The sequence below is a fragment of the Gorilla gorilla genome, chromosome 5 (assembly GCF_029281585.2).
Source record: "Gorilla gorilla gorilla isolate KB3781 chromosome 5, NHGRI_mGorGor1-v2.1_pri, whole genome shotgun sequence".
Classification (NCBI taxonomy): domain Eukaryota; kingdom Metazoa; phylum Chordata; class Mammalia; order Primates; family Hominidae; genus Gorilla; species Gorilla gorilla.
The window spans coordinates 193491431-193563519 of NC_073229.2; the positions used below are offsets into that span (position 1 = coordinate 193491431).

At 48.5% G+C, this 72089-nt stretch overlaps 1 protein-coding gene across 1 annotated transcript; it reads right to left on the reverse strand.

The window, feature by feature from the left end:
* Positions 1–2751: 2751 nt before the first annotated feature.
* THBS2 (thrombospondin 2) lies at positions 2752–42110 on the reverse strand. The gene is made up of 23 exons (XM_019030006.4): positions 41910–42110; positions 41644–41816; positions 38700–38773; positions 36386–36942; positions 34156–34240; positions 29618–29814; positions 28379–28519; positions 27526–27622; positions 25557–25727; positions 25103–25279; positions 22369–22542; positions 20013–20140; positions 19787–19939; positions 19099–19317; positions 16535–16642; positions 15002–15161; positions 13067–13185; positions 12057–12291; positions 10141–10368; positions 9095–9366; positions 8326–8423; positions 7094–7233; positions 2752–4503 (listed from the first exon to the last, which is right to left on the reverse strand). Exons 3-23 carry the CDS (start codon positions 38749–38751, stop codon positions 4496–4498), a joined length of 3519 nt encoding a protein of 1172 aa, XP_018885551.1. The 5' UTR covers positions 38752–38773; positions 41644–41816; positions 41910–42110; the 3' UTR covers positions 2752–4495.
* Between the last annotated feature and the right edge of the window lie 29979 nt (positions 42111–72089).

Below are 72089 nucleotides of genomic sequence, written 5' to 3' on the forward strand. Positions count from 1 at the left end.
GGTGGCTCCAGAAGGACTTTACTAAGAGGGTGGGAAGCATCAGTGCAGGTACCTGCCCTGGGCTAAGGGCCTCGTGTGGGTGATCTCAGCCCTCAGCAGGTCCCTCCCATTTGGGCATTGGCAGCCCACAGGGCTGTGGCCATGGAGCTGTTGAGTGGCAGCTCCTGGATCACCCCACACCTGCGTTCCTCAAGGCCTAGGCACTACTTGCTCCATGGTCAAAAGCATCACTTTGTGAAACGCAGACTGAGCAAAGCTGGCCTAAGATTTTGGTCCTCCAGGAATGACGGAAGGAGCCCTCTGCCCCCATGTAGCCTATAGCTGGGACACGCAGCAGCCAGTGAGTTGGTCATGGTATGAAGGCTTCTCTCCTCCCGGCAATCACAGATCCCAAGCTTGGATACTTGGGAATGAAGATGTGTTATTTCACCCACCGACTCGTTCCACACGACCAAGGCCTGTGCCTGCCCTGAGGGCGAGTTGGTTGAGCCTTGTACAGACAACTCTCAGAGCGTGGGCCTGGGCCGAACCTTTCCCTGTGAGCAGCAGCATCAGCGTCTAGAACGACGGCCCTCCCGGTCCACGGTGGAAGGTGCGGAGCTCCCGTGGTGTGCTGGCAGCCATTCGCAGAAGGGAGATGGAGGGGCACAGGGCAGGTGCTCGCACGGAGTCATCGAGGTCCAGGGACACCTTCCTCCCAGGTGAGCTCACAAAGGCACCACACATTAATCCTTGGAGACAACCATTCTGATGTGGCTAAGGCCATCGACAGGGAACATAGTTGTCAGGAAACCTCAACTTTTCGATAAATGACAGCAAAACCTGAATGCACGAGAAATGTATCTCATTTTAATGCCTGACTTCTAAGCATCTTTATTCAACATATTATATGCATTTTTTGTTTCATGAGTAAAATGTACATTGAGCTTCCTCCAGTAGCTGTCCATAGACCAGCCACTATCACTGCCATCATTATTTTGTTTCTAAACTTTTCTTTTTACACATGTAGGTCTAGCTTTTTCCTCCATATTGATGAAATAAAACTCACTCATTTCACAACTCAAAGCCAGGGCCTTCAGTTCACAGCCCGTTGCCTCAGACGGCCTTTCCTATATCTTATTGCTTCACTGTCTGACTCACTCCAGCGTGTTTCAGCCAAGTACACTTGTTTTTATTCATCTTGCTCTCTTTTCCTCCCTCCCCCAACTCCCCCTCTTTCCCTCTGTCTCTTTGTCTCTTTCTCTCTCCCCCATCCCTCCCTCTCTTCCCCTTTCTCTCTGGATGCCCTCTCTCCCTCTCTCCCTCTCTGCCTCTCTCCCTCCCTCTCTGCCTCTCTCCCTCCCTCTCTGCCTCTCTCCCTCCCTCTCTCCCTCTCTCCCTCCCTCTCTTCCCCTTTCTCTCTGGATGCCCTCTCTCCCCCATCCCTCCCTCTCTTCCCCTTTCTCTCTGGATGCCCTCTCGCCCTCTCTCCCTCTCTCCCTCTCTCCCTGTCTCCCTCTCTCCCTCCCTCTCGCCCTCTCTCCCTCCCTCTCTTCCCCTTTCTCTCTGGATGCCCTCTCGCCCTCTCTCCCTCTCTCCCTGTCTCCCTCTCTCCCTCCCTCTCGCCCTCTCTCCCTCCCTCTCTTCCCCTTTCTCTCTGGATGCCCTCTCTCCCTCTCTCCCTCTCTCCCTCTCTCCCTGTCTCCCTCTCTCCCTCCCTCTCGCCCTCTCTCCCTCCCTCTCTTCCCCTTTCTCTCTGGATGCCCTGTCTCCCTCTCTCCCTCCCTGTCTTCCCCTTTCTCTCTGGATGCCCTCTCTCCCCCATCCCTCCCTCTCTTCCCCTTTCTCTCTGGATGCCCTCTCTCCCTCCCTCTCTCCCTCTCTCCCTGTTTTTCTTCTCTGTGTCTGGCTGCATAATATTCAGAAATCCCAACAAGAGCAGCTGGAGCTGCTAAAGAAACCCCAACGTCCTGTGCTGCTGCCATTGCCTCCTCCAACTGGTGAGCCCGATCGGCCCATTTTTAGGCAGTGCTGTGGTTGGAAATGGGCCCTTCCTCTGGGGTCCGCTACTTCCCTCCACCTGACTCAGAAGAATGAGTCAAGAGGGAAGAACAGCTCGTATTAGGGAGAGGGTCCCGTGTGCTGTTGCCTTTTTCGGAATCATTTCCATCATGTTTGCCAAATTCCCTACGAAGTTCTGTTCCCTTGTTTGACAATGAGCAGAGGCAGGAGAGATGAATTGCTAAATGGTTGTATCCCACACCGTGCTGGGAGGCTCAGCAGAACAGAGACCTGTGTCAAGCAGGGCTTCCTTCTCCACCAGGCCCTTCAGCCTGCATTTTAACCTGTGACTTGCGAGGAGATAGCCCGTGATCACACCACAGGCCTACTTACATGACAGGAAGCAAAATGCCAATTCCTTCTACCCCTTTCCCCCCGGTAGAAACCCTGCTAGTTCTTTTTAAAAAAGGGAGAGAGATCATGTATAGAAAACCTTTTTTACAATTTATTTCCTGTTGTTAATCTTTAAAAATGAGGTTCTAGCTAAGTGCGGGGTTTCAGTGGTGAAATTTTGACCACGTGAACACATAAATAAATATTTACAGTCTTTGGCAAAACACATGACGTTTCTCAACCTATATGATAAATTTGTTTAGAAAAACATAAATAATTTACAAAAAATATGGTACATTCTAAATATTCACATCATCGTCATTCCCACACCATTGTACGGTTGACCCCACAACACGGAAACAGAAAACCTGCACGCTGTTGACAGTCGCTACATTTAATGAAGTCTCCCAACGCTTCGTTGGTCTCGGGAATACAGCTCCACACAAAAAAGTAAAAAGTGCAGCAAAACAACAACACAACAATCAACCTCAAAGGAAACAACAAAAATAATTTTATCAAAATGCAATGTGTACATTAAGACTAAAGTTATGGTTCGTTCCTGTTTGGCATAGAAATGTGATGACTCTTAACAGAAAGGGGAAAAAGATTTGCCCCCTATCAATCAGACAGACAGACTTCTCTTACTAAACCCCTTATGTGGAGTGGGATGAGTGACTATTTCCTGCAGAAAGATCATTCAACTTAAAGCAAAAAAATAAACCAACCAACAAAAAAACAAAAACAAAAACAAACGTGTGCATATTACACATGACTGATTATTGGGTGTGCCTGGCAAGACTAAATACTGATTCGTTTTCAGCGTTTGAATTAAAAGAATTCCATATACAGCAGATAGATAACAGTAACAAATATTGAACTAAAATCGCTGGCAACATTATATATTAAGGTTCCATCATAAACTCCTCATTATTCTCTATGTATTCTGTTACAGCTTCTAGCATGCTTCATCATGACAACCTAATATTATCAAGCCTCATATTTTCACAGGATTATATACTTATTAGATGTTTGTGTCTAGAATTATACTACATATGTGTTACTAGGCATATTTAAAATAAGTTACTGGTAAATGGAGCTGCATTCTATATTCACTTAATAAATATTAACAAAATATTTATAACTGGAACCTTAACGAAATGTATCATCAAATCAGGTAAAAGCAACTTGTCCGCAATTACCAAAGCCTAGATACGCCTTAGATGCGCCTTTTCCGGCCTGTGCGTCTGCTCTGGTTCCTCTCAGGCAGCAAAGCTGGGGAAGGAAGCTCAGGCAGGAGCCTCCCCGACGCCACAGCGGCACAAGCAGCAGCTGAAGCACAGCACTTTGCTCTGCTAACCTTTTACTTAAATGAGGTTTTGCCAAATCCACATCTGGAACCGCGTCACACCCATTTTGCAAGGATGTTTGTTCTTTGATGAAACTGCATCTCTACTGCACATGAGGGCTTTCATTGTAGGACAAGAGGAGAGTTCGTTTATTTTTGTAACTGTTTTACATGTTCCAATTATTAGTTACTCGGTAGCTTATGTCATTTGCTATGCCTGTTGTCTTCTACTCTCTCCTTACTAAAACATTACTTCAAATTTGAATTGACCCTTCTTTATAATTTATTTAATGGGATTTGTGTGTCATTGTAGAGCAACTCTAATTCAAGAATAGTGACAACTTTAAGCACCAAAAGTAGTTCAGCAATATTTTCATGCTTAATTTATCATAATGGCTTATGCACAGTATTCCCTTCAACTCCATATACACATAAATACAGTAAGTAATTACATTTTATATGTAAACGTCATTCTTTTTAAACAAACAAGAAAAAGCAATGTAATGGCATGCCCAATTTTCACTCCACATAAAGTCTCATATATCACCAAACTGGTTTCCTCTAGTGGGTTAGATGTTCATCTCTGAGTTCCATTGATATTTATCCTCTGAAGGCACTTGGGTTTGGGGTTGCTGGCAGGAGGTGAAGAACCATCAGAGTTAAGGTCAAGGGACAGGAGGTGCTGCTGGAGAGAGAAGCCGCAAGGACCACAATGAACTGAGGTGTCTAGGGACCATGGCATGCACAGGGCATTGCCGGAAATGCAGCAAATCTTGTTTAAATATCTACAAAAAGAAAAAAAAAGCAATAAACAATTAGCATAACTGGGCCATGGGTAGTGATTTATTTTGTTTTACCTAGAACCAGAAATATAGTTACTTTAATTAAAGATGAGATCTACCATATGGATGGATGGATGGATGGATGGATGGATGGATGGATGGAAGGAATGGAATGGATGGGTGGATGGATGGATGGATGGATGGGTGGATGGGTGGATGGATGAGATGGGTGGGTGGGTGGGTGGATGAGATGGATGGATGGATGGATGAGATGGGTGGGTGGATGGATGGATGGGTGGATGGGTGGGTGGATGAGATGGATGGATGATGAGATGGGTGGGTGGATGGATGGATGGGTGGATGGGTGGGTGGATGAGATGGATGGATGATGAGATGGGTGGGTGGATGGATGGATGGGTGGATGGGTGGGTGGATGAGATGGATGGATGGATGGATGGATGAAATGGATGGGTGGGTGGATGAAATGGGTGGGTGGGTGGATGAGATGGATGGATGGATGGATGGGTGGATGGATGATGAGATGGGTGGGTGGGTGGATGAGATGGATGGATGGGTGGATGGATGGGTGAGTGGGTTGGTGGATGAGATGAATGGGTGGATGAGATGAATTGATGGATGGATGAGATTGGGTTGGTGGTGGAGATGGATGGGTGGGTGGATGGGTGAGATGGGTGGGTGGGTGAGATGGATGGATGGGTGGATGGATGGGTGGGTGGATGGATGAGATGGGTGGGTGGATGAGATGGATGGATGGGTGGATGGATGGGTGGGTGGGTGGGTGAGATGGGTGGGTGGGTGGGTGGCTGAGATGGATGGATGGATGGGATAGATGAGTGGGTGGGGGTGGATGAAATGGATGGGTGGATGGATGGATGGATGAGATGGATGGGTGGGTGGGTGGATGGATGGATGGATGAGATGGATGGGTGGATGGATGGATGGATGAGATGGATGGGTGGGTGGGTGGATGGACTAGATGGATAGGTGGATAGGGTGGGTGGATGGATGGATGAGATGGGTGGGTGTGTGGGTGGGTGGATGGATGAATGAATGGATGGATGGATGAGATGGATGGTTGGGTGAATGGATGAGATGGATGGGCGGATGAGTAGATGGATGGATAGATGAGATGCATGGATGGATGAGACAGGTGGATGGATGGATGAGATAGGTGGGTGGATGAGATGGATGGATGGGTGGGTGGGTGGGTGGATGGAGGGATGAGTGGGTTGGTGGATGAGATGGATGAGTGCATGGGTGGGTGGCTGAGATGGATGGATGGATGGATAAGATGGATGGATAAGTGCTGGGTGGATGGATGATGAGTGGGTGGGTAAGTGGATGAGATGAGTGGATGGATGGATGGATGAGTAGGTGGGTGGATGAGATGGATGGATGGATGAGATGGATGTATTGATAGGTGGGTGGATGGATGGATGAGTAGGTGGGTGAGTGGATGAGATGAATGGATGGATGGGATAGATGAATGGGGTGAATGAAATGGTTGGGTGGATGTGTGGGTGGGTGGGTGGATGGATGGATGGATGAAATGGGTGAGTGGGTGGGTGGGTGAGTGGATGGATTAGATGGATAGGTGGATGGGTGGGTGGATGGATGGATGGATGAGATAGTTGGGTGGATGGATGGATGAGATGGGTGGGTGTGTGGGTGGGTGGATGGATGGATGGATGAGATGGGTGGGTGTGTGGGTGGGTGGGTGGATGGATGGATGGATGAGATGGGTGGCTGGGTGAATGGATGAGATGGGTGGATGAATGGATGGATGAGATATATGGGTGGATGGATGAATGATATGGATGGATGGGAGGAAATGAGATGCCTTGAAAGACATCCTAACATAAGGAGAAGAAAACCTCCACAGAAGCAAGCAGATAAATCAACCCCAACAGGGTTTTGCCCTGTTGGCCAGGCTGGTCTCGAACTCCTGACCTCAGGGGATCCACCCGCCTTGGCCTCCCAAAGGGCTAGGATTACAGGCATGAGCCACTGCCCCCAGCCAAACACATGATTTCCAATATGTGATTCTTGAGAAGCATCCCGAGCCTTATTTACTGCATCTGTGGAAGGGTAATGCACATTTGAAGGCATGGAATTAGAGCAGATGGGATTCAAGTTATCTTCCAGGTCTATAATATTTTGATTCAAATATACCTGTAGCGAGATAACTATAGAGAAACTCCTTCCTTCCTTCCTTCTTTCCTGCTTGCCTGCCATTGCTAATGCAAGGGTACCAATCTAAAATGGCGCCAGGAGCCTGGAAGTGGAGGAGATCTAGGAAACTCTAGGATATGGCACAATGAGGATGGGTGGGACCTGTAAATAATTGGAAAGTGTTCTACCAGAGGCATCCAAATGCAATTAAAAACAAAACAATCCAAGCTGACCAAATGAAATGGCTGCTTGGAATGTGCAGGGGGCTCATGTGTGGTATTGTGCATTAGGTTTATTGCCCTGATGTACAGCTTTTGTAAGTGGAAGAGCGCACTGTGTACCCCTTTCCCTTTCCGGGTGCCACATGCCTTCCCCACTAACCTGAAGTGCTCACACTCACCTCTGCATTCGTACTTGAGGTCTGAGAAATAGACCATTTCTTGAGAGAAGACAAATAGACCCAGCCGCCCGCCAGCGTAGGTTTGGTCATAGATAGGTCCTGAGTCTGCCATGACCTGTTTTCCTTCATGCACTAAGACCCTAAAAATTGTGTTTAAAAAGAAGAAGAGGAAAGAAAGACAACATGAACTCTGTGAAGCATTCACCAGTGGTGGAAGGTCGGCTCCAGACACAAGCTGTGGATACTCTGCCCAGGGCTTCAGTGCCCCAGGGGGCATTGCTGGCTTTCTCCTTTGGAGCTCCAGCCACCCCTGGTGCAGCACTGATCCAGGGCACGCCTTCCTTCTTGCAACCACACTATTGTCACAATCTGTGAGTTCACTTACAGTCACCCAGGCAAGGGCTTTAGAGGAGACTCTACCTTTGGTGGGGTGAGGAGGAAGCTTCCCACTTCCTGGGAAGACGCACCAGACTCTCCCTACTTCACCTTGTGCTAAAACCATGAGCTCATCGGCTCTCCTCCCCACTGTGGAAGCTGCGTGGGAGCAGGACTGGATACACCAAGCCCCCGACAGGAGGATGGGGCATCAATGTGAATAAACAGGAGGCCCCCTAGGGAAACGTTCCAGCGAGGCCACGAGCCTGCACTTCACCCACACAGATCTGCCCTCTATTGCCAGGGACTCACACACTCCTGGCATCTGTCTAGAGTCCAGCCTGATCTTGGTGCTTATTAACTTTGAAAAAACAAAAACACCTTGATTTTAAATTGACCACATTTTGTTTGAATAAAAATCAATTATAAATGCTGTTAAGCCAAGGGAAAAGATTCTGTTGGGCTAACCGTGTCAAAACTTCATACAACCGTGTTTTAAATTCAGCCATTTACATCAGGTACAAATCTAGTCTCCAATAAAGCACATGCTAATTCTGCAAAGATGCAGTTATTTTAATTGCAGGTGTTCTCCCCTGCCTGGGGTATTCATTAGGAGAAAATATGGTTATCATCCCAAAACAAAGCAGATTGTATATTCTCCTTTTCAACCATTTTTTAAAAATACTTAATATTTAGTAGAGATGCAGGATAGAAAAGAGAAAGCAGTTAATGACGAAGAATCCAGATTAAAACAAAAAGTTAGAATTCACTTGAGCCTATTTGTCTATTAATGTTCAAACGTGCCGTCCGATGGGAAGCCCCTTGGAAGAAATGCAGCTGTGCTGACCTGCCCTCACCTGATGTAGCCGGTCTTGGGCCTGTGAGTCAGGTGCCACCTATAGGCCGTGTAGTCCTTCCAGCCAATGTTCCTGGGGTCGTGCCATAAGGTTCGCACCTGAGAGAGAACATAGCACTCTTGAGTGCCATGGGCACCCGGAGCCTTAACCACAGCTCCGTAACACCAAGCAGGAAGCAAAAACATGACTTTGCAAGTTCATGCTTAAGGCTCATGGTGCTCCATATGTCTCTGATGTGTTTATCATCCAAATCTCTACTGTGGATTGAAGCCCATGGACAGAGAGTGTAGCTCAGGGCTGAGAGCCTAGGCACCTGACCCTCAGATTCCTGGATTGAAGAGCCCAGGCACCTGATCGTCAGATTCCTGGGTTCATGTCTGGATCTTCTCTTTCCTTGATATGGGATGTTGGGCAAAATTCTTGAAGTTTTGATATTCAATTCTCCCTAGCTTCAATTTTTAAAATATTTTTTTCATATTACATCTTTGATCATTATGTCCTATGCTCACTCCCTATCTCCAGAAGAGGGTAAAAGAGGTTTAATTTGTAAAAGGATTAGCAACTGTATTTAACTGGTAATTATCAACTGTGTTGAGTTGTAACCCCAGGCACAGTGTCTATAATAAAGTAAGATTATTAAAATAACTGTGCCTGGAGTTAAAATTAATAAAGACAAAAGTGGGGTCTCTAGATTGGGCTAGTCCTGCTGAAACACTCTGCAGCCACAGTGGCACAGAGGAGATGTGTGGGCCTGGCCAGCCAACCTCACCTGCCCCGGCGTGTTCCCCGTGTGCCACAGCGCGTTCCTCAGGTGCTCGCCCGTCCCTGTGGTGGAGTTCACCACCTTGAGGGACACGCCGGAGTAGCCATAGGCCCGCGTGGGCTGGTCCTCCCAGTAGGTCTGCGTCACCTGCTTCCACATCACCACATAGAAGCGGCTGCTTGACTGGTAACCAAAGACGAAGCCGGCATAGTCGTCGTCTCGGTCAGTGTTTACGTAGAATGTGCCACTGAAGTCCACGGACCCAAACTCGTCAAAACCTGGATGCAACGCCATAAGGTTTCGTTAGAAACACCTTTCAGGTGGCCGGGAGTAGTGACTCATATCCTGTAATCCCAGCACTTTGAGAGGCCGAGGTGGGCAGATCACCTGAGGTCGAGTTCGAGACTGGTCTGACCAACATGGTGAAACCTTGTCTCTACTAAAAATACAAAAATTAGCCGGGCATGGTGGTGGGCACCTGTAATCCCAGCTACTCAGGAGGCTGAGGCAGGAGAATCACTTGAACCCGGGAAAAAAGGTTGCAGTGAACTGAGATTGTACCACTTATACTCCAGCCTGGGGGACAAGAGCAAGACTCCATCTCAAAAAAAAAAAAGAAAAAAAAAAAAAAAGAAACAGGTTTCAGGCAATCCCCAGCTTGGCCCTGTGACCATCTGACAGTGGATGCCCAGCAGGCAGGGCGGGCTCCCCTCATCATCCCACTGGGCTCTTTTACCATGAGATTAGTGGAATTGAAGGTATTTCTTTTAGATCCAACTTACAAGAGTTCTGAGAGGATTATGAGGTCCCATTTCATAGACCAAGTCTATAAAATAAAATGGTTTACTGAAATTTCAGAGACTTCAGAGCAGCAGGTGCATGTACCTGTCAAGGTTATTTAGGCAGACAGTTTCACAGACCATGGAAGGATGGGGGCTTCCAGAAAGACCACATGGCATCCCACCTGCATGATCTTAAAGTGCAGTCTGCATCCTCTGTGGGCACCTCCCCCGGAAAAATGCTGGCACCACCGCCGTGTCTCAGAGACTCACCTACAGCGATGCCAGGGTCCGAGTTGGCTGTCTGAACCAGCTCCTTGCCTTGATGGCGAATGACCCAGTTGGGATCAATTTGGGTGGTCCCTTTGGGATCCAAGGGGACCATCTGGAAGTTCCTGAAGTCTGTCTCACTGATGGCATTGTTTTCAGGACACACATCATCAATATCTGGGATGTTGTCATTGTCAAAATCATCTTTACAAATATCACCCCGTCCATCACCTATGCACAAAGAACAAGCAAAAAAAAAAAAAAAAAAAAAAAACACAAACAAAAACAAAGAAGCAAAGTCGGTGGTCGGTGGTTTGCCATTTGCTTTTCCATGTCTGAGAAACATGAGTGCATCTTTCCCAGAACATCTAAGACTGAATGCTTTGCAGTGTTTTGTGGATTCTTCTCAACAATCTCCAAAACATTTGACTTCACAGGAACCTCAACTCTTTTCACAAAATTTTTGTGATAAATACACAGCAAAGGCCAGCACAGCAAATTCACATAAAGCCATTTCTCACCGTGTTCCAAACTCAGTGCTGCAGGTATAAGACCTGAATGGCTGTCAAGCAATATCAACCTGCATTTCCAGCTTTGTGTTTGGATAGTTTTCTGAATGTCTGTTATTACTTTTCTTAGTCATCCTTGCCTTTTATAGTCTATTTGGCATTAAAGCAGAACTCACACTAAAAGGGTTTTTCCTAGGGAGACATGGACTTCCGCTGTTTAGTGGGTCCTTGTCAAGTTTTCAGCGGGGTTGTGGCATGGTGGGGAGTGGGGATGAGGTGGGCCTGGTGCAAACGGGGATGATGAATTTGCCATATGTGTCCTGTCTATCAGTCTACGGCAATGACGATAACCTGACAGGCAGATTGCAATGTACTGAATTAGCTATCACATGGCCTGCTGTTTTAGAAGGAGGAAAGGCAAGTTGGATTGAATATCTCATCATATTCTTCAACTAGTTTCCGTTCTTTCAAGAACATACTCCACCTACCACGTGGCAGGCACGTAGTTGGTATCAGGGCATTCTGAAATGCTGAAATGCTGCTCTGCCTATCAGCTTCTCTCTGTCCCAGTCTCTCCCTGGGGAAAGGCTGCATGGGGAGCAAGCCCCTGCATGCCCGAACACGGAGTCCAGATGAGGCTTGCTGTGCTACTCCATCCCTTCATGCTGCTCGGGAAGAACACAGGAGCTGCCCTTCTGATCCCAGCATCTCCCACGTACTTCTGAGTCATGCTGTCTCAGATGCCCCTCAAGTCCTTATCTCCCTCTGTCAAGGACGTGGCTTCCAAAGAGAGCCTGTGTCAGCCAGGCCCCACTCCAAGTGAGGGCCACTTTCTCACAGCCTCCCCGGAAGCCCCAGAGCACAGCTGTGCCCTTGTTTATTACTCAGGGACGCTGACTTAGAGGACTGCAGCCCATCCAGCTCCTTCCTTGGGCCCCCGTGGCTATGGGCCACCTATTCATGCTCACTGCTGAGCAAAGCAGCTCTTCCTCTCGTGCTTCATACTCGTGCCACTTTTGTTGGCTTTGCTTTCAAAAAAAACCCTGCCTGTCCCCTGCCTGGCCCCATACACCAAATTCCCAATTCATCCTACGTTTGTAACCCGCATTCTTTCTAGGAGATCGTCAACAATCTGGAAGTTATATGGAGGCAGGGATTTCTCCTCCTCCCGACGTGCACACACACTTGAGGCAGCACACCTGTTGAAGGGCACACACACAGCCAAGAATGTGTTGAGTGTCAGGGGAGAAGAAACTCATATTGCATGGACCCACAGCTTTAAGAGGCCCAAAGTCATTGCCCTTTTTCCAGCAGCAGATTTAAGATGATCTCCGTGCATACATATCTCTGCCCTGGCGGGTTGCTCAGAAGCCGTTTTCCTCCACGCCCATGAGCTGAGAGAGCACCCACCGTCCAAGTCCTCCTGGTCTGGGTTGAACACAAGCCGGCAGTTGTCCCTGTCATCGGGGACGCCATCGTTGTCATCATCGGGGTCACAGGCGTCGCCCTGGCCGTCTCTGTCATGGTCAGCCTGGTTGGCGTTGGAGATGTAGGGGCAGTTGTCCTGGTTGTTCTGGTGGCCGTCGTCATCTATGTCCTCGTTGTTGTCACACTGGTCCCCAACAAGGTCATTGTCCACGTCGGTCTAGGGGATGGGGCGTGAGAGAAACAGCAGAGGACTGCCAGTTTGAGGAGGTGGAGAGGAACCAGCAGGACGCAAGCCTGAGAGCCGGCCTCCTCGTCCTGCAGCACAAGCCCCAGGGCCACGCAGGGGCGGCTGGCCCGAGGTCACACTGACCCTGATGTCAGGACAAGCACTGGGGCCAGGCCTCTCGGTCCAGGAATCTCTCCACCCTCTGCCACCTCTTCACAGTAATTCACTTCACTAAAGGAAGATGTGCTTCTTCACTGGAAAAGCATGAACTACCAGGTAATTATGTCTCTTTTTTACACCATTTGCTATAATATATCCGACGAGCTGCATCAAGATAACTGTCCTCCCTTGTCTCTTTCAAACGCAAACCTGGAAATGAAGCCAATTCCTATGTTGGCATCAGGAAAATGGGGAGAGAATTCTGTGAAGACACAACCTCGCTCCAGCTGATGAGGTGAAGGCGTCTATACATTTGGCCTGTGGCCACTGAGATACAAGAATAGTGCTGAGATTTGAGTTGAGTAAATGTTTTCAATTGAAATCACTGAAAACTCCATGTTATTCTGTCTTTGTGGAGCTCATGGAAAACTCCCAAGGCCCCATGGAGGGGACCGATGAGGACCTGAGACCCACCTGCCCACGGCTGCCCTCACCTGGTCAGGGTTGTGCACCAGGGGCAGTTGTCATAGTGATCCCCCACACTGCCACCATCCCTGCGTCCCTCTGATGAGGACCCCCAACCCCGCCTGCCTGCGGCTGCCCTCACCTGGTCAGGGTTGTGCACCAGGGGGCAGTTGTCACAGTGATCCCCCACACCATCACCATCCGTGTCCCTCTGGTCAGTGTTGTAGACGTAGGGACAATTGTCTCGTTCATTGAAGACATCTGTAGGTGTTTAAAGGGGGAAGAAAACAAAAACAAACCAGAAGGACAGGTGAGTTTAGAAAAAGCACATTGTTTTTCCTATCACACGAAATTGCTTACAGTCACATTCTATTTAATTATAATAAAAAGACACCTAAGAATGTAGTAAAATATAAAGACTATTAGATTTTAGAAGAACATATGACATATTTCATTACAATTCAAATACCTTTCATTTGAAATAGAACCAACTTTTGGAGATTTCTGGGTAATGTTGCAGGAGGGGTAGCTGAATGTGCTGTCGCTGTGTAAATCTGAGCTTGCTAAATTGCTTATTTCTCCCTAATACCCACTTGGAAAGTATGCGTTGAGTTCCCAGGAGCTTATCATCCATGCACGAGTAGGAAAAAAACAATGGCAGAGAGTGGCAGGGTTTTTAGATGTCATATCTTATTTTAAGAAATCTGAAAGTGATGAGTTGCATTGATACTGAAGTTACAAAAATATAAACTAGCACTGAACTAAACAATACCATCAGTGACAGTGTCACAAATGACAGAGCAAAATGTTACACGGCAGCGAGTCCACAGGAAGAGCCAGAACTGAGCTGAGACGCTCGCCTTGCTTTGGTCAGGTGAGGTCTGGAGAAAGGAAGTAAGTAGCCCCTAAAAAATAAAAATGGAAGGGACTGGAGCTTAAGATCTGCATCCAGCACATCACAGACGCCATCCTGGATGGGGAGCCGAGGAGCCCCCTGGCCACCACGAGCCCTCAGACAGCAACCCACCACATTCCCGGAGAACGAGACGAGGGTGGAGGCAGAAATCAGTGGAAAAGATCAGACTGAGAAACCCGCTGTGAGACAGAACAGCAGGTTGGGGCGGCTCAGAAGGGGGGTGGCTGGCGCTGGGCTGGGAAGAAGACCCCACGAGGCGCAGTGTGGAGGAGCTGGGGCCGAGCTCCAGCGTGGACGCGAGCCTGCCCCCAGCTCTTGCTGGTTCTACAGAAGCACTCGCCTGGTCTCCAGGCACCCCGAGAGAAGGCACGGCCATGCGGTGACGGTGGCACTGGGTTGCAGAGCTCGCTTACCAAGGCCAGCGAACTCTCCGGGTAAAGCAGCAACCGGGTTCAGTGGCAGAGGTAACCACAATACACCCATGTTATTCTAACTCCTAGAAGCTCAGTTTGATGAAAACATGTAATGGCTTCTTGGAATTTTTGAATGAAGGGTGAACATTAGAAAAGATGCCATGAAGAAGCACGAGGCCCAGGACTGCAAGGCTGGGGTCAGAGAGAGGAGGATACCAAATGCATAGCTTTCTCTAGGGCGATCCTGTGGCTGGTGCCCCCTGACCTTCAGGAAAAGGCAAGGCAGAATAAGCATGGGCCCCTACGGGAATAACTGAATGAATCATTTAATCTTATAGTAGTGTAAAAATGAAAGGAGCTTATCAAAATTCAGAATAAAACATGAAACTTGCAAATGCCTCCAATTGTGACCCTTAAAATGCATGCATTGGGCCAGGCGCGGTGGCTCACACCTGTAATCCCAGCACTTTGGGAGGCCAAGGCAGGCGGATCACTTGAGGTCAGGAGTTTGACACCAGCCTGGCCAACATGGCGAAACCTCGTCTCTACTTAAAATACAAAATTAGCTAGGCATGGTGGTGTGCACCTGTTATCCCAGCTACTCAGGAGGCTGAAGCAGGAGATTCACTTGAACCCAGAAGGTGGAGATTGCAGTGAGCCAAGATGGTGCTACTGCCCTGGGCAACAATAGTGAAACTCCATCTCAAAAAAAAAAAGTGCACACGTGGGAAGGAGCAGAAGCACCCACCGTCTCCATCAATGTCCACGGAGCAGGCATCACCCTCTCCATTGTTGTCTGTGTCGATCTGGGCAGGGTTGTGCACGTAAGGGCAGTTGTCACAGCGGTCCCCAACCTCATCCTTGTCATAGTCAGCCTGGCGGGGATTGAAGAGGAGCTGGCAGTTGTCCTGGAAAACCAAGAAAGGCAAGACTTTAACGAAGATCATAGGAATGTGTGTCGGGCTGTTTAGCACTTATAAGTTATGTACTCAAGGTTGATGAAAATCAGTATAGAAATCAAACAAACACAAAAGCCAGTTAGGGCTGGACGGTGACTCACACCTTTAATCACAGCTGGGCGCTGTGGCTCACACCTGTAATCCCAGCACTTCAAAAAGCCAGTTAGGGTGGGGCACGGAGGCTCACACCTTTAATCCCAGCACTATGGGAGGCTGAGGTGGGCGGATCACCTGAGGTCAGGAGTTCAAGACCAGGGCCGGGCGAAGTGGCTCACACCTTTAATCCCAGTGCTTTAAAAAGCCAATTAGGGCCGGGCACAGTGGCTCACACCTTTAATCCCAGCCATGCGTGGGGGCTCACACCTTTAATCCCAGTGCTTTAAAAAGCCAGTTAGGCCCGGGCACAGTGGCTCACACCATTAATCCCAGCACTTTGGGAGGCCAAGGCAGGCGGGTCACCTGAGGTCAGGAGTTCGAGACCAGCCTGGCCAACATGGTGAAACCCCATCTCTCCTAAAAATACAAAAAATGAGCCGGGCGTGGTGGTGTGCGCCTGTAATGCCAGTTACTCAGGAGACTGAGGCAGGAGAATCGCTTGAACCCAGGAGGTGGAGATTGCAGTGAGCCAAGATCATGCCATTGCACTCCAGCCTGGGTGACCAAAAAAAAAAAAAAAAAAGAGCCCTTGCCAAACACTTTTTCAATATCAAATCATTTTATCATTATTTATGCATCTGTCTTTTGTTGAAAATTTGTAGATTGCTAAGGCAAAAGTGGTATATCATACACTTCATGGTGAGGAGAGATATGTAAATATCAAATAAATGAATGGATTAGTGAGTCAATGTCTCCCATCAAAGTCAGATGTAAGAAAGCAGTGAGTAAAATCTTGATCTATTCTTGCTAGAGCTGTTTTATGTACAAATACATTAAACCATTTGTGTTTGCAGCAATTTTCTCAGAAAAATGGTAATATTTTAAATGTTGCCATAAAGGCAAGTCTATCACTCATGGTGGTGTCAGCCTTGCCCATCACTGGCTCCTCAGCAGAAGGAGAGGAGGTCTTCTATTTTTGTGCAGTTAAAATAGAAAAAATTATTCAAAACATTTCCGGCAGCACACCCTGGGCAGCCCCATGCACTGAGGTAAAATCCGCTTTTGCAAAGGACTGTCTTTACAGTGGCCTTTGGGAACTGCCTATGCACAAACGCTTGCAGGACAACAGCAGTTACGTTGACAAGGGCTGTTTGGTATAAAGCGGCCTCCTGTGGACCTCGCTGCTCCTGGAACCCAGGGCAGGTGGTGGCACAAGCTGCTCCTACCTTCTCATCGGTCACACCGTCATTGTCGTCGTCATCATCACAGGCATCGCCAATCCCGTCCTTGTCAAAGTCTTCCTGCCCAGAATTTGGCAGATGGGGGCAGTTATCCTGCAATTAGAGAAGGTAGAATACTTGGAAAAACATTTAGGAAAGCGCCTCTTTCAGGAATGCAGGTGAAATGAAACCAGCATGGCGCCAAGGAAGGAAGCATGCCCTGTCTGTCCTCGATCTCAAGCGGGAGCTCAGAGAGGAGCCAGGAGGTCAGAGGCGCATGAATTTCTTCTCAGCTCCTGCCCTGGAAATTATGTCACCACTACTCACGAGGGAGACAAAAGAAACTTGTGTTCGGAGCCCAGAATCCCAGTGAGGTTGCCAAACAACTGCAGAAACAAGAAGAGAATGACAAGGTATTGCTCTGAGAGAACACGGGAGAGAAAAGAGGCTTTAGTGGTGCTTTCCTTCCCACAGACTTCAGCTCATAAATCAAAATGCCAAAGCTTATAAACGTTTAACCCTCACCAGTCAAAAGATCTCAAAGAAAAGAGTCTTTCGAATATGTATGTGATATGTTCAGAAACCAGGGCTGAGAACTTGAAATTATCTGCTAACTCAGCTTTTCACGGTGAGTGGGTAATGCATGTAATTGGGCAAAAAACTCCTTTCATTTCAGTCCAATTATACCACAATTTAAAGCTGAGCTGTGCAGACACTAACAACCTGAGGGAACTGGAAATCCAGGAAAAGGTAGAGAGTAGAGCGTCCGTTTCAGTTTCAGCTGTGCAGACACTAACAACCTGAGGGAACTGGAAATCCAGGAAAAGGTAGAGAGTAGAGCGTCCGTTTCAGTTTCAGCTGTGCAGACACTAACAACCTGAGGGAACTGGAAATCCAGGAAAAGGTAGAGAGTAGAGCGTCCGTTTCAGTTTCATGAACACGTGTACAAGAGCCCCAAGGGTGTGTCATCCCCGTGGCTCAAAGCACATCACTCGTTGAATCAGAAGACAGAACCTGGGGTCTTGTGCTGGAGCCCAGAGTTTCAGCACTTACAGATTAAGAAAGGAGAGCATGTTGCTTGTCATGGAGGACACGGATCCCAGACGTGGGCTCCTGGCAATGGGGAGGATCCAGCACCTGTGTGTCGGGTTAATATGGGAACGGGCACAGGGGTCCCTTGTCAAGTCTCACTTTTAAATCCTTTTGTGTATGTCTATATATACATATAACTTTGCAAATTATATACCATTTTCGAAGTTATTAAATTTCCATCTAAAATTCCACAATGATGGAAAGAATAATCAGGATATCTTCTAGCAGCACGGACTCAGCTGCAGCTGACCTTCTGAAATCAGGGGCTTCAAGAAGGGTAGGCTGGGTAGCCAAGGGGTGTAACATAGGTTGGGATCAGTGCCTCATTGATTTTAAAACATACTCATATTTTGTTTCAGTCAGTATTTGCCATCTTTAATCAAGAGGGACCGAAAGAGAAAATTAACACAAAATTCGCAAGAATGATTAAATATTAAATAAATGAATATATTTATATTTTCAAATGATATTTTGTGTCAGTTTGTGGCATTTCCATGTCTGACCTTCTTAAGGCATAAAACTGCACTAAAACATTTTGGGGCACCCTGTGCGGTGGACTGAGTGGCAGTCCCCACGATGGATGTCCGCGTCCTAGTGTCTGGCACCCGGGGATGTCACCTGATATGGCTGAAGTGAATTTCATCTTATGTGGTAACAAGTGTAATTAGGTTAAGGACCTTGAACAGAGAGGCTTATCCTGGATTATCTGGGTGGGCCCTAATACAACCACAGGTGTTCTTATCAAAGAGCGGCAGAGGAAGTTTCGGGAGAGAAAGGCACTGGAGAAAGTGGTGTGAAGCAGACCAGAGGTCAGGACGATGCAGCCACCAGCACCAGAAGCCCAGCGACGCCTGAGCCAGAGAAGCTGGGAGAAGCAGAGGGAGCACGGCCCCGCTAGCACCTTGACGTTGTGTTTCTGGCCTCCAGAGCTGTGAGATAACAGATTCCTGTTGTTGTGAGCCTCCCGGGCCGTGGTGTTCGTTCCAGCGGCCACAGGAAAGCGGTCCAGCCTCGGATGGGCCCCGAAGGAGCTCCTTCTTCCAGCTGAGCAGCTCCTTATACTGCAGCACGCTTGGGCTTTGGGAAGAAAACCATGTCCTAACTCTTTCCAAGTGACATAGCCTGGCCAGACCTGCCTGAGACACAGTGGCCTCTGCACAGCCTGGAGCCGAGCGTGGAGCAGGCGTTAACGATGCGCGCAATTGCAAATATGGGCCGACCTGCCTGAGGTTCTCTGTGCCCAGCAGTGGGCGGCGCCAGAGTGTGGCTGTGTCTACTAAGGACCTCCGGAAAGGGGACCAGGGGGGATGCATTCAACCTGGTGATCAGGCAAGAGGCCTGAGAGACCCTCCTTCCAAATTTGCCGTTGCTTCCAAATTCCCTGTGCTCCCCCCGTCCCCCGTCCGCGTAGCGTCCCCGGCGCCAGGAGGAGGGCTGACCGCCGTGGCCCCGTGTGCCCTGCGAGCCCCGCGCCTCACCTTGATGCAGTGGTAGGTGGCGTTGGTGGCGCAGACCAGATTGAGGTTGGGCCAGCCGTCCAGGTCCGAGTCCTCCCCGCAGATGAGCCCGTCGCCCGCGTAGCCTGTCTGGCACTCGCACTTGTACATGGGGTCGCTGAAGTGGCCCAGGTAGATGCACTCCGCGTGCTTGTGGCAGTTGTGTGTCTTGTCCTTGCATGGGTTTTCGGGCTCACACACCTACGGGGAGAAGGGCTGCGTGGTTAGCGACAGGCAGGACGATGGCTCCGGAGGCGTCGAGGCGGGGCGTCGGGCACCGCAGGTGCCAGCAGGTCCGGTCCCAAGCGGACCGAAGTCCTGAAGTGGGAAGGGCTTTCTGGACACGCACTTGAGGTGCTGTTCGTTCCTGAGGCTCCGTGAGTGACTCAGCCATCGTTTCTGAGCCTCGGCTGCAGCTCACCAAGGGTTGCCGCTAACAGCTGAGAGGTGGCGGCCTGACCCTCACAGGCCCGGCTGAGCACTCAGCCCCGCACCCCGCGCTGAGAGCAGCGGCCGAGCCGTGCAGGTGCTCAGCTTCCCCGGGCCAGCCCCTCCCATGCCTCTCCTGGGCCACGCCACCCCTTCCTCTCCTTCCTCCTGCTGCTTTTCTGAGCTCATCTGATTTTTCCAAAGCCTCTCGCAACACACAAGGAAGGCCGGCCTTGCGTACTTGCTTTTCCGTCTTGGCTGCTTCCAGGCCGACCCCGACGGGCTCGCTCCCTCTGTATCGGGGCGGGCAGGGCAGGCAGTGGAAGCCGGGCTGAGTGTTGACACAGCGAGGCACCTTGCTGGTGGAGAAGCAGATGTCGGGGACCAGGGCACACTGCGGGGACAAGCAGACATGAGAGGCCGCTCCCGACCTCAGGGCGCCCACAGCCCGGGGCGGGGTCACCCACCTCGTCCAGGTCCTCACAGTGGGTGCCATTGCCCAAGAAGCCCACAGGGCAGGAGCCGCATGACCAGGACCCATCGGGGAAGCTGCTGCACTGGGCTCCCGGGAAGCAGGGGTTGGATAAACAGCCATCTGGGTGGGAGAAGGCGGAGCAGAGTTCACCACGCGCCCTGCGCAGCACAGAAGCAAGCCCGCCCTGTGGGCTGTCAAACACTCTGGGATGTCTTTGTCATCAAATTGTGTAGTCAGGAATACTCTGGTGTGATTCTGGATGATCATCAAGAGGCATCATCTCCAAGACCGCATTGCTCAGGTGGACACAGTGCAGCGGTTGCAGAAGCACGTGCACATTATGACTACACGCCACGGGCCACACCACACAACTACCCACACGCCACCTTCCACAACACACAACTGCCTACGCGCCATGTTCCACAACACACAACTACATGCCAGGTGCCACACCACAAACCTACCTACGCGCCACGTTCCGGATCACACAACTACCCACCTGCCACCTTCCACACTACACAACTACCTACACACAATGTTCCAGACCATACAACTACCACGTGCCACCTTCCAGACCACACAACTGCCCATGCACCACCTTCCACAACACACAACTACACCCCGGGTGCCACACTGCACAACTACCTATGCACCATGTTCCAGACCACACAACTACCCATGCGTCACTTTCCACACCATACAAATACCTACGTGCCATGTTCCAGACCACACAGCTGCCCACGCACCACCTTCCACAACACACAACTACACCCCAGGTGCCACACCACACAACTACCTATGTGTCACGTTCCAGACCACACAACTACCCACGCGCCACCTTCCACACTACACAACTACCTACACACCATGTTCCAGACCATACAACTACCACATGCCACCTTCCAGACCACACAACTGCCCATGCACCACCTTCCACAACCCACAGCTACACCCCAGGTGCCACACTGCACAACTACCTATGCACCACATTCCAGACCACACAACTGCCCATGCACCACCTTCCACAACACACAACTACACCCCAGGTGCCACACCACACAACTACCTATGTGTCACGTTCCAGACCACACAACTACCCACGCGCCACCTTCCACACTACACAACTACCTACACACCATGTTCCAGACCATACAACTACCACGTGCCACCTTCCAGACCACACAACTGCCCATGCACCACCTTCCACAACACACAACTACACCCCAGGTGCCACACCACACAACTATGTGCCACGTTCCAGACCACACAACTACCCACACGCCACCTTCCACACTACACAACTACCTACACACCATGTTCCAGACCACACAACTACCATGTGCCACATTCCAGACCACACAACTGCCCACGCACCACCTTCCACAACCCACAACTGCCCACACGTCAGGTGCTATACCACACAACTACCTACATGCCACATTCTAGACCACACAACTACCCATGTACCATGTTCCAGACCATACAACTGCCCACGCACCACCTTCTACAACACATAACTACATGCAAGGTGACACACCACACTACTACCTACACACCACATTCCAGACCACACAACTACCATGTGTCACATTTCACACCACACCGCTGCTCATGCACCATGTTCCACACCGCACAACTACCTACACACCATGTTTCACAACACACAGCTACTCACATGCCACGTTTCACACTACACAACTAACTACATATTCCAGACCACACAACCACCCAGATGCCACAGTCCACACCACACAACCACCCAGATGCCACAGTCCACACCATGCAACTACCCACACACCATGTTCCATACCACACAACTATCTACATGCTAAGTTCCCAGCCACACAACTACCCACATGCCACAGTCCACACCACACAACTATCCACACACCACATTCCACACCACACAACTACCCACATTCCACAGGCCACAGCACACAACTACCCATACACCATATTCCACACCACACAACTACCTACATTCCACAGGCCACACCACACAACTACCCACACTCCACATTCCACGCCACACAACTACCCACACACCACATACCACACCACACAACTGCCCACATTCCACAGGCCACGCCACACAACTGCCCACATTCCACAGGCCACGCCACACAACTACCCACATTCCACAGGCCACGCCACCTGGCATCTTTTTTGTTTTTACATTAGAAATACAGGAGGACTGAAACACAGATGTTAAAAGTAGTTATCTTTGCGTGTGCAACTAAAATTGATTTTTCTTTTCTGTGTTTTTCATCTAGTTTCCCAAAGCGTTTGTGCTTTTCATCAGAATGGAAGCCTGGGTTTCAGTGCCCCCGCTTCCACCCCTCACTCACCCATGGGGCAGCTCCTCTTGTTGCACATCTGACGCTCCTGCACATCCCCCACGCAGGCCTTCCCTCCGTACTGAGGCTCAGGGCTGTTGCAGACCCGGGTGCGCTCCCGGATCCCACCGGCACAGGTGACAGTGCAGGCCGACCATGGGGACCAGGGGCTCCAGCGGCCATCGACTGCGGGGAAAGCCAACCGGGGGGAGCTCAGAGCAAGGCCCGGGGTGGAGAACGTGAGTTGGCTGAGCGAGAGGGAAGAGCAGGTGGGACGTGGTGTTCCCTATGCAGCCCCACAAACTGGTTTCTCCCCAGGTTGGCTGACTACAGGTCAGAGCGTGATCACACCACTACGCCTGCTGCAACGGTGGATTATGGGAGTGATGCAGATGACAGTGTTTCCAATGGCTTTGCTGCGATCTCTTGACCTCCAGAAGACAAATCATACTACCTCTTCTTTTTAATAAAAGAATTTTTTTAATAGAGAGGGTCTCGCTATGTTGCCCAGGCTGCTCTCAAACTCCTGGCCTCAAGCAATCCTCCTGCCCCAGCCTCCCACAGTGCTGGGATTACAGGCGTGAGCCACCGTGCCCGGCCCCACACCACCATTTACACCGAGAAGCTCAGAGCTCCTCACCAAACTGTCCCTCTGCCATGGAGGGTGGCCTCAACTCAGAAGCCTGGCATGACACCGAATGTCCTCATAGGCAGTTCCCATGAGGCGTGAGCACAGCTGAAGGCAATCCCTGCACACCCTCTTTTTCTCAGCGCATCCATGCACTTCCTGAGCCAGGCCTCCCTGGGGAAGCCCTCGATGCTTTGGGCCAAGTGCTCTGTAACTCACACCCTAGTCTGCACAGACGCAGGGAAAGGCTATTTCAGAGAGACACAGTTCTGTGCATCTGCGGCATCCTCTGTCCACACTCACTACTCAGTCCAAACTCACTCCCCGTCCACACTCACTGCCCATCCACACTCACTCAGTCCACACTCACTCACTTCCATCCACACTCACTGCCCATCCACACTCACTGCACATACAACTCACTCCCCCATTCACACACCCTCCCCATCCACACTCACTCCATCCACACTCACTCACTTCCATCCACACTCCCCATCCACACTCACTCCCCCATCCACACTCACTCCCCCATCCACACTCACTCCCCCATCCACACTCTCCCTCCCCCATCCACACTCTCCCTCTGTCCACACTCACTACTCGGACCAAACTCACTCCCCATCCACACTCACTCCCCCATCCACACTCTCCCTCCCCCATCCACACTCTCCCTCCCCCATCCACACTCTCTCCCCATCCACACTCACCATCCACACTCCCATCCACACTCACTCCCCATCCACACTCATTCCCCCATAAACCCCATCCACACTCACTCCCCATCCACACTCACTCCCGATCCACACTCACTCCCCATCCACACTCATTCCCCATCCACACTCATTGCCCTATAAACACCATCCACACTCACTCCCCATCCACACTCACTCCCCATCCACATTCACTCTATCCACACTCACTCCCCATCCACACTCACTCCCCATCCACACTCACTCCCCATCCACACTCATTCCCCCATAAACACCATCCACACTCACTCCCCGTCCACACTCACTCCCATCCACACTCACCATCCACACTCACTCCCATCCACACTCACACCCCATCCACACTCATTCCCCCATAAACACCATCCACACTCACTCCCCATCCACACTCATTCCCCATCCACACTCACTCCATCCACACTCACTCCCGTCCACACTCACTCCCCATCCACACTCACTCCCCATCCACACTCACCATCCACACTCACTCCCATCCACACTCACCATCCACACTCACTCCCATCCACACTCACTCCCCATCCACACTCATTCCCCCATAGACACCATCCACACTCACTCCCCATCCACACTCACTCCCCATCCACACTCATTCCCCCATAGACACCATCCACACTCACTCCCCATCCACATTCACTCTATCCACACTCACTCCCCATCCACACTCACTCCCCATCCACACTCACTCCCCATCCACACTCATTCCCCCATAAACACCATCCACACTCACTCCCCGTCCACACTCACTCCCATCCACACTCACCATCCACACTCACTCCCATCCACACTCACACCCCATCCACACTCATTCCCCCATAAACACCATCCACACTCACTCCCCATCCACACTCATTCCCCATCCACACTCACTCCATCCACACTCACTCCCGTCCACACTCACTCCCCATCCACACTCACTCCCCATCCACACTCACCATCCACACTCACTCCCATCCACACTCACCATCCACACTCACTCCCATCCACACTCACTCCCCATCCACACTCATTCCCCCATAGACACCATCCACACTCACTCCCCATCCACACTCACTCCCCCATCCACACTCAATCCCATGACAGAGCTGCGGTGCTGGCTCATTCTTCCTTTAATTACGGTCTGTCCTGAACCGGAATGAAACGGGGCTATCTCAGAGGAGGTTTGCACTGAGCACAGGTGAGCAGAATTAATCACAAAGGATGGGTTCATTACCAAGCCAGGCCCGGGATGGCAGCCCCCTTTGCTGCTCAGCTGGGGCTGGGCTGGGCTGGAACAGGCCCTGACACCCCGGATCCCAGCTCCAGCTATGGCTGCTCACTGTGAGCCGCCTGCGAGCCCGCCCACCCAGGGCCCTGCCTTCACTGTACTTACTTGGGCATGGGGCGCCCTGGCAGGCTTTGGTCTCCCGGCCACTCCCTTTGCAATTCTTGCCCCCCATCTGGGGCACTGGGGAGTTGCAGAGACGGATGCGTGTGATATTGCCAACTCCACAGGTCACAGAGCATGAAGACCAAGGTGACCAGTGGCTCCAGCCGCCGTCCTGCCGGACTAACACAAGAAGCAGAGAAAGATCAGCCTGTGCCGCCTAGAGGGGTATTTGCCTGTAAGCGGTGTGCCTTATTAACTGAGGAGCATCTCACAGCTGCTGAGGAGAGGGAAGGAGAACCCCTCCCATCAGCTGGCAGAAAGAGCCTCACCTGGCTAGAATCCTTGCAAAGGCCCAGCACCTCGTGAGGGCAGCTCTGTCCCTTGCAAAGGTCCCGATGACTGAGAGAAACGCACCCCACCCCCACAGGCACGCGGGTGTCACCTGCCCGACACTCACTGCGGGTGTCACACTTGCTCAGACTGCAAGCCCGTGTCTGGATGGAGGGCCCCAAGCAGGTGTTGCTGGTGACGTCACAGGACCGGCCTCTCTGCTGGGTCCCAGAGCCACACGTCACGGAGCACTGGGTCCACTCTGCCCACGGAGACCAGCCCTCCTCACCGTCCACCGCTGCCAGAGGAAGCAAACACAGTGGCATCAGGCCCTGCCTCACAGACGTGCCACAGAACAGAACGGGCACGGGGCAGCTGGCGTGGGGCCACAGTTCATGCATCCAGGAATCTGAGGGGCCACTGCCTGGCTGAGGCAGGTGGACATCCCAGTGGCTGGGCCGTGGCTCCGTGGGACCCAAGTTTGTGACCTGCACAGGAGTTCAGGGACTGCCTTTCAAGAGAAGAGCAAAAACGCATTTCTGGGTCTACTGTTAGGGTGCTGAGGGGAGCTAAATCCATGTGTGTCCAGGAAAGTCTTTTAATCGATTTTATAAAATAGCTTGCCAAAGACAGTGTTGAATCTTTTCTACATGAGGTTTCATTAAAGTTACAAAAATGTAACGTATTTCCATTTAACCTCTGTTCGCTGATTTACATAATGTAGTGAAACATTTCAATTATTGGTGAAAATTACAGGTCACTTATTTCCAACTAAACTGAAACAAGCTAATAAAAAGGAGATTCCCTGTAAAGAAATTCTTCATAGGTAATCACAGCTGCTAAATGGGGGGAAAGAGCAACCTGACGCAAGAAATCATTCCCGTGAGGAGAGAAGCCCAGTGAATGCACCATGACTCAGTGTTCTAGAAAGCAGGGAAATGAAAGAAAAGAAAAATGGTCAAGGAGGTCTTTTCCTGGTCATGATGCTCCTGATAACATAAAATGTCTCCTTCTAGCCTAATGTGGGCCCTTTGATTATCAAGATTATATTTTTATGCTTTGCCAGGAGCAATCTGACTTTGTGAATACCTAACAGGCACTTTTACGCATATTGAATTGTTGGTTTTAATTATAAGACTAACTGTATAGGGGATACATTTTCTGCATGTTACAGGCAATAAATTTGAAACTCAGAAAAATCCCATTTTATTCAAAATCACAGAGTGGCAGAGCGTGAGCTCTGAGTCCTTTCATTCTCTGTCCACATCAGAGGTAAGGTGCCCTGAGGATGACACAGCTCTGGGGCCACAGGGACATTCTGGGAATGTTTGGGGGATGGTGACTAGTTTAATTTGGGAGAAGCGTTGCCTGATCTTAGTGCAGCAGCAACTTGGGGTGTGGACCTGAAGCACCTTGCCAATGGCATGGCACTGGGGAGCCACGGATGGCTCAGGAGCTCTGGGTGGGGTCAGCAGAGCTAACTTGGGAAGGGAACTCGGGGCAGGGGTGGGAGGCCGCACAGAGACCTGAGGGCAGCGTTGGGGCCAACTCAGTCTCTTAACGTGCACTGAGTTTCCAGGGTGGCCCAGGAACCCCCAGGGTGTCCACACGTGGTTCCTCTCCATCTCAGGTTCTGTTCCTTGGAATGTATTTCTATCCCTTAGAACATATTCTTCGGATAACAGTCTTTGGTTTTTGTTTGATTTTCTATTGTTTTTCCAGGAGTGTGCGTACAGTGATCACTTGCTGCCATAACACAGTCACAGATCTACGTGTGTTCTCTGACTCTCAGCTGGGGCTCCATCGGGGCCTGCTCTGGGCTCACCTGCGTGACCACTGGGCTTAGCTTCCTCGTCTGAGAAGCATCAGGACTGGCCTTCCCACCCCCGCGTTCCTAGGGCTTCCACACTCCTTTCTGGCCATGAGTCAGTCCTCAGTGGATGACCAGTGGCCTGGGGTGGCCCTCTGATTCTCTCACCTGTACTCAGGGGGCTGAACCTCACTCTTCTCTGCCAAAACCAACCAATGAATAAATAAACAAACAAGCACGGAATTCCTAAAAATGCAGGATGCGCTTGCCGGCTGGCGATACTCACAGTGGAGGCAGGAAGGGCAGCATTCGCCTTCCACGAAGGACGGACTGGCGCAGGTTGCAGGCGGGCAGGTGATTTGGTGGCAAATGGTTTTAAATTTCTACAAGTGAAGAAAGGCATGCATGGAACACTCATTTAAAAGGAGGGGACGTTGGTAAAAGCGCTGAGACTAGAAGGGGTCAACAGAATGGCTGAATGTTTTCCATCCTACGGACCATACATTACAGAGATGTGAAAATAAGGGCATCTTTTTCTCCCATTAGTGCTGACAGCCTAACAAGAACAGGGCCCCCAGATGTCTCTTTGCATCCATTCCATTCCTTTCTCCCTTCACTGAGCAGCAAGGATGCAACAGAGAGCTCCACGCTTCCTGGAAGGAGGGAAGAAAACACGGGCAGCAGGAACTCCTGTTATCTAAGGTAATGCTGAGGCCATTGTCAGCAGAAATAGAGAAACATTAAAAGCTAAATTGTCTGTCTGTAAGACTTCAGGCAGTGGCTTGTATTTCCCCCAAACGTTTCTGCTGAGCCTCAGGCTCTGTTGGAACCGGATGGAATTAAATGCAGAGTCTAGGGCCATGTCTGGCTTCTCTGTTCCTCCTGTTTCTAACCAACTGGTGACGCTGGCCAGGTTGCTCCCCCTCTCTGGGCTCTGGTTGTTTACGTGCAAACAAAGAGGTTGATTCAAGTCATAAATACGGTTCCTGGCCCTTCTGTGGTTGTTACACTGAGATTTCCTCCCATAGCTGAACCAGTTTCACACATCAGCCCCGAACGCTGGCATTTCCAGGCAGTCAAGCTCTGCCAAGTGTCCGATGGTGGCCTCTTCCCCCAAGAGCCGTGTTCTGGGGCCTCACCTTGCAGGTACATGTGGTGCAGCTGTCCACCACCCACGTTTCATTTTCCGCAAAGAACCGGCCATCCTGCCAGCAAGCTGACATGTTCCTTGTCTTAGGAGGGCCACCAATGAGCTCCCAGAGAAACTGGTTATCATTCGACTGGAAAATCAAGTGAAACATTTAAGTACAGACAATAATACTACATATTTAGTCATCATGATTGTGGATGAAAAACAAAGTTCCTCCTTCATTAAAAAGCTCTAAAGTCAAGTAAGACTTGACTCATCCCTGGGTGGAAGTTCCGGAAGTTGTCCTCCATCCTCACGGGGCTTTCTGAGCCACGGCTTCGTCACTGCCTGGGCTTCTGGGACTCCCCATCCACCTGCCTTCCTGGAGAGCGGAAATCGCGTGGCTCACACCACACCTGGACCAGTGCAGAGCAACGCTGGGTCTCCTTCGACTGGGACGCCAGGTGGGACTGGGGTGGGAACGAGGTCCCCAGGCAGCAGCCATAACGACAGGCAGGGATACAGCCAAGCTCCTGCCCTCGCCACCCTCCCTGCCCCGGGCTCCTGCCCTCGACCCCCTCCCTGCCCCGGGCTCCTGCCCTCGCCGCCCTCCCTGCCCTGGGCTCCATCTCCTGGCATCATTTACTTCATGTCCTCTGGGTACGAGTGACAGTCAGCGTCACTGCACCCTGGTTAGCCATGTGGACGTCGTGGGGCACCGTGGCCCGGAGCACCTCATTATGTTCAGTCCCTTTCTCTAAACTGCGAGCTGCCCGTCCTGAGCCCCGCAGGCATCCCTCTCTCTTCCTGGCCGTGCTGTGCTGCTCAAACCCATTTCACTCCTGCCAGCCTCACAGGAACTTCCCGTCCTGCCTCTTCAGCTACGCCAACATGCAGTCCTTTAAATAAAATTATTTTCCTCTGCAGGGGTGGGTGTGTATGTGTGTGTACACTCATACCTACAGATTTACCAAGGAGGTAAATTTCCCAGAATTAAGAATTTATTTTGGAGACTGTGCCCAGGACTGTTTTCCTTGGGAATACTTCCCAAGATCTACCCAACTTCCCTCTAACAATGCTGAATATTGAGCAAGGATCCTGAGGAGCCCGGCAGACACCTCCCCTGTGAACTGTGGGTTTTTACATTAAGCACGAGGCACTGCCAGGGAATGTTGATACCTGCTGAGATGGGCCAGCGGCGGAGCTGCCCGTGCCCTATGACCCCCACAGCCCCCGCGTGAGTACCCACCACTCTCTTGAGGTTCTCGCTGAGCTGGTTCACGAGGACGTGGAGCCCCGAGAGCTCCTGGACCATGTTTCCCAGCTCCTCGCACGAGCGTTCGCACACCTCGGGCCTCCTCTCCGAGCTGGGGCCCACGTACTCGGTGGTGACATGCGGACCCAGGCGCAGCGTCTCTGTGTTTTCACTGATGGCGTTGATCTCAGCTGAGGGCAAGCATAGAAGGGCCGTGAGCATCACGGAGGACGGGGCCAGCGGCAGGGGCTGGGAACACAGGGAGGATGACCCGCCCTGGCTCCCGGAGGGGCCTAGTGCTGGGAGACACCAGGCGGAGGACTGGGCCAGCAGCAGAGGCCAGGACCACAGGGAGGACCATCTGCCCTGGCTCCCAGAGCGGCCTGGTGCTGGGTGACACCAGGAACAGCAGGGACAGGGGAAGGCGGCTATTTCCCATGCTGCCACATGTCACAGAAGGAGCAGAGCAGAAATTAGCTCAGGAGTGGGGAGACGCATCAGCATAGGAGAGGCCTGCACAGTCCAAACGCAGGAGCACCAGTGGCCACGCATGTCACTCAGACCCAGGTCCCCTCTTTGCAAAGCTTCCGACCACAAATCTGCTTCTTGAACACATCCCCCGTATGTTCTGACGGCTCCTCTCGACTCTTCATCCTTTTTTTTCATCCCCAAACACCCTTTCTTATGGCTCCTTGCTCTGCTTTAAAGAAAATTCACTATCCTCTTGCTCAAACAGCCAGTCCCCTCGAGACTGTGCCTTGCTCCTCCTGGCCTTCCCACCTTCCCACTGCTCCTAACTTCCCACCTTCCCACCGCTCCCACATTCCCACCTTCCCACCTTTCCACCTTCCCACCGCCCCCACATTCCCACCTTCCCACCACTCCCACCTTCCCACCTTCCCACCTTCCCACCACTCCTACCTTCCCACCTTCCCACCACTCCCACCTTCCCACATTCCCACCTTCCCACCTTCCCACCGCTCCCACCTTCCCACCTTCCCATCTTCCCACCTTCCCACCACTCCCACCTTCCCACCTTCCCACCGCTCTCACCTTCCCACCTTCCCACCTTCCCACCACTCCCACCTTCCCACCGCTCCCACCTTCCCACCTTCCCATCTTCCCACCTTCCCACCACTTCCACCTTCCCACCGCTCCCATCTTCCCACCTTCCCACCACTCCCACCTTCCCACCTTCCCACCTTCCCACCTTCCCACCACTCCCACCTTCCCACCTTCCCACCGCTCCCACCTTCCCACCTTCCTACTGCTCCCACCTTCCCACTTTCCCACATTCCCACCTTCCCACCTTCCCACCTTGCCACTGCTCCCACCTTCCCACATTCCCACCTCCCCACATTCCCACCTTCCCACCACTCCCACCTTCCCACCTTCCCACTGCTCCCACCTTCCCACCTTCCCACCTTCCCACCAGTCCTACCTTCCCACCTTCCCACCGCTCCCACCTTCCCACTTTCCCACGGCTCCCACCTTCCCACGGCTCCCACCTTCCCACCACTCCCACCTTCCCACCTTCCCACCTTCCCACCACTCCCACCTTTCCACATTCCCACCACTCCCTCTGAAGCCCTAGATTGTGGGACCTGGGTGGGTATGGCAAGTAATTTACAAATTGACCTGAGGCGAGTCAGGGACGGAGGCGGGGTCCAGTCCTCAGGTCAGCAGGGCCTGCGCGGCTGCAGTCGGGGCCCAGGCTCTAGGCCGGAGCTCACCTCACCCCCATCTAGGACCCTGCTCCCTCTCAGGGGTGAAGATCCCATCTTTGAAATGCCTGACTTCTCTCGGACAGTCCATTATTGAGGAAAGACTTAGACATTTTACAGCGCTGTCAGGCATTCCGTGATTGAGTTTTTAATCACTTGGTTATAAACTGTGCTACAATTCATACTAAGCTTAGAAGCTTCCGCTCGGATTCATGTTGCCCATAACCATGTACAATCAGGTCAATATCAACATATTAATAGAGACAAAGAAACCACCCTGAGTGGATTTTACCCAGCACACTAATCTTTAACTAACCTAGGGTATTTGTTTTTCATTCCTCTAAAAGTTAAAGAAAAGACCACATATATCTTTGCTTCTGCTCTGGCTCTGACAGGAATGTAGTTTTACCTGGTAGTAAAACCTTCCAGCTAACTTGCATTTCTCCAGGCTTCTGCCAATATTCTCAGTTGTAAAATAATAATGGCTCAGCCTCTTCACAAGGTTACTCTCACTTTTAACAAATAGTGAAAAAGGGGATGTCATTACCAAGAACCAATCCATGAACTAGCTGTTTGTATAAGACCAATTTTCCTTAAGTCTGACATAACCAGTGAAGAAGAAGTCTTTGTTGTGTTGTCAAAGATCTCCAAATGGGACATTGGCATCCACCTGGCTTTGAGTAGACTAACTCATGGGTGATTGCCACATATGGTCAGGTAGATATATGTATATAGATCCATACTTATTCTACACATCTGGAGATAACAGATCTAGATTTCTCTGTAAGTGTTTTGTTTTTGTTTTTTTGGAAGATCTAAGAGTTTCCCGTAAGTTTTAAAGGTTTGCTTTTGATAGTTCCAGGGATTATTGACTTGTACCTGTGAGCCTAGGAAATACCTGCTGAAGGAGGCTGCACCTACTAGGGTGTATGCTGGTAACACACACACACACACACACACACACACACACACACAAGGTGTTTGCTCACATAGAGGTGTAAGTCATGTTTGTCATAGTAGGTTAGTTTTACTCACTGACCATTATGACAACTGACTCAACATGCCATGGTCAACCTTAGCTCTAGTTTAACTGAACCCACGTGAAATTATAGTACAAACATGTGATTAGGAACACCGCGAAGGGTATATTTTCTTTCACACAAAGAATATTTGCATATATGTTTTGTTTATAAAAACAATATTTTTCTATATTAGTGAAAATACACACGCACACACACACACGTATACATAGAAATATATCAGACTGAAAAAACATTATTGCAACAAAAAGTACCCAAAAGCCCCACAGCCAACTGCACCCCAGGAGCCCCAAGAAGAGCACTGCTTCATGAAGCTGAGGCCCTGGCATGCAGAGTGCTGGAGCCAAGATAACTCCGCTGTGCTGCAAATCACCCCTCAGGTAACAGGCACAGTGAGGGTCGTGGTGGGGGTGACAGTTGGAGCTGGAATGAGGGTTGATGTTAGAACACCCTTCTCCCTGCATTGATGATCAAATGTCTCCTTGTTCTCCTTCCTCACAGGACGTGCACAATGACCAGGACCTGCAAAGTGTAACTGAAGAGTGGGCTACGCACCCCGGTTCTGAAGTAGGCGGTGGGATCACAGAGTCATTGTGCATCAAAGATACCAAATCCCATATATTCCTGATGTATAGATTCATGACATAACAGTTTACACTTGTCATAATTTGGAATTGAGATGGCCTGGCCTTCATGTGCGCACAGCCACACCGTGTGGCAGACGTGAGCTCCGCTTTGAGGCTGTCAGACCCAGGCAGCGGCCCTGCTCCCTGCTGACTGGGGAGCTCAACATGGCAGCCACACAGCACTGCCTTGGGTGCCAGCCTTCATCTTTGTAAAATGAAGAAAGTGAAAGTGCCCATCTCACGTAGTCATTCTGAAGATTAAATGATGTACGGCATTCAATGAACCTGTCATAGTGACCTTCAGAATTAAATGCTCAAGAAAATATTGGAAAGTGTGCTTGGAAATATGATTCACAATTGTAACTAACAGAAAAGATGAGATCATCTGTCAATGATTTAAGTAGCATAGATTTCCATCATATGATGGAGTCAACAACTATGAACAGTATAAGAAAACTTCTAGGCCGGGCGCGGTGGCTCACACCTGTAATCCCAGCACTTTGGGAGGCCAAGGCTGGCGGATCATGAGGTCAGGAGATCGAGACCATCCTGGCTAACACGCTGAAACCCCGTCTCTACTAAAAATACAAAAAATTAGCCGGGTGTGGTGGTGGGTGCCTGTAGTCCCAGCTACTCGGGAGGCTGAGGCAGAAGAATGGCGTGAAGCCAGGAGGCAGAGCTTGCAGTGAGCCCAGATCGCACCACTGCACTCCAGCCTGAGTGACAGAGCGAGACTCTGGCTCAAAAAAAAAAAAAAGAAAACTTCTATGAGTCAAGTTCGACAAATATCTATGACTTTCCTTAGGCAGAAAAGCATCACACATTAATATACTGGAAAAGTTGTCTATATTTCAACTCATATTAAATTACCAGCTATTTATATTTTGTCTTCTATAATAAAATTATTTGGATTATTAAAATCTACTTAAAATTAACTGTTTAATCAATTTATCATTTTCAGATATCAACATGTCTAAGTTGACCAGCTAAGTCACTCAAAGACAATAGTGGTAGTTACCCAAATATTTTTACTTAAATTTTTACAAGCATGCATGCACACACATACACACACACACACACCATGTCACAATAGAAATCCATCCAAGCCAGTATATAAAATGTATTTTTCACAACACACCTACCTCCCTGGCCTTGCTGGCAACCCTTCTTGCTTAGAATATCTTCCACAGAGTTTTCAAACACTAGGTGGACGTTCTGAAGCAAACCCTGTGAGTACACACAAGCAGAAAAATAGAGCAACAGATAAACATCCAATGTTTGATGCCAAGCTAACTGACATTCTAAAAATACAAGTTGGAATCTTCAAGTAGTGAGAGTATTTCCTTCTACGTAGCAGGTTTGCAATCTCTTTATAATCAGTTTTTCTGCATATAGTACTTTTGAAATTTTGTTTTTAAGCATGACACAAGAAATGGAAGTGTAATGTAAGAAATCTACCTAGAAGAAGGAAATGTTTCATAAATAAGAGTGAGATGGCCCTTGGAGAGGTGTGGCCTGCTGTGTGTTCTGGGCATGTTCCCATGGACGTTCAAGGCCATCCGTTCCTTGCAAGTCACTCATGATTAGCGAGTTTCTGCATTGGGCAAAGGGGCTCACGGAGTCCCACTGGTCCTCCCAGAGACACAGACCCTGGGCCTGCAGGAGCACCTTCCGCAGCTGAGTTACGACGGGGCTGGGCCAGTCCTATATGGTATGGAACTCCTGGACACCCATGAGAAATTGACTCAACAACAAGCTATGCATCTCTAGGCCTTTTACTCAAATTACTGAGTTTAACCATGTACTTATTTCCAAGGCCCTACACGTCCGGGAGGGAGCAATGTACCATACACCATTGTGATTCTAAAGACCTGCAGTTTAAGATTCATTTCCAAACATATTTTAACCAAAATGGACATGAAACCATTCCCTCATAAATCACCAGCCCTTTCCCTTGGAAAAGGGCACCTGCTGCTTTGCTCTCCCATCATTTCGCTACTAAAGCAAACATTTAGGAGTGGTTTTGGTTGTGATCAAAAGAGTCTGGGATTGCTAGAAACATTTGAATAGGGTTGATTCCTTGATCATCAAACCAGCCTCAATCTCAACTGATGATAATTAGTGCAGTTAGGGAAGCACACCTGGGGCAGCCCTCTCTGATTAATCGTGGCTTAGAAAGGCATGCGTTGTTGTGTGTGTATGCGCTTGTATGTGGTGTTTGCATGTGAAAGGGTGAGTGCCTGTGTGAAAGTATGTATGTGCTGACAACTGCCTGTGGCTCTGCATGCACTGTGCGTGCACGTGTGCCTGTTTGTATACACATGTGTGATGGATGTATGTGCATGCATGAGTTTGCATGAGGTGTTTGTGTGTATGTATATGTGTGTATGAGTGTGTGTGCATTTGTGCATGTGTATGTGTGTGTACATGTGTGGTTCTGTGTGTGCATCTATATGATGTTCGTGTGTTTATGTGTGGGGGGATGTGAGAGTGTATGTATGGTGTTTATGTGTGTAGGTATGTAAATGTGATGTGTGTGACTGTGTATGGTACTTTTGTGCACGTGTGTATGTGTGTGTTCACATGTGTGTGGTGTGTGTGCATTGCATGGCTGTGTGTGGTGTGTGCACACCTGTTTTGTGCACACATGTATAAGTGCTTACATATGGTTGTGTGCACATGTGCATGCATGAGAGTGTGTTCACATGTATGTGTGTGGTGTGTGTGTGCATGTGTGGTATGTGCACACGTCTGTGAATGTGAGTGTATGCATGGTGTTTATTTGTGTATGTGCATGGGTGCCCACGTACGGTGTGTGCACGTGTGTGCATGTGTGTGTTCACATGTATGTCTGTGTGGTGTGCATGTGTGCACATGAGTGTATGAATGGTGTTTATGTGCGTCTGCATGTGCGTGCCCATGTATGGTTTGTGTGCACATGGGCATGCATATGTGAGGGTGTGTTCACATGCATGTGTATGTGGTGAGGTGTGTGTGCGCCTGTCTGTGTGTGTGTTGTGTGGTGTGTGCACATGTGTGATGTATATACATATGCGAGTGTGAGTGCATATGCAGTGTTTGTGTATATGTCTTTGGATGTGTGTTCATGTGTTTGTGTGCATGTGTGTTTGTGTGTGTGTGTGGTGTGTGTGTGCATGTGTGCACATGCCTGTGGCTGCATGTGGTGTGCAGTGTGTGCATGTGCATGTGGTGTGTGCATGCATGTGTGTGAGCACGTGCGGGGATGTGCAGTGTGCTTCTCTAAGGCCAGGCTCTGCCTGCTCAAGCATCGCATCACCAGACGCACTAGCAGATCAGTTCCCAGCTAAGCTCTTTCCTCCCTCACGGCGGCCACCTCCCTGCAGAGCGTACCCTGAAGTGACTCTCTCTGGCAGAGCCTTTGGCCACGTACATCCGGCTCTTTTCCGCCTGCAGGTGCTCGTAGAAGGGCTCGTCCAGAGCGAAGCTGTCTATGAGGTCGCAGCCCACGTGCAAGCTGTAGGTCTCGCCAGCCACCTGCACGGTGACGTTCTTCCACTGCGAGTCAGCCAGGCCGACGTCCTCCAGAGAGACCACGTGCCGGGTGCCGTCAATCCAGTAGGTGAGATCCAGCGTGTCCGCGGGGCCATTGGAGACGATCTCGAACTGCCTCTGGGAGAGACCGGGGCCCTCCAGAGCCAACAGCGTGCCCCTGGACTTGCCGTCCTGCTTGAGCTGGGCCGTGAGGAAGAAGCCCTCCTTCTGCTGCATGATCTTGGTGATCTTGCTGAGGTCATCTGCGTTCACCGGTGGGATGTAGTCAAAGCGCACGAAGCGGTAAGCCGGCACGCCGGGGTCGGGCCCGCGGAACTGCTTGGCGCCAATGGTCTTGCGGTTGATGTTGCTGATACTGAAAAGGTCGAAGGTCGTGTCTTTGTCCTGGTGACCAGCTGCAAAGGGAACCGCAGTGGAGAAGGGTGACGTAGGGGAAGAGGGCGAGGTTGGCCTGACCCAGGGTGACAAACCAGAACCTCGCGTGTAAGGAAATTAACGAGGCCTCCCAATATCCCGCAGCTTCTCTCCCTGTTTTATAGGAATGCTGGAGCCACCTCTGATGAAAAGCCACTATCCTCCGTGCCAGTGCCGCTACTCAGAGTGTGGGCCCAAAGCAGCTGCGGGTCTGTGGGGTCAGTTTCTGCCCCTGGCTGGTCGAGGAGCGTGTGCCAGAAGGTAAATCGGTGGAGACAGGCGGCGCCCTGTCCGTTCAGCTGGCCCTTTGCATAGCCCGACCTTCTTGGTGAGGGAATCCCGGCCTCGCTTGACATCCTGGCACATGTCCCAGGTCACTCTGTCTGGCTCTTCCATCTCAGATCTGAGGCTGAAAAGCAGCCATCCTGTCTACCAGTTGATTGCTCAGGAAAAAACCAAATAAATGAATAAACTGGGAAAGACATGGATCTTTAGCCTTGCTATTGATAGAGTGTCAGAAAGCAGCTAAATCTTATGTTGCTTTCTTGTTGAGATCAACCGCCTAAAACCAGTTATGTCAGCAGGTTGTTATTTTGTAAAAATGTATTCTCCAACTCTTAATGCACCCTGTGGGTAAGGATCTGAAAGAGTGGTCAGTATCAAGTATAGAAACAAATGGTTTTAAGTCACCACCTAAGCTATTGGCAAGAAAAGTGATCAGATCTCACGAAAATCATAACAGTTTAAATAATTCAAAGCCAGGCGTGGTGGCTCACACCTGTAATCCCAGCACTTTGGGAGGCCGAGGCAGGCGGATCATGAGGTCAGGAGACGGAGACCATCATGGCTAACACGGTGAAACCCCGTCTCTATTAAAAATACAAAAAATTAGCCAGGCATGGTTGTGGGCGCTCGTAGTCCCAGCTACTGGGGAGGCTGAGGCAGGAGAATGGCGTGAACCCGGGAGGCAGAGCTTGCAGTGACCCCAGATCACGCCACTGCACTCCAGCCTGGGTGACAGAGCAGGACTCCGTCCCAGAAAAAAAGAAAAGTAATACACTGAATGGAAAGTTTAAACAAAGCCTTCCTTTTCATCTAATATTTAGCAAATTAGAACAGGATAATACACAGGGTTGCTGATAGAAGTGGGCATTGGACCACTTTCCATAGAGTTACTTGGCAAGAATTAAAAGCTTTGATTCAGCAATTCTAATTTTGTAACCTATCCAAACGATATAACCACAAATGCTACTTAAGATTTATCCACGTCAATATTTTTTGTGTCATCATTTATGCTAATGAAAATAAACCAATCTAAGTGGGAATTGATTGAAAAAGATCAGGCTTTATCTGTGATGAAATATTATGTGGTCATTAAAAATCATACTGTAGAAAAGTAAACACATGGGAAAATATTTAAAGGAGGAAGAAAGTGGAGCAAAAAGAATTCAACAAACACCAAATACTTGCAGTGTTGTGAACATTCTCTATAGAAAAAAGGATAAACTGTACAACTCTAGGTGGAATCGCATTTTTCTCTAACACCTGAATTTTCCAGAGATAAATTATCTCATGTCATATTGGCTCAGAAGTAAGTTACTATTTGATTTATAAAGGAGCTAGAAGGTCCTCACGGGTAAGACTGTCCAACCACACACTTTATTTTGTCATCTCTCCCCTTGCAGCTAAGCCACATCTCACAAGCCAGAGAGAGACCACAGGCTCTGAGGACACTCACCTTGCGTGCTGGGCCACACCCACAGAGCCAGCAGGACCAGCCTCCAGACCATCCTGCCTCCTGCAGCTGAGCTCCTGGGAATACAGGAAACCCTTGTTAGTGATGAGTCCACAGCTGCAACCCTGCCTGTGAGCGAGACTGGCCCAGTGACTCACATGACCATTGAGAAACAGTTTGCATATAAAACTCAGCACCAACTGGATTTGTGGCAAACTGAGAGCGAAGGAGGAAATTTACTCTTCAAGCAGGATTCTTCTAACTATAACTAAGATTTGTTGGGCTAGCATTTGCCGGCACTGTGCTCTTCACGTTCTAAATATTCCTATTATTTCATCTTCATAACAGCCTGGGAGGTAAGTGGTGCTCTAATTGTCCTCATTTTACAGATGAGCAAATGGAAGATGGGCAAGTTCAGCGCTTGCCTGGAGTAATTCTGTTCATACGACTCGTAGACAGCACTTAGATGTAGAAAGTTTGAATTTAGAAAAATCTCCAGCCTGACAAAAATAATCTGTGAACGCATTTTGTGTAAATATCCAGCAAAAAACAGTTATGCATAACCTAATTAAATAGAATGAATATCAACTGTAAAAAAAAGTTACAAATAAACTTAATTTGGTGAATTATACTTACAAAAAAACAGAACACTTGACTTAGCCATCATTTTGACCCTGCCTCTTTATTTCCCTGCAGGCCTGTTTTTCCATTCTTGGGGATTTTAAGTTGGCACAGCTCAGTGGAGGCTGGCCCCGAAGTCAGGAGATGTGGTCCAAAGCCCGGCTGGGCGATTAACCCTGTGGATCTCAGCTTCTCCTCTCCTGGGCGAGCATGAGCCTGAGGGTCCCAGGGCTCCCCAGGTCCCTTCCAGCAATTGGTCACACCCTGCTCTAGGTTGAAGGGAAGACTGAGACCCCAGTTCTTCCCATATTTAGAATATCAAAGGCCGTTAACTTCTCATTGTTAATCCAAGGACTCTCCCTCTCCAGAAACAACATTTGGTAACCTGGAAATCCTCACCTTCCAGGAATAGAGAAACATTCCTCAGAAGAAGAGAAATGCTTGGCAGCACCTGCAGACCCCCCACCCATCTGCTCCTGGGACCCCCCCCCCAAAACCATCTGCTCCCCACAGTGCCACCCCAGGGGTCCTTGGTGATTGTTTCATCTGTCCTGGCTCCGGAAGCAGCACGGCCTGCGGCCGGAGTCAGCACCAGGCTGAGCAATGCTGAGCACCAGCTGTGCAACCTAGGGAAACTTACTTAACTTCTCTGCCTCAGTTTCCTCATCCGTAGAATGAAACGTAGCGTCATGTAAAATGCCCACCTCATCGGGTTGTCATGAGAGATGAATTCGGCAAATGAAACTTCACCAGGGGCTGACTTAGCCCAGCGAGCCACAGGCATGGGTTACCGGAGCAGAATGTGCCTCTGGGTCTGGGGTGCTTTCTACTCTAACTGCCCGAGGCAGCTGCAGTAATAATGGTGGTGCTGATAGGGCCTTTCTGTGGAGCTCTTAAGAGGGTTTAATGACAGGAGCGAACACTTGGCCACGAGCTTAGAACAGTACCTGCACGCAGTAAGCACCACAGAACGGTGTTAGAATACGCAGCTCGGGTACAGCCTTGGCAGGCTCTTCCCACCTCCCCACCTCATCAGCCCACACTGCCGGGTACGTCGCAGTCCCCTAAGGACAGCTGTGTGGGGCAGGGCCAGCCAAAAACAGGATGGTAAATGCGAAAGTTCTGGATGCCCAGCTTCATAAGGACAGGTTAGAAAAACGAAATCAAACTCCTTTGAGGAAACCAGATCCTACTGTCTCTGCCTTGAGGTAGATTCTTACAAGAGCAGGAGGCTAACAAAGCATCCCCTGCTGCGGATTGTCAAAGGACAGTGAGGCTCCATCCCACAGGAAGGATGAGCAGCCAGGCTACCTGGCCTCAGCCCATCCAGGGACACCGGGCAGGGATGGAGCCACGGATGAGCCAGTGCCGCTCACCCCTGCCCCAGCCTCTGCATGCCACACATCCACGTTTATGCTTGTGTTTTTCCAAAAAAAAAGATTTCAGTGCCTGTCTGCAGCAGAATGTAGTTTGAATTTGCAAAGGTCTTTTAAAACTCTTTTCGTATGAACAATCAAAGTAAAAGATAGCTTTGCAGAGAGCTAATTGTTTACCGGCCGCCCACCACCAACAGCAGTCCGATTAAACACCAGACTCCTGGGTGCTCAGCTCCCAGTCCTGGGCAGCCAAACCCACCTTCCTTAAGTGGTAGCCAGGCAACCTGCCAGCTCACTTTTCATATGCAAACTGCCCCAAGACTGTTAAAAGTCGCTGTGTGTCCCGGCAGTCACAGGATTTTCCATAGACTTACCACAAATACTCTCTAGTTATGTTCAAAACCACTTTTCAGCTGCTAACAATGTTAACAATCAGAGTCTCTCTCTAATCTACTAATAATGTTAACGATCAGAGTCTCTCTCTAATCTACTAATAATGATGTTAACAATCAGAGTCTCTCTCTAATCTCCAGTTACTTTTCAGATATTCCGGGAGTTGTTTCTAATTCTCTCCTCAATAACAAACTCTCATGTGGAATCTTCTTCTTCGGAAGCTGAAAACATAAAGCGTTTACCCGGGTTCCCAGGCAGGTATACGCATTAAAACAGCAGCAGCCACAACCCTCAGAGAGGAAGGGGTGCCCGGCTGGTGAAAGCACAGCCACGGAGGAAAAGCTGAGGAGCGGCCACGTGCCTTGCTCTTCAAGTGGGCAGTAGAAACACCACGTGAAGAAACACTTACCGTTTAGTGTTAATAGATACACCACCCACCTTAAGTTAATAATCGAAATTGCTCCTTTTTCTTCTCCCCTTCTTAGAGTTCGAGAACTCTAGTTTCTTAAAATTAGAGCAAGATGAAATAATTGATTGAGTTTAAGAAATAATCGTACCTGGTTTGCCAAAAAGATGCAGTGATGACTGGTTTCAGTGTTCCGGACCGAGTCAGAAAGGCTCAGGCTCTGCTGGAGCGAGAGACCGGCCCTGCAGTGCAGGACGCTCCGGTGGACGTGGCCGAGCGGCTCCCGGGCAGCGCGGCTTTATATGCCGCTTCTCCTGTGCAGGGCTGTCAATCAGACACATGAGGAAGCACGTTTAATTCATTCCTTCGAAGGAATGACATCATCCCCCTTCTGATCTCACCATTTGCTCCGAGTACCTGCTGCAGGGGTCCAAGTCCAGCCCCTCCGTACTGGATGCCGTCTCCTCCTCCTGCACCCCGGCCCCTGCTAGACAGGCCTGGGAGGAGCCAGACGGAGAGAGGGAAGGCAGGGACTCACTTTTCCTGTCTTCTCTCAGGAAATAAGATGCTATAAATAACACCAGCAAGATTGGCTAGAACTCCTCATTTTGCTTAAGAGAAAAAAATGCAAGTTCTATGCCTTAAATATGTTTCGAATTACTCAATGTGATATTGGTCTTTCTAAACCAAATGAGTGACTCTCAATAACACATGACATACATCGGTGAGTATCAATAATCAGTCTGTATATTAATAAAGTTATTATGGTCAATAATCAAGTTTATTATGTGACAAAAATGAAATTTAATATAAAAGGAAGTTGCCAACATTTATCTCAGGCAGTTACAGGACTGAAAAACTGTACTGCAGCTTTGGGAAAATTCATTTTTACCCAAATTCTGCTTCATTTGCTCAGTGAGGATCCCCTAGAAGGACGTCTCCCAGTGGACGTGCAATACCCGTAGAAGGGTGTGTCCCAGTGGACGTGCAGTACCCGGCCAAGTCCCCTTGGTGCACACTTGCACGTGGCCCCATCACAGGAACAGCCTGACGTGCAGGCACAGAGCAAGGACGAGAAGCAGTGGCAGCAGCTAACCCCCACCCCTCCCACACCCCAGGCATCACCCGCAATCAGGGTGCACTCTGCATGGGGGTGGGGGGGCACCGCTTCTCAGAGGTCAGGGTGGACGATGGATGCGGAGGGGCTGCTTCTCCCAGGTCAGGGTATACAGTGGAAAGGAGAAGCTGCTGCTCTAAGGTGGGGGTTGATGGTACATGGGGGAGGGGCTGCTTCTCCCAAGTTGGGCTGGACAGTGGATGGGGGAGGTGCCACTTCTCCCAGGCCAGTGTGAAAGGTGGATGGTGGAGAGGCTGTTTCTCCCAGGTCAGTGTGAAAGGTGGCTGGGGATGTGTTGTTTCTCCCAGGTCAGGGTTAATGGCAGACAGGGGAGCTGCTGCTTCTCCTGGGTTGGGGTGGACCTTGGATGGGGGAAGTGCTACTTCCCCAGGTGGGGTGGATGGTGACTGGGGAGCTGCTGCTTTGCCCGGAGCCACCTGCACCTACTTCATGTCGGCACCTGCCTGTCGGGTTCCTTCACGTTTGTGTGGAGTTGTCAGCCTGGCTATGGACCTGTCAAGTCTTAGTTAGAGAACATTAAAGCGAATTTCTGTGGACACAACCCTTACTGTGTCTGTGGCAGGGGAGTGTCTCTTAAGCCTCCTGGCATTCCCCCACAGGGGTCCAGCGCTGCAGAGGTCGGCAGGCACCATGAAGAGCAAGCCTCACTTTCTGGCCTCTGTCTTCAGGGAGGATATGCGAGCGGGTGTGGGAGAGGGAAGGAGCTTTCATTTGTGAAAACCTGTGTTTTTCCTAATGGCACCTGTTTATTTATCACTTGGCAAACATCAGTTTCCGACACTTACACAGACAAAAGCCTCCAAGAGTGTATATGTCATGTTTAAGGTACGTTATTTTGCTTTTTAAGCTATTGGGGACAAAGTCATCATTTGAATTAAAAAGTAGTTTAAATAGATTGATGTTATCTCAAATTCAAAAAAAGTATAAACCAGTTCCCTTTAAAGAATTTTCAGTGGATAATTATCCATTCATCAGTTTGAGTTTTTCTGCCTCCAGGTTAGTTTTTCCTGGGGCCAGAACGTGGAGGGCGGCATCCCCTACTCTGCGTGCCACGGCCTCTCCTATTCCTCAGTCCACTGAATGCGTGTTTCCTGATTAAAGCTGAAGACAGGCAGCTCTGCTGCTCAGCACTTCAGGAGCATGCGGTGAAGACCGTGACACTCACTGGGGAGCAGGAAGGTATGTAGTTATGACTCCACGTGCTGATGGGCAGGTGCAGAGAAGATGGGCCTCCTTCTGTAAAATCTGGCAGCCCAGAATCAGGGAAGTCTGTTTAGAGGAGACAGAAGGTAAGCCGATTGGAACCTTCTGCATGGGGTGTCCCCGGTTGAGAAAGTATTTCAGGCAGAGAGAGTGGGTAGGTGTTCATGGTGCAAAGAACAGCAGGCTCCTGGTGCGGCACCCAGGCCAGGTGCATGGAATGGGCTTCATAGATGGTGGAAGTCACAGAGAGGTTCCTGGCAGGGTTAGGCGGGACTTCGTGGGCCCACTGTGCAGGGGACCAGAGGGGGAGTAGAGGGGACAGCCCCTGGTCAGCATCTTCCCTGGGCCCCCGGGGGGTGAGGAGGAAGGGAGATGTGAGGATGAAACAAAAAGCAGTCAGAGGCTTCGGCAGGAAAGCCAGCGATGCTGAGGGAAGCATCATCACGTGTGTGCGCGGGAGGACGAGGGACAGACACGCAGCAGGTGGAATCATGTCCCCCCAAGTTCCCATCCACCCCAAACCTGTGAATGAGCTTACTGGAAATACCACAGTGTTTGTGGATGAAATCAAGTGTAGATGTCGTCGAACTGATGAAGGGCAGGCTCCAAATCTAATGGCTAGTGTTCTAATAAGAATAGAGAATATGAGGAGGGAGACACAGGGCGAGCTCCGCGTGATGAAAGAGGCAGAGACCACAGTGATGCAACCACTAGCCAAGGTCACCAAGGGCTGCCAGAAACACCAGAACTGTGGGAGACAGGGAAGGGGCCTCTGCCAGAACATTCCGAGGACGTGCAGCCCTGCCACACACTGCGTTTAAAACTGCTGGACTCCAGAACCACGGGACAATACATGTGTGTTGTTTGTGATACTTCATCATAGCGGGCCCAGGGAACTAATACAGGCACACCTTGGAGATACCGCAGGCTCGGTTCCACACCTCTGCAATAAAGTGAGTTGCATGGATTTGTGCTTTCCCAGTGCATATAAAAGGGATGTTTACACTCCACTATTGTCTATTAAGGGTGCAATAGCATTATGTCTAAGAGAACAATGTGCATATCTTAATTCTAAAACATTTCATTGCTCAAAACTACTAACCGTCATTTGAGCCTTCAATGAGCCGTCATCTTTTTGCTGGTGGAGAGTCTTGCCTCAATGCTGGTGGCTGCTGACTGATCAGGGTGGTGGTTGCTGAAGGTTGGAGTGTCTGTAGCAGGTTCTTAGAGTAAGACCACAATGAAGTTTGCTGCATCTACGGACTCTTTTATAAAACGTTTCTCTGTAGCATATCATGGTTTTTGATAGCAGTTTACTCTCACACAATAACTTGTTTCAAAATTGATGTCCATTCTCTGAAACACTGCTGCTGTTTTTTCAACTTAGCTTATGTAATAGTCTAAATTATTTGTTGTCATCTCAACATCTTCCCCAGGAGTGAAGCATTTCACAACATCTTCACTGGGAGTACATTTCATCTGAAAAAATCATTTTCTTTGCTCATCCATAAGAAATAACTCCTGATCCATTCAAGTTTTATCATGAGAGTACAGCAATTCAGTTCCATCCTCAGGCCCAGCTTCTAACTCTACCTCTCTCACCCATTCCATCACATCTTCAGTGACTTCCTCTACTGAAGCCTTGAACCCTCAGGGTCATCCCTCATGGTGGGATTTGGAAGAATCAGCTTCTTCCAAACTCCTGTCAGTGTTTATATTTTTCCTTCTCCCATGAATCATGAATGTCCTAGTGGCATCTAGAATGGTGAATCCTTTCCAGAAGGTTTTCAGTTGACTTTGCCCATATTCATCAGAGGAATCACTCTCTATGGCAGCTATAGCCTCATGAAATGTATTTCTTAAATAGTAAGACTTGAAAGTCCAAATGACTCCTTGACCGATGGGCTGCAGAGTGGATGTTGTGTTAGTAAGCATGAAAGCAACATTCATCGCATTGAGCATCTCCATCAGAGTTCTTGGGTGACTAGGTGCATTGACCAAGAGCAGTAATATTCTAAAATAGATCATTTTTTGAGCAGTAGGTCTCAACAGTGGGTTTGAGATATTTAGTCAGCCATGCTGAGAACAGATTTGCTGTCATCTAGACTTTGTTGTTCCATTTAAAGAGCATAAGAATAATACCTTTAGCATAGCTCTTAAGGGCTGAAGATTTTCAGATTGGTAAATAAGCACAGGCTTCAACTTGAAGTCATGGGCTGCATTAGCCTCTAATAAAAGAGACAGCCTGGCCTTTGAATTTCTGAAGCCAGGCATTGACTTCTCCTCTGTAGCTATGACAGTTGGAGATGGCCTCTTCTAATGCAAGGCTGTTTCGTCTTCATTGAAAATCAGCTGTTGAGTGTAGCCACCTCCGCAATGATTTTAGTTAGATCTTTTGGGTCACTTGCTGCAGCTTCTCCATCAGCACTTGCTGCTTCACCTTGCACTTTTGTCTTACAGAGATGGCTTCTTCCCTAAACTTCATGAACCAATCTCTGCCAGCTTCGAACTTTTCTTCTGCAGCTTCCTCATCTCTCTCAGCCTTCACAGAATTGAAGAGAGTTAGAGCTTTGCTTAGATTAGGCTTTGGCTTCAGAGAATGTTGTGGCTGGTTTGATTTTCTCTCCAGGACACTCAAACTTTCTCCCTATCAATCAGCAATAAGGCTGTTCTGCTTTCTTATCAATGGTGTGTATTATATCCGATGGGCATATTTCAGTGGAAGCCAGATGGATGAGTCTAAAGCCTGGGTGATCCTTCATTAGAGAGGATGTTTAAATCCATGGGCAGGAGACAGGTGAGGCCACTGGAAAGAGGAAGGCAGGGAGGGGCAGACAGAGCCCCCAGGGCATGGACCTCCGGCTGGAGCTGAACCATAGGTGTGGTGAGAGAGAGGGCTCCCTTCTGCCCCGGAAACTCCTGTCCCTGAACCGTGGTTTCCGTTGTCAGGTTGTGCATGGACTGCGTCAGAAACAGCAAATCCTGGTGTGGCTCTGTTCCTTTCACAGTGATGCAGGGGGGTTGAAAAGCAAGTGGACACATTGAATGTGCAGAGGCCTGAGCTGAAGAAAAGAGCACGGGCTGGGGACCAGGGCCAGGCACACTCGTCACAGCCCTTCTGACTCAGAGGTTTTTATATCACCTCCCCTTGCTCTTCTCTCTGGCCTGAACCTGCTTTCTAAGCACCCCAAGGTGATCTGGGGATACTTGCCGGATGGGCGCTGCTTGGAGCTTGTTAAAATTATCAAAAGAACAAGCAGACAGACTTCCCCTGCACGGCTTCTCCAGCTGGAATGCGCACACAGGACACTGGGCCTGGCCCAAAGGCAGATTCCGACTCAGTAGGTGTGGGGTTGGGGAATCTGATGGTGGGTTTTGAACAAGCTCCCCTGCTCCAAGATCACACTTGGAGTAGTAAGACTTTAGTGACTGTAACTCAGCAGGGCACTGTTATCCTGGCCACCACCCTGGGGTGGGTTTGTTGTCACACCCATTCTACAGAGGAGAAATCAAAGGTCCTGGCTCTGGCCTCGCCTTGTCGACCCTTGGGTCCTCGGGACCAGGATCCTTCCCTGGAGAGGGGCCCAGAATTCCCAGGGCCAGGGCTGAGGCCAGTCCCTCTGGCTTTGATTCCACCCAAGCTGCACTGACTTGGAGCATACACAGGAAAAGGAATGGGGGCTACTTTGTCGATTTGTTTAAGGCTCCATTTGCTCATCCATTTATTCAAAAAATACTCATTGAGCATCTGTGGCACCTAACACATCCCAGACACTGCAAACACCACAGTATACATGAGGCATAAACAGGTCCCTGCCCTTCGGGGCTCCTATGTAGCCTGGCCTGCTGCCTAATTGAATTCCCACTAAGCCTCATGGAACTGTGGTCATCAGCTGATGCTCTGTGTCTTGTGTGACTGGAGCCTCCTGCCTCACAGGTAGCCGTAAGGGGTGAGCAGGAATCTTCTGCTCATTTCTGTTGTGCATAAATTCTAATTATGTCCCGGACACCACAGATTCCCTTTCCCAGGTGTTGTGCAAACATTCCAAGGCAAGTGGCAGGCCCTTCTCGGACATTTGTGTGGCCTCCTTCTTCACCTGCCCAGCCATCACTCCCCTTGTAAACCCAGCGTGGACCTGAGCCCATGCGCTCCACATCAGGAGGCCCAGGGGCTGCGTTCATGGCCCAGGCTTCCTGTGGGCATAGCCCAAGCCCCCTCCCCCTATCCCCTGCCCTGGAGTGGAGGTCATCCCTGGAGTGGAGGGAGGTCATGCCTGGAGTGGAGGTCATCCCTGGAGCAGAGGTCATCCCTGGAGTGGAGGGAGATCATCCCTGGAGTGGAAGTCATCCCTGGAGTGGAGTGGAAGTCATCCCTGGAGTGGAGTGGAGGTCATCCCTAGAGTGGAGGCAGGTCATCCCTGGAGTGGAGGTCATGCCTGGAGTGGAGGGAGGTCACCCCTGCAGTGGAGGTCATCCCTGGAGTGGAGGGAGGTCATCCCTGGAGTGGAGGTCATGCCTGGAGTGGAGGGAGGTCATCCCTGGAGTGGAGGTCATGCCTGGAGTGAAGGTCATGCTTGAGCAGGTGGATGTGTGTCACTTCTTCCTCTTGCACTGAGCTGCCTGGACACCCAATTCATCCTCCCTATCCCAAGAGCCCCTTATTTCCTGGGTCATGCCTGTTTCCCTGCTGGACTGGAAGTGCCAGTGTTTCAGACACTGAATGTCTCCCTCACTTCCCCTCTTTGCCTCTCAGCCCCTACATTCACCTGCCCTCCATTTGGGGAGTTTGGTTTCCAGATTGTGGAGACTTTGATCTGGCCCAGTCTGGTGCCCCTGGAAGGCAAGCTTCCTCCTGTTCTGCATGGGCCATTTGGATGACTAGCTTGGGCTGCCTTTTCCACCTGCTGAGACCTTTTGCCCCTTCATCACACACATTGACCTTGCCTCCAAGGCTGCCACAGATGCGAGTTTGCTGGCTGTCCCCTCTGTGGCACTGGTCACTGACGGGAACGCTCACGGCCAGGACTGTGCACAGAGCTCACGGTCCTTCTCATGCCGTTCTCAAATCGCTGTCCTCTGTCTGCCTTCCCTCCTCCCTACGTTATCAGCACCACAGGCATCTGCTCCCTGGACTCAGAGCCTGTCTCTAATCACAGGGCTCAGAGTGTTCTATCTCTTTTAGGGACTCCCACTGTAACGGGGGATCTTTGGGACTGCATGACCACTTTAGAAACTTCTGGAATAATGGAAGTTTCAGGCAATGCATCTGCACAGATACTGCATCTTTACAAACTGAAGGTCTGTGGCAAGTCTGCAGGTGCCATTTCTCCAACAACAAGTGCTCACTTCATGGCTCTGTGTCATGCTTTGTAATTCTTATGCTATTTCACATTTTTTATTATTATTCTGTCTGTGCTGGTGATCTGTGATCAGTGGCCTTCAGTGTTAACTACCTTAATTGTTTGGGGCCATCAACAATTGCACCCATGTAAGATGGCGAACAAAATCGATGAGGATTGTGTGTGCTCTCACTTCCCCACCGAAGGCCGTTCCATCTCTCTCCCTCTCTTCTGGCCTCCCTATTCTCTGAGATGCAACAATATTGAAATTAAGCCAATTAATAACCTACAATGGCCTCTAAGAGTTCAAGTGAAAGGGAGAGTTTTGATTTCTCACTGCAAATCAAAAGCTAGAACTAATTAAGCTTAGTGAGGAAGGCATATCAAAAGCTGAGACAGGCTGAAAGCTAGGCCTCTTGCACCAAGCAGCGCCCATCCAGCAAGTATCCCCAGATCACCTTGGGGTGCTTAGGAAGCAGATTCAGGCCAGAGAGAAGAGCAAGGGGAGGTGATATAAAAACCTCTGAGTCAGAAGGGCTGTGACGAGTGTGCCTGGCCCTGATCCCCAGCCCGTGCTCTTTTCTTCAGCTCAGGCCTCTGCACATTCAATGTGTCCACTTGCTTTTCAACCCCCCTGCATCACTGTGAAAGGAACAGAGCCACACCAGGATTTGCTGTTTCTGACGCAGTCCATGCACAACCTGACAATGGAAACCATGGTTCAGGGACAGGAGTTTCCGGGGCAGAAGGGAGCCCTCTCCCTCACCACACCTATGGTTCAGCTCCAGCCGGAGGTCCATGCCCTGGGGGCTCTGTCTGCCCCTCCCTGCCTCCCTCTTTCCAGTGGCCTCACCTGTCTCCTGCCCATGGATTTAAACATCATGTCTAATGAAGGATCACCCAGGCTTTAGACTCATCCATCTGGCTTCCACTGAAATACGCCCATCGGATGTAAAACTCCTCCCCGCTCCCCAGGAACAGAGGCCGCCCCATCCCAACCTCCCCCAAACCAGCAAGTGTCCTGATCACTAGGCTCCACAAGGCAAGACCTCTGCATCACCTCTGATTCTTATCCCTCCCTGGAACTGGGGTCCAATCCACCTGCAAGTCCCAAGAGCGCAGCCCTGGCCCAGGCCCCCTCCGTACCTCCTGCACCCGCGGCCACTACTGCAAATCCAGGGCTCCACCAGGCCCCTCTGAGCCTCCTGCACCCGCGGCCAGTACTGAAAACCCAGGGTTCCACCAGGCCCCTCTGAGCCTCCTGCCCCCGCGGCCACTACTGCAAACCCAGGGTTCCACCAGGCCCCCTCCGAGCCTCCTGCACCCGCGGCCACTACTGCAAACCCAGGGTTCCACCAGGCCCCTCCGAGCCTCCTGCACCCGTGGCCACTACTGCAAACCCAGGGTTCCACTAGGCCCCTCCGAGCCTCCTGCACCCGCGGCCACTACTGCAAACCCAGGGTTCCACCAGGCCCCTCCGAGCTTCCTGCACCCGCGGCCACTACTGCAAACCCAGGGTTCCACCAGGCCCCTCCGAGCTTCCTGCACCCGCGGCCACTACTGCAAACCCAGGGTTCCACCAGGCCCCTCCGAGCTTCCTGCCCCTGCAGCCGCTACTGCAAACCCAGGGTTCCACCAGGCCCCCTCCAAGCTTCCTGCACCCGCGGCCACTACTGCAAACCCAGGGTTCCACCAGGCCCCTCCGAACCTCCTGCCCCTGCAGCCGCTACTGCAAACCCAGGGTTCCACCAGGCCCCTCCGAGCCTCCTGCCCCCGCGGCCACTACTGCAAACCCAGGGTTCCACCAGGCCCCCTCCAAGCTTCCTGCACCCGCGGCCACTACTGCAAACCCAGGGTTCCACCAGGCCCCCTCCAAGCTTCCTGCACCCACGGCCACTACTGCAAACCCAGGGTTCCACCAGGCCCCTCCGAACCTCCTGCCCCTGCAGCCACTACTGCAAAGCCAGGGTTCCACCATCTTCTCCCTCTGGATCCTGGCCATGGGAGTGGTCAGTGGACATCCTCACTCAGGGTCCCCAGGAAGCCACCTAGCCACCTTCTGACCAGCACAATCATAATAAAATGGGGATGAGCCTGGGGCCCTCTCCTAGGGAGCTGAGGCCACGTCCCACAGAGTGCTCAGAACAGATCCCAGCCTAACAGCAGAGAGAGGTCAGTGACTCACTAGTGCCAGGCATCCCAATCCTCCGTCCCTGCACCCACCCTCCGGCCAGCCCCTCCCCACATAGCAACCACAGGGACATCTGTGACAGAGACCCTGCTGGAAAAAGCCCCCAGGGACCTCCCAGTGCACTTAGTAAGAGCCGACTCTCACAGCTTCCTCCCATAGTCTGGCCCTGCCCCTTCCAAGCTTCCCCTCCCTCCCAGCTGCCTTTCTGTGCCTCAGATGCCGTCCTTGAGCTCTCTGTCCTTCTCCCATCACATCCTCAGAGGCTGGGTCTTTAGTCACCCAGACCCCAGGCCCAAACCCTCCTCCAAGGGTCTTCTCTGACCACCGGCCCCAAAACCCCCACTCTGCATCCCAGTCCCTTTCTGGGTCATTTCACTTTTTCCTTAGCATCTGTCAGCTGGCCATCTCTGAGGTCAGCTTGCTGGCCATTCACCACACACATCCGGCTTCTTGCCCACCAGCATGAGCTCCTCTAGAAGAGAATCTCGGGACCAGCACCCAACCTTCCTCTCTCGGTTGCTCTGCATCCCCCACCCAGAGCAGAGTGCAGCACAGAGCCAGTGATGGACACTGGCTGAGGGCATGAGTCTCTTGGCGGATGGGCCCGCTCTTGGCCGTGAGCCGCCGTGAGCCCGGGTGTTGGTGTTTAGCCGAGAGAGATGGAAAGTAGCCAAGCTGGTCTGACCAGAATCTGACTGGTGCTCACCACATGCCATCAGAGGAGAAGAAACTCTGGTTTTCACACAGAAATGAATGAACTAATATCTTTGTTCATTTGTTAAGTCAATCATAAACTTACTAAATACCATAAACCCGGGACTCTGCTAGTCAATGAGCATGAACTAGCTGTGAACATAGCACTCAGCACCCTGAGCAGGTGCCGGCTGCAAACGTAGCACACAGCACCCTGAGCAGGCACCGGCTGCAAACGTAGCACACAGAACCCAGAGCCGGCACCGGCTGCGAACGTAGCACACAGCACCCAGAGCGGGCACCAGCTGCGAACGTAGCACACAGCACCCAGAGCGGGCGCCGGCTGCGAACGTAGCACACAGCACCCAGAGCGGGCGCCGGCTGCGAACGTAGCACACAGCACCCAGAGCGGGCGCCGGCTGCAAACGTAGCACACAGCACCCAGAGCAGGTGCTGGCTGTGAACGTAGCACACAGCACCCTGCTTTTGTGGAGGGAGAATCCAGTGCAATGATGAGTTTTGAGGCTGCTTCTTACAGAGTTCTTTATCTGAGACATCAATCTCAAATCTAAGGAACAGAGCTGAGCTCCTACTTTCCGGAATTGAGAAGGACGGCTTCTGCCACCAGAAATCTGTGAGTGTCGCTGGCTCTGCAGAGCTTTCCCTGTCACAGGTTCAGAATCCCCACTCCTGGTGGGCCCCAGAAAGCAGCTGCTCAGCATGGTGGGAGAGAGCGGGGCAGGGGCTCTGAGGATGGCGGAGGAAGCAGAGGGCCTGGTCGTGTGCTGTGGACACTGAGTTGTTTCACAGGGATGGGCACAGGAGCACAGGTCCAGGCCTCTCTGCATGCCGGAAGCAGTCGGTGCTCAGAGGAAAGAGAAACGTCAGAGGCGGATCCAAGGTACCCAAATGGAGGCTGAGAGGTGGATGCAGGTGGTAACCCCAGACTACTGGTGAGTGAGTCCCTGACAGCAAAAAGAGAAGGGGTAGGTCTGGACCTACTTTTTGTATCCACAGGGATTGATGCCATCCAAGGGATAGACGCCATCCACAGGGATAAATGCCCGCCAAGTCTGGGCCTTCCGTTCAATGCATCTCCTCTGATCCTCACAAGCAGTGAGCATCATTGGCTGCATTTTACAGAGACTGAGAATCAAAGAAGCTAAGTAATGTGCTCAGGCCAAGGGCAGCAGAGCCCGCTGGCATCTGCTGGGCCTGCACCAGCTCTGTGCCTGTCCCCAAACATCACTGGGATACTCGGAGTTCTTGGAAATACTAGTGAAGGTGCCAGGTTGAGGGCCCAGCATGCACCGCGGAGAAACAGGAGGGATAGAAGCCCTTTTTCAAATGCATCCCTGAGATTCCCCCAGTGCATTCCCTGAGGGTGTGGGGGTCCCTTGATGTGCCCTCCTCCTCCTGAAGCTGGCACAAAGGCAGGGTGGGAGGGGAACGGCTTTGCAATTAGGATGGACTGAGCTTTGCAGTTAGGATGGGCTGACTGATAGCAACATCCACAGAAGCAGACATCAGTGCCACGAGGGTGGATCAGGCTCCGGGAAAGGATCCAGCTAGAGGTGGAGAAAGCACTTGAGGAAGGAAGTGCAGGGAAACCCCCGTCTATGAAGTGGCAGGAATCAGAGCTTTAGGTGCAGCGCCCACACACATAGCATTAGCCCCCGTCTGAGGGGAGGCGCTAATCCTGGCTTGGGATGGCATTTAGGGCAGAGTGTGAAGGCACCCAAAGGAAGAGTCTTGGAACCCAAACAGGTGCCTGTGGCCCCGCGAGTGCAGATAGTGGGTTGAAAAGCAGCAGGAACAGGGGAGCGATTCTCAAGATGAGCTCGTCTTTGGGAAGCAGGGGAGCAGCCAGCACCCTCGGGAAGGACTGAGTTCTCATAAGGCATCGGGCAGTGTCTCTCCACCACCTGGGCCTCTCCCGGCTCCCCACCTCCTGTCTCTGAGCCGTGGTCACTCTGTGATGTTGCCTCATAACAGTGTGGGCTCAGGGGCCACACACGAGGCCTCAGCTAAACAGGCCACAGAACAAGTAGGAGACCAGGAGGACAGGGAGGGGAGGAGCAGCTGAAACTGAACAGGTGAAGCTGGAGACACTGGCCTGGCCATAGAGACAGAAAGGCAGGTGCCCACGCCCCATGACAACCCGGCTCCAATGCACACAGGTTTCCCGGAGGCAAACCCTGGTGTCAGGTTCTTTAATTCTGCAAGGCTACTGTGCAGTGGAGGACATTGGGGCCACAGTAAGACCTTGAGGTCACCTGGGCCCTGGCAGCAACATCTGTGGAGAGACCAGGAATCCAATCCTGCTCCTCTGACGAAGGGAGTGAGAAACAGGCCTGGCTGGGGGCACAGGTTCCAAAAGGGTCCAGGCTTAGTGAGGATGCCAAGTTCAAGAGAGAAAACCCAAGGTGGGCTCATGCATGGAGTTGTGGGTGTGCAGAAGCGTTGCCCCAGGACCAGGAGATGTTGGGGCTGGGCTGAAAACCTACGTCCGGCCTTGTCAGGAGGGACCCATGCAGAAGGGGAGGGCTGGGCTTAGGGTGTCCCCATTTCTAGAAGGTTCTTGAATTGGGAGAATACAGGGAACACAGGGATGGAAGAATAAGCCAGAGTGAAGAGAGATTAAGGGCATTTCCCGTGACTGGATCCGGTGCCTGTTGTTAGTAAGGGAGCAACCTCTTCCTCTTATGAACAAGCCAATACGCTTCTCTCCGGTGTGGGAGCTTGTGTGTCCCAGGGCCCCCAGGGGTGGGGCAGGGGGTGTGCTGTCACTCCCATGCACAGGGGTCAGTTGAGAGATCCTCTGGGGGTGGCTGCAGCCACCTCTTTTCCATGCAGAACCCGGGCTGGACGGTCTCTGCTAACACTCATAAGGTCTCATCGGCTATTGAACCTGCAGAGCAGCAGCCTCGTTCAGTGAGAAGAAAGGGTTTTCGTCACGTCTTCAACAAGGATCCACTTGCATGCATTCATGTTGTCTAACTTGGTGGAGATTCCTGGTGCTTTTATTGTTTACAAATCCTAAAGGCTGTCATCCTATTAGTCATAATATAGAAAAAACCAGGTTCTGCCACACCAACCAGATCTAGGAATGGGGATGGCTGTTTTAGAAACAGTTGGACCTATTTCCTATCATCATATGTGATTAAGAAGCATGAACATTCATGTCGCATTTCAGCAGGATTCTGTCCTCATTTGCTTAACTTCAGGGGTGTTTTCTCTATATTCATCTTCTGCAGGGAAACATGTTGGTCCTGAGTCACCCTCTGTGTGGTGTCCTGGGAGGATGCACACATGGCCGTGGCGTTTTCACAAACAGATTCATGTGACTGACATTTGCACAATATTTTTGTAATTAGGCAGGAATTTGAGCATGGAGACCAAGTTGAGGATGCTCAGCCATCGCCTGTGTGCTCACCACTCACTTGCTGTGTGCATGTGCGCGCCTTATTATTGTGGAATTTATTATTTAGTCAAAAAGGGCAGAAGAATTTCAGTGATTATAAAATACCCTAGCTAGCATGAGAGATGTAAATATGACTCCCAATATTGAGCAAGCTTAACCTTTTGCAAAAGGCCATCATGGAAAGAGTTTAGAGTATCTTTCTTTTCAGTGTCATTGTAAGTTAGTGATAAGGCCAAATTTTGCAAGATTCCCTAAAGTGTATGACCTCATAAAGAGGCCTCAGGTCCTTCATTTTCTACTCAGATTTGGACGGTTTTGAAAAGTGCTTGGCAAACCTTGTGTATTACCCAGGGCTCTCCAGAGAAACAGAAACAATAGAGTGTGTGTGTGTGTGTGTGTGTGTGTGTGTGTGTGTGTGTGTGTGTGTGTAGAGAGAGAGAGAAAGAGATCTAGTATGAAGAATCAGATCATGTAATTAGGGAGGCTGACAAGACCCTAAGATCTGCAGTCAGCAAACTGTTGACCCAGGTTAGCTGGTGGTGTCGTTCTTGTCTGGAGGCTGACAGGCTCAGTACCCAGGAGGAACCAATACTTTGATTCCAGCCCCAAAGAAGGAAAAAGCCTGATGTCTCAGCTCAAAGGCAATCAGGCAGGAGTTCTCTTATTTGGAGGAGGGTCAGCATTTTTGTTCTGTTCAGGCCTTCAGCTGATGGGACAAGGCCCACCCACACTGGGGAGGACCATCTGCTCTACTCAGTGTTCCAATTCGAAGGTTCATCTCATTCAGAGCACCCTCACAGATACCCCAGAAGTAGCATTCAACCAAATATCTGGGCACCCCATGGCCCAGTCAAGTTGACACATAAAATTAACCTTCACATCTTACATGAGCAAAAATTAAAAGCCCCAAAAGAAGAGAAAGCAAATGGATGGCCTCTGTTGAGTGGAGTTTCCCAGTGAGCACAGGTCAGCCATGAGCCATGCAATGACACTTATTAAGAACACACTCACTCCTCCAGCAACTGCCTTAAAGCTTCAGGGAAGGGAGGAGGGATAAAAAATAAGCCATAGCAGGAGGGGTTTAAAAGGAACCCATTTAGTTTAAATCTTTGATCCTGAAAGTGCTTCCTATCACACGCATTTTGGTGTGCTTCTAATTTTTGAAGATAAGAAAAATGGAAAAGATGGAAATTTCTCTGATCGTCAAGTATTTTATTTCACTCATTTAGAAGAGCAGTTAGATGCGGAGAGGCTTTTAGGGTAGAATCAATGTTTGAACAACTAAAACTGCTCAGATTAAATGAAAATATAGGTGTGGATATGTGGATGTTTTTCTGGGGAGAAGGTCTATGGATTTCAGTTATACTACAGAGAGGCCCATGGCTCTAACTGGATTAAATGTTACTGCCTATAGTTACCTGGAACTTTGGAGTTTATAAAGAACTGCTGCGCTAGAAGAAAAGCTCCATGAGAACATAAATTTTTAGACTCTTTTCTTCCAGGGCCTAGAACAGTGCCTGGCATTAAGTACCAGCAATGAGTTTTCCCATGACATTCTTATTCTGGTCTTTGCATCTGCCCTGTACAGTAGATCATTAACAGCAGATAAATCACAGAAGCCCAGGGATTTTGAATACCCTCCGCAAAATGAGCCTGGAAGGCCAGAATCTTGCTGCCTTTCTCACTGCAAGTCCGGGCTCCACTCCTCAAACCAGGGGCTAAGAACTGCTGGTGCAGGAACCAAGGGTGGAAGAGACGGGCTGTGGGATACTGACCCCGCATGGAGCCATGCACCCTTGTTGCTGTCCTCACCGAGACCCTGCATGGAGCCCATGCACCCTTGTTGCTGTCATTGCCAAGACCCTGTATGGAGCCATGCGCCCTTGTTGCTGTCATGGCCAAGAGTAAAGTTCATTTCATTGCCTGCTATAAAAGTAGAGATAAAATTTAACAAAATAAGTGAATTCCAAGATTTGCTCATGCATGTTCCAGCTCAGTTGTTTTGCAATGACGGAGGCAGGTGGGGCTCTGGACCCTGTTTACTATAATAAGTGGGAAGTAAGCTAGACGAGAGAATGTCAGCTGGAGCAGAAGTTGGAAACAGCCTTCTGCTCGTGATGTGGGAGTTGACAGCAACAGAGGAATACCAGAATAAGTAGCTGAACTTAGAAAAGAAGTTAAAATTTGGAAACTGCTGTGGTTGTAAGAGAGATGAAATTGGAAGCAAAATCTATGAGTCAGTTCCTCATTCAAACATTGCAGGCCATGGGCCCTGAGACAAGAGATTTAGCATGTCTAAACCCTGTTTTATCTGTGCTGTCCCAGAAGCAGTCTAGAGTCTCTTCCTCAGAATGATGTGCCAAGGTCTTATAGGAAATTATAGAACAACGCAGGTTAATGTGTAAATCAAATAATAAAATGTTATCTGCCTTTACCAGCCCACATCTCACTTTCATTAGACTTGTCTGTACAAGACACTGAGGACTAAACTCTGATGTTTTATCTTGCCCGAATTCCTAAGGGGACTGGGGAGTCATGCCCTCTGATGAGTTTTACTTTCCAACCTGACTCTGGCATAACATTATGAGACAAAGAAGAAAATCAAAACATTTTACCCCAAATCATGTTTCTTTGTCATATTCTGAAATGGCCCTGCAAAGCTGTTCTTTGTGGGGGAAAATTTGCATCTGTAAAGAATCTCTATTAACATAGTTGCATATTTTTCTTCCAGACCCTCCCAATTCTAAAGAGATTAACTAAGATCTGAATAGGAAACATTTGTCACCTATTGTCTCTAAGGGCAGTCACTATAAGACTTCAAAAGAATTTTGGTCTCCACAATCTTTCTCTTAACCTGAACATTCCCTTTCTATACCAGGTCTTTAGACAAACTCAACCAATTGTCAACCAGAAAGTGTTTAAATTCACCTGTAGTCTGGAAGCCCTGGCTTTGAGTTGTCCTGCCTTTCTGGACCTATCCAATGTATTTCTTAAATGTATCTGATTGATGTCTCATGCCTCTCTAAGATGCACACCGACCACCTTGGGCACATGTTCTCAGGACCTCCTGAGGGCTGTGTCACAGGCCGTGCTCACTCATATTTGGCCCAGGATAAATCTCCAAATATTTTACAGAGTTCAACTCAACGACTTTCAAAGTGCTTTATAATCATTAGCTCATTCAACTTTATAACACTGTATAAGGCAGAAAAAATAATTTTCTTAATAGATTTGTTCTTCTTAAATCGTGCAAAATTCCATCCCAAATTTCCAGGCTGGGATAAAAATAGTCACCGCTGGGCAATTCCTAAGAGGTAAAACTTATAGTGAAGCCACTTGGGTATATATTCCAACTCCTTTGAGTCCAGAGTGGACTAGAAAAACATGTACCAAAAACATTTTGTCCTTTTATTCTTGCTTTTTAGAACTATTTCTTCTTTACCCACAAGATAGTGCCCGAAAAATTATCATTCTTCCACAAAGGCCAATCACTAATAGAAAAACCAACAAATAGGAGGGTCTCTTTTACATCCAGAGAAGGTTAAGTAGCAGCAATGAGATTTGCCCTTCCACCTGAAACGCCCCCCCCCCACCCAAAAAAAAGACTGTATAAAATATATTAAACAAAATATGTAAAGAAACAAATTTCAAGATACTAGATATCAACAATTAATGGGAGTGAAGCCATAACCTGAGCAATAAGTGAGCTGGGCTCTGTGATCACCCAACTGACTGCTGGAGATTGTCTCTAGGCCCCAGAGCAGGAAGGCGGCAGGGAAATCCCAGCGGGCTCCCTGCACTCAGCTGACAAAAGTGAGAGCCTGGGGAGACGGAGAAGTGAGGACTCACAGGAGAGAGGTCTTTAGAAGACAGAGCTGAGCAGAGAGAATTGCAGAGATCTGAAGCATCGGGGCATTCCTGTGCGGAAACCACACCCTGCGGGAGAGGGTGCCCCATGCTCATACAGCACCTGCAGTTGTGCCTGCCCCACTGGCTTGAGTGAAAAGCTTTATGTTTCAAAGGATTGAGGAAAGTACTTGGAAAGCTCTTGCCTATCGTGAGGAATAATTGGCCCTAAACTACATGCTGCACTCATTCCACCTCATGAATCTTAAAAGCAAGACCTGAAAGGATTAAACTGTTTTTAAGTAGTTTAGATGAACCCTAAAATAAAATACAAGAATATGTATAGAGAGGTTAAAAAATCCAGCATTCCACAACACAAAACTCACAATATCTTGTTTTCTAATCACAGATTACCAAGTATGCAATGATGTTGGGATGTAGAATGTAAAATGAGAAGAAAATTCAGTCCAGTGAAACTGCCCCAGAATTAACACAGATTTTAGAATTAGCATAAAATGACATTAAAACAGTTTTTATAACTGTATTTCATGTGTTTAAAAGGTTAAGTACATACATTGAAGATATAACATACACCCAAATAGAACTTCTAATGTGTGAGATGAAAAATACATGTGTGTAGATTAGACTTTGCAGAAAGTTTAGTGAACTTAGAAACCTAGCAACAGCCACTATCCATAAGAAAACACAGGGAGAACAAAGCATTTAAGAAAAATAAACAGAGCATTAACAAGCTATAGGATGATTTCAAGCAGACATATATATATAATTGAAGTTTCAAAGGAAAGGGGACAAGAAAACAATAATGCAAAAAATGTCCACAATTTGAGCATTATGATGCAACATATTGATGAAGCCAAATCGACCCTAATCATAAGTAAAATTAAGAAAACTACATTAATGTACATAATAATTGAATTGTCTAAAATGAGTGGTAAAGAGAAAATCTTAAAAGGAATCAGAGGAAAAAGAACAAAGAAGAAAAGAACAAAGTTCTTTGTACAAAAGAACAAAGTTAAGACAAGACTTTTCTCTAAGAAACAATCAAAGTAAATAAGAAGACAATAGAGTCCCATCTTTAAAGTACTGAGTTTTTTTTTAAACATTTCAGCCTAGAATTCTACACCCAGCAAAAATATTTTTCAAAAACAAAAGTAAATCATAGACTTTTTCAGACATGCAAAAGTGGAAAGGATTCAACACCAGCAGATTTGCACTCAAAGAAAGTCTATCAGGTAGAAAGAAACGAATGCAAGAGAGAAACCAAAAATATAGGGAACTTTCTCAACATGAAAAGGGGAACCTATAAAAATCTTATATCTAATATAATACTTAGTAATAAAAGTCTGAATTCTAAGTGCAGAACAATACATAAATGTCTGCTCCTATCAGTTCTATTCAATATCATGCTGGAAGTTTTAGCCAGTGAAACAGGCAAGAAATAAAGAATATCCAGGCTGGAAAGGTAGAAGTAAAACTGTCCCTTTATTTGAAGACAACATGATCATCCATGTAGAAAATCTAATAACCTATCCAAAAAAGCCTACTGAAAATAATGAGTTTAGCAAGGTTTTAGGACACCAGATCAATACACACAAAAAATTATATTTTTTATGGACATGTTTTTAATATGTGTTCCAAAATTATAGGAGATTCCTAAAATTCTGATATGTTGTATAGATATTATTAGTCACAATTATGGTTATTATGTTAAATTATTACAGGCCACAGAAATAACCAGATTTTCCTTTCAACTGCATTTTTGACCATGACCATATTAAGTCTTGTTCACAGTTGATTGCTTAATTCCGAGGCATTTTCTGAAAGCTCTTTAGAAGCAAGTAAGATTCAAAGGGATTCATGGAAAGGATGGAAAGGATGTTAACAAGCACTCTTGAATACGAGTTTCTGATCACTTACTTTAGAATCATATTGCTTAGACTGGGTAAGAATTTCTAATTCCCAGAACTCTAGTGAAGAGAGTCACTGGGTTATAAAACTGTTAACCCAAACAGGACAAAAAGTAATTAAATACCAAGGAAATAGTTTGCTAGATTTTTATGCTAAATCAGCCAGTACTGAAATTGTTAAGATATGCAATTTGAATGAGTTCCATGGTCCAAGTCTAATTACCTAAGACAACTCATTTAATAAACAGTGCTATGCACCTGATACAGTTTGGCTATTTGTCCCTGCCCAAATCTCATGTTGAAATGTAATCACCAGTGTTGGAGGTGGGGCCTTGTGGGAGGTGTTTGGGTCATGGGGGCAGATCCTTCATGGCTTGGTGCTGTCCTCACCATAGTGAGTCTCACGAGATCTGGTCATTTAAGTGTGTAGCGCCTCCCCCACCCCTTGCTCCTGCTCCCACCATGTGAAACCCCTGCTCCCCCAAAGCCTTCTACCATGATGGTAAACTTTCTGAGGCCACCCCAGAAGCAGATGCTGGTGTTATACTTCCTATGCAGCCTGAAGAACCATGAGCCAATTAAACTTCTTTTCTTATAAATCACCCAGTCTCACATATTTCTTTAGCAATGCAAGAAGTGCCTAACACAGAAAATTGGTGCTGAGGAGTGGGGCGTTGCTTATAAAGATACCTGAAAATGTGGAAGGAGCTTTGGAACTGGAAGAAATTGGAAGAGTTTGGAGTGCTCAGAAGGAGACAGGAAGATGAGAGACAGAAATTTCTTAGAGACTGGCTAAATTGTTGTGATCAAAATGCTGATAGTGATATGGACAATGAAGGCCAGTCTGACAAGGCCTCAGATGGAAATGAGGAACGTATTGTGAACTAGAGCAGGGATCACCCTTGTTATTCTCTAGCAAAGAACCTGGCTACATTCTGTTCATGCCCAGGGATCTGTGGAAGTTTGAACTTGAGAGTGATGACCTAGGGTATCTGGTGGAGGAAATTTCTAAGTAGCAAAGCATTCAAGATATGGCCTGGCTGCTTCTAATAGCCTACGCTCAGAACAGGCTATGCCTTCTACAGCCTACACCTATGCAGGAACAAAGAAATTACCTGAAGCTGAAACTTACATTTAAAATGGAAGCAGAGCAGCCAGGTGCAGTGGCTCATGCCTGTAATCCCAGCACTTTGGGAGGCCAAGGCAGGTGGATCATGAGGTCAGGAGATCAAGACTATCCTGGCTAGCATGGTGAAACCCTGTCTCTACTAAAAATACAAAAAAATTAGCTGGGCTTGGTGGCAGGCACCTGTAGTCCCAGATGCTCAGGAAGCTGAGGCAGGAGAATGGCATGAACCTGAGAGGAGGAGCTTGCAGTGAGCTGAGATCATGCCACTGCCTCCAGCCTGGGCGACAGAGCAAGACTCTGTCTCAAAAAAAAATAATAAATAAATAAAAATAAAAATAAAATGGAAGCAGAGTATAAATATTTGGAAAATTTGTAGCCTGATCATGTGTCAGAGAAAAAAAAAAAAAGCTTCATTAAGAGAGGAATTCAAGCAAGCTATGGGGCAACCACTTGCTAGATATATTTGCACAACTAAAAAGGAGCCAAGACAATGGAGTAAAGGCCTCTGTGACATTTTAGAGATCTCTCAGGCAGCCCCTCGTATCACAGGCCCTGAGGCCTAGGATGACTGATTGGTTTCAAGGTCTAGGCCCAGGAAACCACTGCCATGCATCACCACAGGAAGCTTCTCCTCATATCCCTGCCACTCCAGCTCCAGCCTCAGCTTAAAGGGGCCCAGATACAGCTCAGTTCTCATCTTCAGATGGAACAAGCTCTAAGCCTTGGAAGCTTCCACGTGGTGTTCAGCATGTGAGTGCACAGAGTGCAAGAGTAAATCAGGCTTGGCATTCTCAGCCTAGATTTCAAAGGATGTATATAAAAGCATGGGTGTCCAGGAAGAAGACTGCTGCAGGGGCAGAGCTTCACAGAGAACCCCCACTAGGGGAGTCCAGAGGGGATATGTGGGGTTGGAGCCCCCACACAGAATCCTCACTGGGGCACTGACTAGTAGAGCTGTGGAAGAGGGGCCACTGCCCTCTAGACCCCAGAAAGGTAGATCCACCAGCAACTTGCACCCTGTGCATGGAAAAGCCACAGACACTCAACAAGCTGTGAGAGAAGCTGCAGGGGCTGAACCTTACAAAGCCAAAGGGACAGAGCTTTCCACGGCCTTGGGAGCCCATTCCTTGCACCAATATGCCCTGGATGTGAGACGTGGAGTCAAAGGAGATTAATTTGGAGCTTTAAGATTTAATGACTGCCCTGCTGGGTTTCAGAACGTGCATGGGGCCTGTAGCCCCTCTTTTTTGGCTGATTTATCCATTTTGGAATGGGAATGTTTATTAATGCCTATACCCCCTGTGTACCTTGAGAGTAAATAACTTGTTTAATTTTACACATTCATAGGTGGAAGGGATTCATCTCTGGATGAGACTTTGGACTAGAACTTGGGACTTAAGACTTTTGAATTAATGCTGTAATATGTTAAGACTTTAATGGACTATTAGCAAGGCATGATTTTATTTTGCAATGTGAGAAGGACATAAGATTTAGGGGCCCCAGACGCAGAATAATATAGTTTGAATATTTGTCCCCACCAAAGTCACATGTTGAAATGTAATCCCCAGTGTTGGAGGTGGGACCCTGTGGGACGTGTTTGGGTCATGGGAGTGGACCCTCATGTCCTGGTGCTGTTCACATCATAACAAGTGAGTTCTCATGAGATCTGGTCATATAAGGTGTGTAGCACACCCCCTCCTCCTGGTCTTCTCCCACCACCTGTCGCCCACTTGCCTTCAGCCATGACTGTAAGCTTCCTGGGGCCTCCCCAGAATAAGATGCTGGCACTATGCTTCCTGTACTGCCTGCAGAACTGTGAGCCATTGAACCTCTTTTATAAAAAAATTACCCAGTCCCAGGCATTTCTTTATAGCAATGCAACAAGGCCTAATACAGCACCTAAATTGCAGAAACAAAATTTGTCTTTAAGAGGACATAAATTCAATGTTAAGCATAGACTAATGGAGAGCCTGGGCCGCTACCCAGTCCTTGCTGAGTTTTTAAACTTTCCATTATTAAAAGCTCTGCACTCCATGACTCATCGTGGAAAAGATGAACTAATCCAAATTACATATATCTACATCGATGTAGCTGTAGATATATTGGTGGGTGGTGACTGTTCTTAGTTGCTGAAGTAGTTGTGACCAATGTCTGGTTTGTCAAACCCATAATCCTGGAAATCCAGTGAAAACCTCAGGGACATTTCTGCAACCTGTTAGGCCATTTAAACATTTATAGAGGGATTTTATTCAAAATTCATTTTAAATATATGTTTTCTGGTTGTTTAGAAGCTTCCCCATGTCAGAAGGCTGCTGCTATCACAGTAGCTAAAAGGTTATTAGGAAATGTGTTTCCTTTGTGGGGCATTCCAGGAGAAATCTCCAGTGATGGAGGTACTAATTTCACTGGACAAGTTGTAAAACAATTAAGATATCACTGATAAACTAGATTAGGCAAAGCTAAATGAATAGGTTGGATTGCCTTGATCAAAGGGAGTGCAGGTTGATGACAATCAAATCTCTTCCAGTGGAAGACATACATTGACCCCTTATGAAACAGTCAGTGAAAGGATTCTGCCCCATTAATGGAATCTCATGTATCTTCTGCTTAAAAACTCTCATATGGCTAAAGGATATGAGGCTTTGATGCATTATGCTAAAGTGTATTTCCACCAGGTATAGGAAGTCGTTCATGGTTCCCTGACTGAGGACAAACAATTCAAAATCTAGAACCTGCAGACTGGATCTTCTGGAAATGACATCAAAGAAAGACTGCCCTTGCCACTTACACTGCCACAAAACCTTGGGAACCTCATATTTTGGGTTCATTATCTCACAGCTGAGAAGGGCCACTCCAGACTCTTGGAATTATATACTTATTGGATTCCTTAAACTAAAACTAACCAGGGAAGTTTCTCCCCAGAAGTAAACAGCATCCTAGATATGGACAGCCTTCCCAGGATCTTTTCTCAAGATTCCTCTGCCATGATGAGATGCTACCTCTTTTAATTTTTTCTTTGCTTATGTCTCTCTGAATAATAAAATTGAAAAATGGGTCTTATGTACACTCATGCTTATGCTTTTATTTGTGGAGGATTTCGCAGCCAACCACATACATTGGAAACTTTATGCCTTGACTGATGAAATATGAAGGGCCAATGTGGGTAAGGAATTTTAATGGTAGCTTTGTTGCTCCATAATGTCAGAAGAAGAGCATCTATCCACTCCTGTTAACCTGCATCATAGGTCACAGAAATGTGTGACCTTGAGGGCACCATAACCTATGAATGACAGTGCTGGATGGAAACCCAAAATGATGGTAACTGAGAGTGGTGCTAAGGCCCTAAGTTTTGGTCACACTCTCATTTCAGTGAAAACCTGACCAAAAGGGGAGGATTTTTAAGCAAAATTATGGGAGGCCATTGTTTTGGACTGAGCTCATGCACTAGGTCTCAGTAGATCAGACCAAACCAAAATGAAGTCATGCATGTGAAATGCAACATAATTAAGCTGAAACTTTAAAGAAGTAGACAGATCCCAAAACAGACCAGTTTAATTTTTCTCCAGAAAACAGGAGATTCCAGCACACCAAGGAGGTCCCTCTGCTCTAACCTTTACAGAGAAGCCACCTGAGGTAACTAGTTTTTTCCTCCTTTATTGTTTCCTTGTTCCCTCCTTACAAAACCCACTGTTCTGCTATTTCCCAGAGGGATTCGAGACCACTACGTCTATTTACCGTGGTGACAGGGTGATGTCAATGACTAAAGTTTTGATCTGCCTCTCAAAATTGAGAGGTAGACTAAAAGTGGAGAAATTATTAAGTTTAGCCTAAAGCTGCCTCTTTACATGTTTTAATTTCAGCCTAAAGGTTTCTCTGTGCATAGTGAACTGCATCCTAACTGGATGTGTAAACAGACTTTAACCTACTCTTGTGCCAATCACCAGAGACGAACTGTTCAAACCATGTTCAAATAAGGCAAAACCAAGCTGTATTGAACCCAGTGTTTCTGCACCTCACTTCTGTTTTGTGTACATTACTTTCCTTTTTCTGTCCACACATGGCCAATCATGTGGCAGCCGCAGAGTCACTCTCAGCTGATTCTGGTTCCAAGGGCTGCCGGATTCATGAATTGTCCTTTGCTCAATTAAACTGTTAGACTTAGTTTGTCTTAAGATTTCCTGTTGACACAGTACAGGTTCTGTTATTGTTTTGTTTTGTTTTGTTTTGTTTTGTTTTGTTTTGTTTTTGAGACTGAGTCTCACTCTGTCACCCAGGCTGGAGTGCAGTGGCACAATCTCAGCTCAAAACCACCTCTGCCTCCTGGGTTCAAGCGAGTCTCCTGCCTCAGCCTCCCGAGTAGCTGGGATTACAGGTGTGCACCACCACACCCAGCTAAGTTTTTGTATTTTTAGTATAGACAGGGTTTCACCATGTTGACCAGGCTGGTCTGGAACTCCTGACCTCAGGTGATCTGCCCACCTCGGCCTCCCAAAGTGCTGGAATTACAGGCGTGAGCCACCACACCTGTTATTGTTTCGTATGAGCAAAATAAATAAGTAGGAAGCCAGTAAATAAATTACTATGTACAAAATTTGAGATGAGTGTGGAAGAGTATTTTTAATTTTTGATGTTTAAATTTCTTTTTTTTTTACATTGGTGTTAATAAGTGAAAGAAAAGTGATTCGTTCTCTGCTTCCTAGAGTTGATGGCAGAATGATTATTGAATGTACCAAGCAGCATTTGTAAAAGCAAGCACACTTTCTATGCTCTTAAACAAGTCCTTTTCTATGTAACTGCAGGATAAAGTAGATATAAATCTGTAACATGAGGATTTTATAGGATGCACAATTTCCCTAGAGTTTCCGTTCATTTTCTGTAGATATTTTTTTTAATATTATGGCTTATACTGGTTTCCTTTTATTATTCTCAATTCTCATTTGAAAATCATTAATATTTCCGGCTTAAAATTATTATATAGTACACTAAAAGATTTAGTTCAACATAATTGTCAGAAGACTTGTGATCAATGGCAAACCTGTCCAAGACACTTAGCTTCCAACAGGAAAACAAAATTGGTCTATTGAGGAAGAGTGAAGCTGTCAGTCTCAGTTGTAAGAGAATTTTAGATGTCCACACATATTTTCTTAGCTTTAAACAGAGCACAAGTATCCCTCAAATTATAGCAACCCAATCCGCATAAAGTTAAGCATGCATAAAGTTAAGCATTCAATAAACGGAGGAGAAAATAAAATTGCGGGGTTTTGAGGACATTTACCGTCTTGAATATGCACTGTCTTTTCTCCATGGCCAGCTGTTAAATTTTGCCTGGTGATGGCACAAAGGTGGGAGACCTGGATTCAGGCTCACGTTGACGATCTTGGGTAAAATTTTAACCTCTCAATGTTTTTCCTTCCCCTTCTGCAAAATAGAGATAATTATAGCACTTATCTTGTTAGATCTTTCTGAAGATCAAGGACACAGTGTAAGTTCTTTTCTTTTTTGAGACGGAGTCTTGCTTTGTCACCCAGGCTGGAGTGCAGTGGCGCGATCTCGGCTCACTGCAAGCTCCGCCTCCCGGGTTCACGCCATTCTCCTGCCTCAGCCTCCCCAGTAGCTGGGACTACAGGCGCCCATCACCACGCCCCGCTAATTTTTTGTATTTTTAGTAGAGACGGGGTTTCATTGTGTTAGCCAGGATGGTCTCGATCTCCTGACCTCATGATCCGCCCGCCTTGGCCTCCCAAAGTGCTGGGACGAAGGAGTGAGCCACTGCGCCCGGCAGACAGTGTAAGTTCTAAATGTTGCATTCAGTAATCCCTGATAAACATTCGTGACCATTACCACCATCATTACCTGATGCACAGGGCCAGACATACACATTCCTTTCAAAGCCTTCTCTAATTTTTAAAGGCTTTACCCAATGTTGTTCTTCAAATCTTGCAAGGAAAAAGGAACCCAGTGTTGTGTGGGTAACTGAATGAATAGCAAGGACTGGATTTGTATACGTTTGTATCCTCACTCGCTAATCATGATTCATCACCCAGATGAGAACTTAGTTTCAATTCTCTGGGGAAAACATTAGTTTTATATTGGTTGCATGAATTTTATTTATTGGCTGAACGAAGCTTTCTAATAGTAGTTTAATATTTCCTTGTAACCTTAGCAAAGCACACCTAGCCCACTCCTCCAGACATAAAACATATCTCATTCCCTTGGAGATATATTTACTAAGGGTCCACTTGGCTTAGGCCACAATGCCACCAAACGTCAAACATTTAGGCCTGTAGATGCAGGTCCAGAGATGGGGAGAAGTCCATTAGATCAGGAGTCCCAGGCACATCACTGCCTAATTACATAAACCTCAAACTCGGGTGCCACAATTTTCTCAGCGTTAAGACAAAACCAATGGCAGATGATCCATTTTCCTGCTCGTGCTAGACTTCTCTGAGGTATAGAGTTGCACTATTACATGTCACAGCTTTCATGCTGAAGTCCATGTCTTTATTCAGCATCTTACAATAACATCTACCAGGGAGGAGTGAAAAGAACGAACCCCAGTACTTCCTTCCGCCCTACGCAGCACCATCAATAGCTTCTTCCTTGGTGTCTTCGGAAGGTTAGAAGCAGCTGTTGATCCGTGTTCAGTGGCTTTTCTCCGAGTAGTAGCATGTATGCACTGCATTTTTGTGTTGACCAATAGATAATCTAGATGATATTGACTATATACCACTTAAACAAAAATGTAAGAAGTAAGTAACATCAGAAAAATTTGTGGAACTAATATAGACTGTAATCTTTATTTCTTCATTAAAAGAGTACTCAATGTAATTATGTTAGTGATGACTTGTGAGGTTTGCACCAACATTGCCACTCAGTTGGCACTGTCTGCCTGGCTCCTCCTACTTCATGCATCAGCTTGCTGTCTAAAGAAATGGGACGCTAACACAGCTATGATTTATGATTTCCTTGGAAAACATGAATTTTATAAATCCTGTCAAATAAATTGCATTGTCTCCTACAATTCCTATTCAAGTTTACTAAAAAAGTATTACAACAGGGTAGGATTGTTACCCATAGTCCTGTGATAAATGGGATGTAGGTGTCACGAAACTATGTTTTTGAGATATTAATAGACATTCTTTGGGAAAAGTGGTGCTAGTGATTTCTTTCCAAGATGTTCCATGAGACATGGCAGATGCATTTGTAGCTGTTCTTGTCATTGCATGATGTTCTCTCTGCAGGATGACTCCTGTGCGTGAATGTATGACCTGAGCAGTATCTACAAACCATCCGTTCTCCAGAGATGAGTGCAGGGGAGCTGGCCAGATGCTTGCCTGGAGATTTCGTTCATGGGAAGTGTCAAAATATTCCCAGAAATGCAGAGTAACATAGAAAGTAGAATACTGGATGTGCGAAAGGATTTCTTTGATAACTTCTTGGAGTTTGCCATAAAACCCAGGGGACCTCTTCAAATGACAAGGTTGGTACCAAAATGGTCTTTTGAAAAGAACAAGATTGGTTAAATAGTCACTGTTTTTGGCAGAGTGACGTACTTAGGATTGGATTACTGCTCAACTTCAAAATCATATGGCCTATGACCATGGACACCCACCCTCTCTTGGGGTCTGCAGGCCAGCTCAGCGGGGACTGTCAGGATGGGCTCCAGGAAGCAGGGTGTGTTCAGGTCTGTCTCTTACTTCCTCATTCCCCTTAGACCTGCACCCACCAGGCTTGTCACCAAGGCACAAGGGAATGAGCGAGAACCAGCCATACCCCCGAGACCTCGCCCCAAACCAACCACTGTCATTTCTGCTCACATTCTGAGACCAAGCAAGTCTCCGGGCCAAGCCCAGCATCCCCGGTGCAGGAAAGCACAACCCTCCATCTTCACGGACGGGTCCAAAGCCGCGCGGCAATCGGTGTGGTGGGAAGAACAGGGCACTTGACCACCTGACGCACGAACTGGGAGGGCTCCCACTCTGTCTCCACGCCACACGTAGCTTCTCTATACAGATGCTGGGCAAAAATAGGAAGCATGTTGATCTGAATCCTGTATCAAATGATGGAGACCAGCAGACGTGTTGATCATTAAAGCTTCAGCAGCGTTCCTAGCATAACTGACTAAATGGCGAAAGACACCTTGATGTTCAAAACCTCCTGAGCTACCCAGCCATTCTTCTGAAGAAGATTAGGGCTACTGCACGCGAACCCTTGAACAGTGTCTCAATTATTTACATTATGGTTGTGATAGAAAACTTGGAAAATAGAAGAAAGAATTAAAACATTAATAAATAATTGGCAGCCCCTCCATCCAGAGATCACCTCTGTTCGCATTTTCAAATATTCCTTCCGTTTGCTCTGCTGTGCATATTGCTATACATAATTCTCACCATATTTCAAAAATAATTTTAATAGTCAACATTGACCAAAAACTGTTTACATTAAGTTTATTATGAACTAATTTTCCCCAAATAAAAGTTAACTTACTGACATAGTTCCTTGGGAAGAGAATGTGGTTTTTTTACTAAAAATAATACAATTGCTAAGAAAATACAGAAAATAGTTCAGTGTAATTTAGTACAACTATGCTATCTTAGTCATTGACATCTTTGTGTGATGTTCCCAGCTTCCTCTGTAAAGGTAAGTCCTGTGGCAGCCGCCTTCATCAGGAATGGGCAGGAGACAGGGCCCCTGCCTGCAGCATTCGACACACCAGGGACAGAACATCCTGACCGCCAGCTTCATGGAAGACAATTTCCATATCTACCACTTAAGTCTAGAGGTTCTCTATCTCTTGTTTACATGTGCAACTCCCTGAAGATAAAAACCTATTAGATTCATTAACCAATTACTGTCTACTATGTGCATAATATGCTGTTACAAGTTAAAAATATGAATATTTTAATTTATATTTTAAATATAATATTAAAAACATCTTGTACTACAGGAGTGTAGGAATATTACTAAGAATTAGAAAAAGTAGAGAAACAAAGTCTTTGTGGCAGGAGGCCAGCCTGGCTTCAAAGACTTCACAACTGGAAATAACCCTTAAAGGTGGTGACGTCCTCCACAGGTGACACGATGGGAGGAGAAAAACGCATGAGCCAGGGGCAGACAGACAGGTGTGCATGGCACATCCAGGCAACAGGATGTGCAGGTGTCCCCAGGACACAGGTGAGTGGGAGGGCATGAGGACATGAGGCTGTGGCAGCAAGACAGGCATCGAAGGACGTTGTACGCAGAGGAGCTGAGCCTTAACCATGTCACCCATGGGTTCTGGTTCTGGGGTTTGCTTCTCTGTGTTAATATCTTTGGGTTTTTTCAGATGTGTAATACGTACACATGGTAAAAAATTAAAAGCAAATCCAAAAGCTATGTCTGTGAAATGTAAGAAGGTAAGAAGGGAAGCCTCTCTCCCAATAAGCACTCCTGAATGTAAGTTTCTCATTGTCACACTTTCTTTCTCCAGGAAGCAACCGCTACTGCCAGTGTCTGGTATGCATCCTCTCAGAGGTGATGCACATACACACACACAAACACATACACAAAAAAAAACCACACACACACATACACAAACATACACACATACAAACAAACACACACATACATATACAAACACAAACATACACAAGCACACACATGCACACATACACAACACAAGCATATACACAAACACACACACAACACATGAACACACAAATGCACA

What these genes read in the sequence shown, in the direction of transcription:
- THBS2 (XM_019030006.4), bottom strand. Translation starts at nt 38,751, where the DNA reads ATGGTCTGGAGGCTGGTCCTGCTGGCTCTGTGGGTGTGGCCCAGCACG. An exon ending in TTGCCAGCAAGGCCAGGGAG is followed by an intron (nt 29,815 to 34,155) that starts GTAGGTGTGTTG and finishes GCTTGCCCTCAG; the next exon opens with CTGAGATCAACGCCATCAGT. An exon ending in GCGAGAACCTCAAGAGAGTG is followed by an intron (nt 28,520 to 29,617) that starts GTGGGTACTCAC and finishes TTGATTTTCCAG; the next exon opens with TCGAATGATAACCAGTTTCT.